General features: G+C 35.0%; 2 protein-coding genes and 1 long non-coding RNA gene across 3 annotated transcripts; 2 read left to right on the top strand and 1 right to left on the bottom strand.

Annotated features, from left to right (window-relative positions):
* Positions 1-38,597: 38,597 nt before the first annotated feature.
* LOC109808644 (MutS2) lies at positions 38,598-47,913 on the bottom strand. Its single transcript, XM_020371708.3, has 6 exons — positions 47,398-47,913; positions 43,854-43,965; positions 42,676-42,728; positions 41,466-41,597; positions 39,855-39,927; positions 38,598-38,814 (listed from the first exon to the last, which is right to left on the bottom strand). Exons 1-6 carry the CDS (start codon positions 47,800-47,802, stop codon positions 38,735-38,737), a joined length of 855 nt encoding a protein of 284 aa, XP_020227297.1. The 5' UTR covers positions 47,803-47,913; the 3' UTR covers positions 38,598-38,734.
* On the top strand, positions 45,623-46,500 carry LOC145952651 (uncharacterized). Its single transcript, XR_014430161.1, has 2 exons — positions 45,623-46,124; positions 46,230-46,500. It is a non-coding gene; the product is annotated as an uncharacterized LOC145952651 (long non-coding RNA).
* Positions 47,914-62,282: 14,369 nt separating the features above from the next.
* Positions 62,283-62,822, top strand: LOC109806880 (uncharacterized). Its single transcript, XM_020369415.1, has one exon. The coding sequence runs from the start codon at positions 62,283-62,285 to the stop codon at positions 62,820-62,822; it is 540 nt and encodes a 179-aa protein (XP_020225004.1).
* Positions 62,823-72,089: the final 9,267 nt, after the last annotated feature.

Genomic DNA, 72,089 nt, shown 5'->3' with positions numbered 1-72,089 from the left:
TCACCCAACCCAGTGGCCTATCTGAGCACCACTCTCCCAAATCCAGTGGCCTCCCAGAGCACCACTCTCATATATCAGTGGTCTATCCAAGCACCACTCTCAAGAGACTCTATGTGAGCTCTTCCAGTTCGAAAACATTTTTCCTCTCCTCAAGTCCTAGGCTAGACTCATGCCATAAGGCATCACATGCAATAATGCATCATACATCATATATGGTCTACCCACCATTATGATCAACAGTCATACTCATATTCAAACATTCATACGTATCATCACAAAGCATACATATGAATCACACCGCACCATACATCATATATCACACATATATGATCTAACATTTTAACTTTTAACATTTTTACGCTCGGCGTAGCCTGAGCTCGCCCAGCCTAATCCCAACCTGAGAGCCCTAAGCTCTTCCATGCCTGGCGCACTCAACCTGCGCCTAGCCTAATCCCAGTCAGAGAGTTCAGAAACTCACATCCAAACCAACAAATCCAGCCACATGCAAACACAAAACACAATACATAGGCTCCATACAACTCAAAATAAACTCAAATCTCACATGCATCCAACCTATGCATCAAAATCATCAAAATCCTCTCAAAACCCCAAAAGATGAGATTTTCTTCAATCATCTATGGATTCTCAGCATTCACGCACCTATTGAGTTTCTAAACTCACATGCAACCTACACAACAACCATTCTAGCTTCCCTTACCTGAAGATTGGCTCAGATAGCCAAAGACTGAACAAAAGTAGAATTTCCCCTCGAGGCTCAACTCGGAACTTCGGTCCTCCCAAAATAAGCTTTCTAATCTGAATTTCAAGAAAAGACAGAAGGAGTTATTGATCTAGAGGACAAAAGGAGTTAAACAGAGATACTTGGGAGAGAAAGGAGCTCACTAACCCAGAGACCTTCTCTCTAAAACTTCTCTCTAAAAACTCCCATTTCCCTGAAGGCCCCCAACCCCTATTTATAGACTTTCGGATTGGCCCAGAACGGCCCGTACTGAGTTCGAAACGGTCCGTTCCGAACTCCCAAATCACGCACAAAACTACACCCAGAACGGCCCGTTCTGAAATCAGAACGGCCCGTTCTAAAATCAGAACGGCCCGTTTCGGGACTCATCCGGAACGACCCGTTCTCCTTTCCATAACGGCCCGTTCTCCTTCCGGAATGGCCCGTTCTCCTTCATTTTTGAAAGGCCAAATCAGTAGATTGGAACGGCCCGTTCCAATTTGGGAACGGCCCGTTCTGGCTACTGAATTTTTTTTTTTTTTACGTTACAACATGCATGCATTTATGAGTCGAGTCCCTGACAACATTACATGATAAATAAGTGTGCATGTGATACTGATTGTGTACGTGTATTGTTCATATGTGATTTGTGCTTGTGACTTGTATTATGTTTGTTGTGTGTATGTTACCTAACCTTTATTTCTGTACCTAAACCTGAGTGATCTTGTTGTTCTTTGTATGTGTTTAAATTGTGTTGCAGGTGATCATCAGCATGAGGATGTTGGTGATGAGGCTTAGGCTTCAATTGGGGGTGCTTTGATAGGATATGTGACATTGGGGCATAGTTAGGACTAGTTTAGGACTTTAGTTTCTTTCTTTGTTTTGGAAAACCTTTAACTTTATTTCTTCTATAATTTTCGCAAGTGAATTAGGATTATGTATGAGAATGTGAATCCTTTACCTCTTTGTTAATTGAGACTTATCTAATTGAGAAATTTTTTATTCATTCTAATTTTATAACACACTTATTGTATATTATGTTAGGGTAGAGGGTGTCACAATGAGTTTGTGAATGTGTGACATGCTTCAGATGCATTTATGTGACGGGATACGTTATGGAGTACACTGTTAGGGAAGGCTCTATAAGTGTGAAACATCTTGGAGGAGTCCTAGGGGATAGTGCGATTTGGAAGGCCAAGTTCTGCCCGTTTGTGTGCATGAAACATATCTTGAACGGCTTCACTATCCCGATGAGACCATCGCAGTACATCCTTCTAGTTAAGAGTGTGCAGTTGAGCTAACATATACTCCTAGACTACTCCAGGTATGTTGCTTCGGTTGCATACCACGTGATATGTGATATGTGATTATGAGACACGTGACTGGCGCCACATGCATGTATTTATGAGTCGAGTTCATGACATCATTGCATGATAAATGAATGTGCATGTGATACTGATTGTGTATGTGTATTGTTTATATGTGATTTGTGTTTGTGACTTGTATTATGTTTGTTGTGTGTGTGTTGTCTAACAGTTGTTTTTGCACTTGAACCCGAGTGAGATGTTTCTCACTCCCTTATTTGTATGTGTATGTTTAAAATTGTATTGTAGGTGATCATCGGTAGGAGGTGTTAGTGATGAAGCTTAGACTTTTGTATTGGGCGTGCTTTGATTAGGACATGTGACACCAAGGGATAGAACAGGATGTCTTTTTATTTTTTATTTTTTACTTTGTAAATTGGATTACTTATATGTTATTTCGTTCATTAATTATAATTAAGTTGTCTATTTACTTAAAAGTGATTTTGATTATTGAATTACTTCATTATGAAAGTGTTTTAAGATGTGAATGTGAGCCTTTTACCCTTATTGTGACACCCTCTACCCCATTATTAATATACAACAAATGTAACAATAAAATATTTCTTTTCTTCTTTTTGGGTAAATAAAATCTTTCATAGTTGACAAATATTTCAAATATCACAAGGTAGAAGATTCACATTCGTAACTCATAAATCATAACTCCAGTGTAGAAATTATAAAAGAAAAGAAGTTAAGATTTTCAATACAATTTAGTGTAAAACAAGAAATCATGTATATACAAATAATAATAAAGGAAATATAAATTAACCCCAGTAAAGGTGGCAGTGCCTCCTGGTTAGGAATTAATTTATACTCTCAAATCATATAATAAATATATAACAGAATGTACATCTTGGTCTTTTATCAAGAACGTTCAAATTACAATTCTTAACATATATTTTCCTTGCATTATACATGTTATCTACGTTATCTCTTCGTTAGAAATTACAAAAGAAGAGAAACTAAAGTTATAAAAACAATAACATATTAAACTAAAATAACTATGCCCCGATGTCACATCCTATCAGAGCATGCCCAATTGAAGCCTTTAAGCCTCATCACCAACATCCCCATGATGCTGATCATCTGCAACACAATTTAAAACATATACAAAAACAACAAGGGAGTGAGAAACATCTCACTCAGTTTCAGGTGCAGAAATAACTGCTAGATAGCACACACACACACAACATATATAAGTCACATGTAAACAATACATAAATAGTCAATATCACATATATATACTCATTTATCATGCTTATGATGTCATGGACTCAACTCATAAATGCATGCATGTGGCGCCATACGGAAGATTCACAATTCATCGTTGGTGACCCTAAGGTACACATGGTTACATCACTGGTGACCCTAAGGTACACCTTGTTAGCATGTTACATCGTGGGTGACCCTAAGGTACACCTTGTTAGTCGTGGGTGACCCTAAGGTACACCTTGTTAGTCGTGGGTATGCGGCCTCAGCGGCACACCTGGAGTAATATATGCATATGATGCATGTCATACATTCATAATCTCATGGACTCAACATTTAACTTATTACATAATTTCATTTAGTACATCATATCATTATTTGTCATAGTATCATAATCATAGTTTGTCTCAATAGTCCATTCTTAGGTCTCATGTCATTTGTCCATATTTCACATGGTCATGTCATCAATACTCCTCATAAGGTCCGCATAGGTATTCATAGAGAGCATTCTTGTTCATATTAAAACTCATTTATTATTAACATTAATTTCATACTCATTTATTACTTTCAACAAAGAACAAAGTATAATAAATAGAAAATCGGACAGAACAACGGCACCTTCAACAAAAACAAAGTAGAGTAAATAGAAAATCAAACAGAACAACGGCACCTTCAACAAAGAACAAAGTAGAGTAAATAGAAAATCAAACAGAACAACGGCATCTTCAACAAGGAACAAAATAGAGTAAATAGAAAATCAGACAGAACAACGGCAAGGGATTGGGGGCCAATCCGACAAACAACTATTCAACAATTATCCCCACACCCCTGAGCGAGGTTCTCACTCCCCCCCCCCCTTACCTGGATAGGCGGAGTTGGAACTTGGGCAGGATCTCCTCCTCTGGATCCCCTCTTTTTCTTTCCCTCTCTCTCTTTTTCTTTTTCTTTCTCTCTCTCTCTCTCTCTCTCCTCTTTCTCTCTCTAAGATTACCACTTCTTGCTCAATATAAATTTTTCACCCCCCCTTGGCCCTATTTTTAGGCCTCTTGGCGCAACCGGAACGGCCGTACTGATTTCGGAACGGCCCGTTCCGGATCCTTCAAACGTGGGCAAATTTCTCAACTGGAACGGCCCGTTCCAAAATCGGAACGGCCCGTTCTCAAAAAGCAGAACGGCCCGTTCTGAAACCAGAACGGCCCGTTCTCAAACTCAGCAGAACGGCCCGTTCTCCCTCCGAAACGGCCCGTTCTCCTTGTTGGAACGGCCCGTTCTGGGCCCGTTCCCAACCTAAAATTTTAGCTTATTTTAAATGCTCAGAACGGCCCGTTCCACTTTCGGAACAGCCCGTTCCGAGTTACTCAAATACCCCTAATACCTTTATAAAATTACGAAAATGCCATCAATAATTACGAAAATGCCATTATTAATAAAAAATATCCTTTTAAGGAAATTGGGGTGTTACAATTCTCCCCTCCTTTTAGAAATTTCGTCCCCGAAATTTACCTGAAAACAAAAATAGATAAGTTTCTCGCGTCTTGCTTTCTAACTCCCATGTAGCACTTTCTTCAAAATTTCCTTATTGATGTACAACTCTATCAATCTCTCCAAGAAATGTCTAATGTTAATAAGTTCAAGGTGAGCAGACCTGGTAAGCCTATCCATTAATCCAAATAAGATCAAATTTCTTAAGAATATCATACATAACTACAACTAAATCCATAGATACAGAATCTTATTTTCAAATTAGAACGTCTAAAGGTTGTATTAAATCTGAAAGTTTTTGGTGTTCTACCTTAGCTTTCTAACATACTAAGCAAGCATACACAAATTCCTCCACTTCCTCCGTCATCTTAGGCCACCAAAACATCTTCTTAAGATATTGATACATCTTAGTAACTCCTAGATGAATACTAAGACTGCTCTTATGACCTTCTTCCAAGATTGCTCTCTTAAGTTCTGGCACATTTGGAATATACAACCCATCCTTAAATCTCAACACTCCATCCACTCCAAATTTAAACTTACTTTCTACACCTTGATTCAACTTCTCTACTTCTCTTTAGACCATCATGTTTCCGCTGCGCCACTCTGATACATTTCAGTAACTCTTAAATAAATGCTAAAAATATTCTTATGTCTTTTCTCTAAGATCATCTTCCTTAATTTGGGTTTACTAGGCACATAGATTATATCCTTGTATCCCGAAACACCATCAACTTCCACTTGTAAAAGGCTATTTATATTCCTACCAATCTTTTTCACTTGGGTCACTAAGAAAGAATCTAACTCCTGAGTCTTCTAATCTCATTATTAATCCTTTCAACATATTCAATTCAATGTTCCTAAGGGTGAGCTCACACATCATGCTTAAGTTTCTAATCTACTCAATTAAACTCAACACTTATATCATCAAAATGATAGATAATTGTTCATCCTACTCAGGACATTTGTCACCATATATTAGTTTAACTTGTATAATCTTCTCCAATGATTAGGCACCTAATTGTAAGTTCACTATGTACTCATACTCGGTCTTCAAGTCTTACCACTTTATTTATACTCCAAGAAAACTCTTATTCACTACCTTGTCCTATAATCTCATACCTGGCCACCAAAATGAATCGACTAATATGCTTATTCAATATCCTTTGAATAATCCATTCGTTAATCGAGTCATACATAGTCCCTTACTACTAGGAGTAATTTCACAAATCAAACTTAAATTCCTAACTTGAGCCAAAAGATATATCTCTTTGACCATAAAGAAAGATAAATATAGATATTTCCTATTCAAAGCATCGACTGCTATAGGTTTACCCAGATAACAACTAAGATTAAAATCTTAATCCTTACAATTTCCAACTATCTCTTCTATCTCATATTCAATTCCTTCGGATCAAACAGATATTTAAGATCCTTATAATCACTAAATATCTCAATAATGTTTCTAAAATTTCAAGCGTAACTATTACAACTTCTAATTCAAGGTAATTTCTCTCATGAATTTTCCATTTCCTAGATGCTTAAAAACATAAGTTACTACCTTTGCATCAATAATCCACCCAAACCTGTCTTCAAAGTCATCACTATATCCCACATAAGACTTACTAGAGTCAGGTAATATTATCACTAGTCAATCTTGCCATAAGAGTTAGAACTACTCTTATACTTACTATCTCACATAAAGACAATACCCCTCATAGTGAATGTAGTCAAGGGCAATGCTATCCTAGAAATTCTTTCAATAAATCTCCAATAGTAGGCCTCATAAAACTTTTATTCTCGCTAACTTGCTTAGATATCTCTCTGCTTAAACATAACTTCTACCTAAGACAGATTCATGTTCACCTTAACTGAAATTTACAGGGACTAGAAAACTTAACATACAACCGTCTTGGATATATCTTCACCTTCAACTACAATATGATCATATCACATCCTAAGATCAATATCACTAACCATACAACATTCACCATTTGATCCCTAAGGTCTTCTATTCACATATCGACATACATGCACATCAAGTCATATTAGAATGCCTACTTTAAACCTTCATATATATCATCCATAAGCATGTACATGAACAACCTTTACCACATAGCATCATATAACCTTAAACAACCTCTCAATCTACACGAAAACACCTCAAAACATGTCAATTCTTATCCTTGCATTGCCTACTAACCCGAAAACATTATTATACAGACTAACTTCTATTTTTAACAACTATCAAAGAAAACAACACATAAAGAGTTCTACTCATCCACGTGATATCAACCTATCACTAAGTGAATAGGCTACAACTCTTAGGGAGACATGAGATTTTAAAAAAAATAAATCATCTTCTTAGCTAAAGAAAACTTCAAAAATCACAACAAATATATTCAGTGCTTACAACTATACCTCTGATTACCAAAGCAGCTATACTGGAGTTCTAGACCTCCGTTTTACCTGATTCCAATTCCATTAGAAAGATAACATCCAAGGCTACCACTTCCTGAAGACTAACAAAAATTCTAATTTTGTCAGTATAGCACTTGTACTGTCACAACAAAACATCTCCTACACCAGACAACAATAGTGTATCAACATCTAAAACCACAAAAATACCTCAATCCTTCCAAACTTACTCCTTTCCACCTGAAATTCATATCAAAGTTTCCCACTACAAATCTAAACCAAATAACTCACCTATTCAGTACAAAAGGCTTAGAAAATAAAATTTTCATGCAACCATCAAACTCTAAAAATCATCAACACTTCAATCTCTCCTTAAGAATACCAAAACTCCAATTTTCAACATACCTCATCTTTGGATTCAATTGCTACAACTATAGCTTTCAAAAATTTCACCAATCATAAATTCTTAATACACTTTAAAATAAATCAATGTCTTACCCAAATCTAAGGCCTCAATAGTTCCCACAATATTAACAAGATATTTCGTCTACCACTACTCGCACATATGCTTGCAACACAAGCGATATTACTCAACCACCACTTCTTACGTAAGTATCAAACAATTAAACAATCATAAGAATGAAGAAGAAAGGTCATAATGGTATTAGCTGACACTATCATGACTATCATTCCTCTAATTAAAAAAAAAATAACTTAACAATATCAAACTTTACAATATCAACACAAGGAGAACATCATCATCATCATTATCAAAGCAAAACATCATCAAAGCAAAACATCACCAAAGTATACAACAAACAAAACAATGTCAGAGTACACAACAGAATCTCGATAAGTCACGGCCGATTAGATCGACCTGCTCTGATACCACTAAATGTGACACCCTCTACCCCATTATTAATATACAACAAATGTAACAATAAAATATTTCTTTTCTTCTTTTTGGGTAAATAAAATCTTTCATAGTTGACAAATATTTCAAATATCACAAGGTAGAAGATTCACATTCGTAACTCATAAATCATAACTCCAGTGTAGAAATTATAAAAGAAAAGAAGTTAAGATTTTCAATACAATTTAGTGTAAAACAAGAAATCATGTATATACAAATAATAATAAAGGAAATATAAATTAACCCCAGTAAAGGTGGCAGTGCCTCCTGGTTAGGAATTAATTTATACTCCCAAATCATATAATAAAAATATAACAGAATGTACATCTTGGTCTTTTATCAAGAACGTTCAAATTACAATTCTTAACATATATTTTCCTTGCATTATACATGTTATCTACGTTATCTCTTCGTTAGAAATTACAAAAGAAGAGAAACTAAAGTTATAAAAACAATAACATATTAAACTAAAATAACTATGCCCCGATGTCACATCCTATCAGAGCATGCCCAATTGAAGCCTTTAAGCCTCATCACCAACATCCCCATGATGCTGATCATCTGCAACACAATTTAAAACATATACAAAAACAACAAGGGAGTGAGAAACATCTCACTCAGTTTCAGGTGCAGAAATAACTGCTAGATAGCACACACACACACAACATATATAAGTCACATGTAAACAATACATAAATAGTCAATATCACATATATATACTCATTTATCATGCTTATGATGTCATGGACTCAACTCATAAATGCATGCATGTGGCGCCATACGGAAGATTCACAATTCATCGTTGGTGACCCTAAGGTACACCTGCTTACATCACTGGTGACCCTAAGGTACACCTTGTTAGCATGTTACATCGTGGGTGACCCTAAGGTACACCTTGTTAGTCGTGGGTGACCCTAAGGTACACCTTGTTAGTCGTGGGTATGCGGCCTCAGCGGCACACCTGGAGTAATATATGCATATGATGCATGTCATACATTCATAATCTCATGGACTCAACATTTAACTTATTACATAATTTCATTTAGCACATCATATCATTATTTGTCATAGTATCATAATCATAGTTTGTCTCAATAGTCCATTCTTAGGTCTCATGTCATTTGTCCATATTTCACATGGTCATGTCATCAATACTCCTCATAAGGTCCGCATAGGTATTCATAGAGAGCATTCTTGTTCATATTAAAACTCATTTATTATTAACATTAATTTCATACTCATTTATTACTTTCAACAAAGAACAAAGTATAATAAATAGAAAATCAGACAGAACAACGGCACCTTCAACAAAAACAAAGTAGAGTAAATAGAAAATCAAACAGAACAACGGCACCTTCAACAAAGAACAAAGTAGAGTAAATAGAAAATCAAACAGAACAACGACATCTTCAACAAGGAACAAAATAGAGTAAATAGAAAATCAGACAGAACAACGGCAAGGGATTGGGGGCCAATCCGACAAACAACTATTCAACAATTATCCCCACACCCCTGAGCGAGGTTCTCACTCCCCCCCCCCCTTACCTGGATAGGCAGAGTTGGAACTTGGGCAGGATTTGTAACACCCAAATTATTATTATTATTATTTTTGTTAATGGCATTTTCGTAATTTTAATAAAGTTATAGGGATATTTTGGGTTTCGGAACGGGCCGTTCCAAAAGTGGAACGGGCCGTTCCAAATGTTGAAAATGAGAGGTTTTTATAGTCCCAGAACGGGCCTGGAACGGGCCGTTCTGGTATGGAGAACGGGCCGTTCCGGATGGAGAACGAGCCGTTCTGCTGAGATTAAGAACGAGCCGTTCTGGTTTTAGAACGGGCCGTTCTGCTTTTTGGGAACGGGCCGTTCCGATTTTGGAACGGGCCATTCCAGTTGAGAAATTTGCACAAATTCGAAGGATCCAGAACGGGCCGTTCCGAATTCAATACGGGCCGTTCCGGGTACACCAGTTTGCCTATAAATAGGGTAGGGGGTGAAAATTTTTATACAGAGGAAGAAAGTGAAATTTTAGAGAGAGAAAGAGAAGAGAGAGAGAGAGAGAGAGAGAGAGAGAGAAAGAAAGAGAAAGAAAGAAAGAAAGAAAGAAAGAGAGGGAAGAAAGAGATAATCCAGAGGAGGAGGCCCTGCCCAAGTTCCAGCTCCTGCTTATCCAGGTAAGGGGGGAGTGAGAACCTCGCTCAGGGGTGTGGGGATAATTGTTGGATAGTTGTTTGTCGGATTGGCCCCCAATCCTTTGTCGTTATTCTGTTTAATTTCTATTTATTCTACTTTGCTTTTTGCTGAAGGTGTCGTTGTTCTGTCTAAATTTCTATTTACTCTACTTTGCTTTTTGTTAAAGGTGCCGTTGTTCTGTCCGATTTTCTATTTATTCTACTTTGTTTTTGTTGAAAGTGCCGTTGTTCTGTCTGATTTTCTATTTACTCTACCTTTTTCTTTGTTGAAGTAATAAATGAATATGAAATTAATGTTAATAATACATGAGGTTTAATATGAATAAGAATGCTCTCTGAATCTCTGTGAATACCTATGCGGACCTTATGAGGAGTATTGATGACATGACCATGTGAAATATGGACAAATGACATGAGACCTAAGAATGGACTATTGAGACAAACTATGATTATGAGACTATGACAAATGAGGACATGATGTACTAAATGAAATTATGTAACAAGTTAAATATTGAGTTAATGAGATTATGATGGTATGACATGCATCATACGCATATATTATTCCAGGTGTGCCGCTGAGGCCGCATACCAGTGATGTAACTTGATAACGAGGTGTACCTTTCGGTCACCAGCGATGTAACTTGCTAACCAGGTGTACCTTCGGGTCACCAATGATGTAACCAGGTGTACCTTTGGGTCACCAGTGATGTAACCAGGTGTGCCTTAGGGTCACCAGTGATGATATGTGAAACTTCCTTATGGCGCCACATGCATGCATTTATAAGTCAAGATCATGACATCATTGCATGATAAATGAATATATATGTGATATTGATGATGTATGTGTATTATTTATAAGTGACTTATATTGGTTGTGTGTGTGGGTGCTATCTAACCTTTATTTCTGCATCTGAAACTGAGTGAGATGTTTCTCACTCCCTTGTTGTTTTTGTATATGTTTTAAATTATGTTGCAGATGATCAGCATCATGAGGATGTTGGTGATGACGCTTAAAGGCTTCAATTGGGCATGCTCTGATAGGATGTGACATCGGGGCATAGTTATTTTTAGTTTAATATGTTATTATTTTAATAACTTTAGTTTCTCTTCTTTGTAATTTCTAACGAAGAGATAACGTAGATAATTCAAGGAAAATGTATGTTAAGAAATTGTAATTTGAACGTTCTTGATAAAAGACCAGAATGAATATCCTTGTTATATTTTATTACATGATTTAGAAAATATAAATTGATTCCTAACTAGGAGGCACTGCCACCTTTACTGGAGTTAATTTATATTTCCTTTATTATTATTTGTATATATATATGATTTCTTGTTTTACACTAAATTGTATTGAAAATCTTAACTTCTTTTCTTTTATAATTTCTACACTGGAGTTATGATTTATGAGTTACGAATGTGAATCTTCTACCTTGTGATATTTGAAATATTTGTCAACTATGAAAGATTTTATTTACCCAAAAAGAAGAAAAGAAATATTTTATTGTTACATTTGTTGTATATTAATAATGGGGTAGAGGGTGTCACATTTAGTGGTATCAGAGCAGGTCGATCTAATCGACCGTGAGTTATGAGTTTACTATGCTTACTTGATTTATTATGTTTATTTGGTACATGAATGATGGACTAAACTGATTGTTAAACTTGTTATGCTAGTATGATGATTGATTATGTTTATTGATTGTATTATTTTCTTAGACTATGGCTGGTAGAAATGATCGTGCGATTGCCGATGCTCTTCAAGCATTAGCACAAGCTATGAATAATAACAATAGGACTGAAGTTACTCCTAACTGGTTGGAGCAATTTCAACGAAATCACCCACCTACCTTTAAAGGAGGATATGACCCAGATGCTGCTATGAATTGGCTAACAGAAATAGAGAAAATTTTCAATGTTATGGATTGTCCCATCGCTCAGAAGGTGAAGTTGGCCACATTCATGTTGACTGCTGATGCTCACTTTTGGTGGGAAGGAGCACTTCGGAGGATGATTGATGGAGGGGTGCACTTGAATTGGGACAACTTCAAGAAGGTCTTTCTTGAGAAGTATTTCCCGGATGATGTGAGAAGTCGGAAAGAAATGGAATTCCTTGAGCTGAATCAAGGGAACGACACAGTGGCTGTGTATGCTGCCAAATTTGATGCTTTGGTTCGTTATTGCACACACTACCATGGTGAGGGTGGTGAAAGAGCTAAATGCATAAAATTTGTAAATGGTCTGCGTCCGGAAGTGAAAACTGCAATTAACTATCAGGAGATATATCACTTTCCCACTCTGGTCAATAAGTGCAGCATTTATGATCATGACAACCGTGCTCGTGCTGCTTTTTATAAAGGAGTTGGAGGTCCTATCCGTGTTGTGAGTTCTAGTACTTCGGGTAGGAGCAAGCCTTACTCCGCTTCTAATAGATTTCAAGGGAGTAAAGCTGCTGCTAATAAAAGCAAGTTGCTTACTAGAGGATCCACTGTTAGTGCTACTGGAAGTGTTGGAGGGTCTGTGTCCACTCCTTCAGTAAGATGCTGGAAGTGTGGACTTGTTGGTCATAATCAGTCTGAGTGTCGTGACAGTGAAGTTACCTGCTTCAACTGCAATGGTAAAGGTCACATCAGTACCCAATGTCCTGAATCACAAAGAACACGTGTTATTGGATCGGGTTCGCAAATTGAGCGTCCAAAGACTGTAGGGAGAGTATTTGCTCTTAGTGGTACTGAAGCTTCTCGGTCAGAAAATTTGATACAAGGTACTTGTTTCATAGCTGAGACTCCTTTTGTTGTACTATTTGATTCTGGTGCAACTCATTCCTTTATTTCTGTCTCTTGTGTCCAAAAATTGAATTTGCCTGTGTCTTTGTTAGATTTTGATCTAGTTGTTGAAACCCCTACTAATGGTCCTGTGACTACATCCCTAGTGTGTTTGAAATGTCCTTTGACAGTTTCTGATAAGTAGTTTCTAGTTGACTTAATTTGTTTGCCTCTTAGTCAATTAGATGTAATTCTTGGCATGGATTGGTTATCTTCTCACCATGTCCTTTTAAACTGCTTTGAGAAATCTATTTCCTTTGGTGAATGTAAGAGTACGGAATTTCTTAGTGCTGCTGACATTAAAACTTGTTTAAAAGACAATGAAAGAGTGTACATGATCTTAGCTTCTTTAACACTTGAGACTGATAGTAAGCTAGACGAGATTCCCTTAGTGAGAGAATTTCCAGAAGTATTTCCTAAGGATGTGTCTAGTTTACCACCTGAGAGAGAGATTGAGTTTAGCATAGACTTAGTACCAGGTACCCCACCTATATCTATAGCACCCTATAGGATGTCCCCAACAGAGTTAGTTGAGCTTAAGAAACAAATAGAGGAATTACAAGGAAAACAATTCATTAGGCCTAGTGTCTCGCCTTGGGGAGCGCCTGTTTTATTGGTTAAGAAGAAAGATGGGAGCATGAGGTTGTGCGTAGACTATAGGCAACTGAATAAAGTGACCATTAAGAATAAGTATCCTTTGCCTAGGATAGATGACCTTATGGATCAACTAGTTGGAGCTTGTGTGTTCAGTAAGATAGATTTAAGGTCAGGATACCATCAGATTAGAGTGAGAGCTGAGGATGTTCCTAAGATTGCCTTTAGAACCCGCTATGGGCACTATGAGTATTTAGTTATGCCTTTTGGTGTGACTAATGCACCTGGTGTTTTTATGGACTACATGAATAGGATCTTTCACCCTTACTTGGATAGATTTGTAGTGGTCTTCATAGATGATATCCTAGTGTATTCCAAGACTAGGGAAGAGCATGTTGAGCACCTTAGGATCGTTCTTCAAACCCTTAAGGAGAAACAGTTGTATGCTAAATTGTCAAAATGTGAATTTTGGTTGGATAGTGTGAACTTTCTAGGACATGTGATATCCAAGGGTGGAATAGCTGTAGATCCTGCTAAGGTAGAAGCTGTGTTAGAGTGGAGAACACCTAAATCAGTATTTGAGATTAGGAGTTTCCTAGGACTAGCTGGTTATTACAGAAGGTTCATAGAGAATTTCTCTAGGCTAGCTCTTCCTTTGACTAAGCTGACGAAGAAAGACCAACCTTTTGTGTGGGATTCTAGGTGTCAGGAGAGTTTTCAAGAGCTTAAGAGGAGATTAACTAGTGCTCCTGTGTTAGTGTTACCTGATCCTAGTAAGACTTTTGAGGTATTTTGTGATGCTTCTAAATTGGGTTTAGGAGGAGTGCTTATGCAGGAGGGTAAGGTAGTAGCCTATGCTTCAAGACAACTTAAAATTCATGAGCAAAACTATCCTACCCATGACCTTGAGTTAGCTGCAATAGTTTTTGTGCTCAAGTTGTGGAGACATTACTTGTTTGGGTCTAGATTTGAGGTTTTTAGTGACCATAAAAGCCTTAAGTACTTGTTTGACCAAAAGGAATTGAATATGAGGCAGAGGAGATGGTTAGAGTTTCTTAAGGATTATGACTTTCAATTGAATTATCACCCTGGCAAGGCTAATGTTGTAGCTGATGCTTTGAGTAGAAAATCTTTGAGAATGTCTTCCTTGATGATTAGGGAAATGCAAATGATTGAGGAGTTTAGGGATATGAGCTTAGGGTGTGAGTTGACCTCTAAGAGTATTAAGTTGGGAGCTTTAAGAGTGACTAATAGCTTGATAGATGAGATTAGAGAAGGTTAGAAGATGGATCCTTTCTTATTGAGTCGGGTAGAGAAGTTGAATCAAGGTGTGAAAAGTGAGTTTAGAATTGGAGTGGATGGAGTTTTGAGACTTAAGGATAGGTTGTGTATTCCTAATGTGCCAGAACTTAAGAGAGCAATCCTGGAAGAAGGTCATAAGAGTATCCTTAGTATCCATCCAGGAGCCACTAAGATGTACCAAGACCTTAAGAAGATGTTTTGGTGGCCTAAGATGAAGAGAGAAGTGGAGGAATTTGTGTATGCTTGCTTAGTATGTCAGAAAGCTAAGGTAGAACACCAAAAACCTTCAGGTTTGATGCAACCTCTAGATGTGCCTGTGTGGAAGTGGGATAGCATCTCTATGGATTTTGTAGTTGGGTTACCTAAGACTGTGAAGAACTTGGATGCTATATGGGTCATTGTGGATAGATTGACTAAGTCTGCCCATTTTATTCCCATTAATATTAGGTACTCTTTGGAGAGGTTAACCAAGTTGTACATCAGTGAGATCGTGAGGTTGCATGGAGTTCCTACTAGTATTGTGTCTGATAGAGATCCTAGGTTCACCTCTAGATTTTGGGAGAGTTTGCATAAGGCTTTAGGCACTAAGCTTAGATTGAGTTCAGCTTACCATCCCCAAACAGATGGCCAAACTGAGAGAACCATACAATCTTTGGAAGACTTGTTGAGGACTTGCATCTTGGAACATGGGGGTAGTTGGGATAGTTTCCTACCTTTGATAGAATTTACCTACAATAATAGCTACCATTCTAGTATTGGGATGGCACCATATGAGGCTCTGTATGGTAGGAGATGTAGAACACCTTTATGTTGGACAGAACCTGGAGAGAATGTCATGTTAGGACCTGAGATAGTTCAACAAACTACTGAACAGGTTAAGATGATCCAAGAGAAGATGAGAGCAACTCAGAGTAGGCAAAAGAGTTATAATGACAAGAGGAGAAAAGACCTTAAGTTTAAAGAAGGTGATCATGTATTCCTTAAAGTCACTCCTTGGACAGGAGTAGGCAGAGCACTGAAATCCCGTAAGCTTACTCCATGTTTCATTGGTCCTTATCAAATTCTTAAAAGAATCGGTGAAGTGGCCTATCAAATTGCTTTGCCTCCATCTCTTTCAAATCTCCATAGTGTCTTTCATGTTTCCCAACTCAGAAAGTATGTCCATGATCCTTCCCATATCATTGAGTCTGACAACATTCAGTTGAAGGATAATCTTACTTATGAAACGGTTCCTCTAAGGATTGATGACACGAGAGTGAAACAACTAAGAGGAAAGGAAATCCCTTTGGTTAAGGTCGTTTGGGGAGGAAATATTGAAGAAAGTGCTACATGGGAATTAGAAAGCAAGATGCGAGAAACTCATCCATTTCTGTTTTCAGGTAAATTTCGGGGACGAAATTTCTAAAAGGAGGGGAGAATTGTAACACCCAAATTTTTATTATTATTATTTTTGTTAATGGCATTTTCGTAATTTTAATAAAGTTATAGGGATATTTTGGGTTTCGGAACGGGCCGTTCCAAAAGTGGAACGGGCCGTTCCAAATGTTGAAAATGAGAGGTTTTTGTAGTCCCAGAACGGGCCTGGAACGGGCCGTTCTGGTATGGAGAACGGGCCGTTCCGGATGGAGAACGAGTCGTTCTGCTGAGATTAAGAACGGGCCGTTCTGGTTTTAGAACGGGCCGTTCTGCTTTTTGGGAACGGGCCGTTCCGATTTTGGAACGGGCCGTTCCAGTTGAGAAATTTGCACAAATTCGAAGGATCCGGAACGGGCCGTTCCGAATTCAATACGGGCAATTCCGGGTACACCAGTTTGCCTATAAATAGGGCAGGGGGGGTGAAAATTTTTATACAGAGGAAGAAAGTGAAATTTTAGAGAGAGAAAGAGAAGAGAGAGAGAGAGAGAGAGAGAGAAAGAAAGAAAGAGAAAGAAAGAAAGAAAGAAAGAGAGGGAAGAAAGAGATAATCCAGAGGAGGAGGCCCTGCCCAAGTTCCAGCTCCTGCTTATCCAGGTAAGGGGGGAGTGAGAACCTCGCTCAGGGGTGTGGGGATAATTGTTGGATAGTTGTTTGTCGGATTGGCCCCCAATCCTTTGTCGTTATTCTGTTTAATTTCTATTTATTCTACTTTGCTTTTTGTTGAAGGTGCCGTTGTTCTGTCTAAATTTCTATTTACTCTACTTTGCTTTTTGTTAAAGGTGCCGTTGTTCTGTCCGATTTTCTATTTATTCTACTTTGTTTTTGTTGAAAGTGCCGTTGTTCTGTCTGATTTTCTATTTACTCTACCTTTTTCTTTGTTGAAGTAATAAATGAATATGAAATTAATGTTAATAATACATGAGGTTTAATATGAATAAGAATGCTCTCTGAATCTCTGTGAATACCTATGCGGACCTTATGAGGAGTATTGATGACATGACCATGTGAAATATGGACAAATGACATGAGACCTAAGAATGGACTATTGAGACAAACTATGATTATGAGACTATGACAAATGAGGACATGATGTACTAAATGAAATTATGTAACAAGTTAAATATTGAGTCAGTGAGATTATGATGGTATGACATGCATCATACGCATATATTATTCCAGGTGTGCCACTGAGGCCGCATACCAGTGATGTAACTTGATAAGGAGGTGTACCTTTGGGTCACCAGCGATGTAACTTGCTAACCAGGTGTACCTTCGGGTCACCAGTGATGTAACCAGGTGTACCTTTGGGTCACCAGTGATGTAACCAGGTGTGCTTTAGTGTCACCAGTGATGATATGTGAAACTTCCTTATGGCGCCACATGCATGCATTTATAAGTCAAGATCATGACATCATTGCATGATAAATGAATATATATGTGATATTGATGATGTATGTGTATTATTTATAAGTGACTTATATTGGTTGTGTGTGTGGGTGCTATCTAACCTTTATTTCTGCATCTGAAACTGAGTGAGATGTTTCTCACTCCCTTGTTGTTTTTGTATATGTTTTAAATTATGTTGCAGATGATCAGCATCATGAGGATGTTGGTGATGACGCTTAAAGGCTTCAATTGGGCATGCTCTGATAGGATGTGACATCGGGGCATAGTTATTCTCAGCAAAACGGCCCGTTCTCCCTCCGAAACGGCCTGTTCTCCTTGTTGGAACGGCCCGTTCTGGGCCCGTTCCCAACCTAAAATTTTAGCTTATTTTAAATGCTCAGAACGGCCCGTTCCACTTTCGGAACAGCCCGTTCCGAGTTACTCAAATACCCCTAATACCTTTATAAAATTACGAAAATGCCATCAATAATTACGAAAATGCTATTATTAATAAAAAATATCCTTTTAAGGAAATTGGGGTGTTACACTTATGCTAAATGAGATGTTGTTCTAATTACAAAGGTTTCTATTTACTCTTATTATTTGAGATACTATTGTATATTTATGTGTGGGGTAGAGGGTGTCACACTGTTGAGAGTTAAATTTACAAATTTTCTCTAACAATGTGATATCGGGACTAGAATAGAAATTTACATTTCAAATTATTTTAGAAATGCTTTCTTAATTAAATATTGTTTATAGCCTTGTCTTCAATAATTATTTTAATATGAGTGAATGTTCAGAAGTGATTTGTATATGAACCTATTTTACTCAAGATATAAATAAATTTCTTTCACTCTAGTGATTAAAATCTTAAAATTAGTGTTGTGTGATGATTTGTATAGTCTTTTTAATCTTTTGCCATTTCACTATCTTATGTGAGGATAATTAATTGAAATTTGTGATAGTGTCATTTTTTGTGTTTTATACTTTCCTTGAGCCATTGTGCCTTCTTGTTGTCATTGGCATTGCTTAATCTTTCAATTTCAATAGTACTTCTGTTCTCAAACTTTATTTCAATTGAATGATATTATCATAATAACTTTAACTTGTGAATATATATATATATATATATATATATATATATATATATATATATATAATAATGAACATTGTTAACGTTAGAGAAGATAAATAAATCTAAAATTGTAAAAATTGTGTAATGGATAAGAAAAAAATAAAAAAAGAGATTCTTCTGATTGCCTTAATTACTCAAATTAAATCATAAAAGAACTAGGTTTTTAGTTTAAATATTAATTTGTATTTGAATATTTTGTTACAAGATATTTTATAGGTTTATATGTGCTAAAATAGATAAAAAAAAGTTTTTTTAAATTATTGAGAAAGATATTAATTACCCTGATCTTTAATTTAAATTGTAATATTTGACTTGTCTATAAAATATATAGATAATGTAATTATTTTTTAAATTATCGGGAAAGATATTAATTACCCAATATCTTTTAAATTGTTAAATTTTTTACATGACTCATATAATTTTGAATTTAAAAACACAATCGATTCAATATTTTGCTTAAATAATAATTTATGGTGAGAATAAAAATAAAATAAATCCTATTATAATGAACTTTTAGTGAAGTTTAGTCTAAAATTAGATTTTGTCATTATTATCAATGTTCCATGCACGAATTTTTTTTCTTCATATATTAACAATAAGTTAATTATTAATTTTTTTATTATCTATTAATCTATTATCTATTAACAATAAATAAAGAAGATACATTTTTTTCTTAACTCTCTTTACTCTCTACAATTTCCCTGACAGATTTGTCCTCAAAATTTTGGTTATATATTGAGATTTGAATATTACTATTTTAGTATTTTTTTAAAAATAATAAAAATGAATAAATTTATCCTTTGATGACTATTTAAATTCTAAAAAAAATTGACCATAAATTTAAAAGATCTATCATCGATTTTTATTTTTATCAAATCAAAAATTAAAAAATGCCAATCCATTGCAAGTAAACAAAACTAAGATACTAAACTTTTTAACTATCAAAATGTCTAAAATATAATATATTTTATTTTGATAACATTTTAAGAAAAAGTTACATATTTTTATCTAAATTATTAAGCATAAAAAATATTTTTCTTTAGTTATAATGAATATATAAAGATTAAAAATTACTACCCTTTTCAATTTATCTTTAAATATTTTTATTTTATAGCACTATCCTTAAATTTTTTAAAGATTTAATTATTAATCAAGACATTCATTTTATTTTTGAAGACATTTAAGTAAAAATTTACACACTTTTATCTAAATTTATATGAAATATAATAAATATTTTTCCTTAATTGTAGTGAATATATAATGTTGCAAAAAAATTTAGATTATCTTTAAACATTTTAAAGATCAATTTCTTAATGTTTAATAATTTAGATGAATTTCACAAGAAAATAATATTATTTTTGGTTTCATAAAATATTAATATTTAAGATTATACTAATTGAATGATATTTATATTTATGTTAATTTTAAAAGTTATATAATTTAATATTAATAAAAGTATATATAGAAATACGATGATACCACCCTGACACTATCTAAATGTTTTTTTATTTTAGTGAATACACTAATAAGTATTATAATCATTTTAGGAGAAAGATATGAATTGTTTAACTAACAAGTTGAATGGAAAAAAATATACAAAACATTATTGTATTAATTTTATTTAAAAAGTATAATTATCATATTTTTTTAATAAAAAATAATAAAGCTAATTTATGTTGACAAAATAAAATTAACTTTTAAATTATAATATTATTTTTTATTAAAAAAATTAAAATATTTTTTAAACCATAATCTTCTAGTCATATATAATATAAATGTCTCAACTTATATATGACAACTATCATAACCAAAAAATTAGATATTATATTACAAGAGTTATCAAAATAATCTATATATCACAAAATATTTATCTATTTAATTTAAGAAACAACTTTCAACAAAATATATATTTTCTAATAGATTTGGATAAACCATACTATATACTAAAACAAGGCAGGTATAAGTTCATAAATTTGTTCTCCCAAAATATTATATTCTAAATTAAAACAAAATATGTTTAAGTTTTATTTTTTTCTCAAACATAATTTTGTTTCTATAAATGATTTTAAAAGATATATAAATTTCTTTAATTTTATAATTTTAACTTTTGAATTTTACTTAAATAAAAAAATATATATAAACTGAACAAAAAAATTTCAATTAAATAAATATAAATAATCAAGAATAGCAATGCCATAAGAAGAAAAATATGATGAACTCAACAAATTAAGGAAAAATTGCAGTAAACTCTCCTTGAAGCCTTTTTAAATATACATACCTTCTTTTTTTCATTTTTAAGTGATCATTAATCTCTCTTATTTATTTATTTAAAAGACATATGTAATCTCTTATATGAAATAACATTATTTGTTCATTATTAAAAAAGAACAAATTTTTAATGCAAATTTCAACAATTGAATGAGATTTGATTTCTTGTTCAATTTTAACTTACAAATTATATGCTTAATAATATCTGTGTTTCTATTTAAAAATATACTAACTTTAAGGAATAACTAATTTTTAAGAATGAACTAAGAAATTATTATTTTTTAAATTAAAGAATCATTAAATTTTTTATGAAGAAATAAACATTATATATAATTCATAAATCAAAGAAAAACATATATATAATTTGTAAAATATAAATAATTTTTAACTTTTTCTCATTTTAACTAATAATGTAAGTAATTTTTAAAAATCAGATATGTACTATATGTCATTTAAATAAACCTCTGAGTGAAACTTTTCCATGAATTCAAGATAAGAAGCGTCTCACACAAAGTCACACAAGAAATATGAAACAATAAATGAAAATCAACCCTCACAATTTTTTTATTCACCAACAGTTATAACGACAACATCAAAATATGAACTATGACTACACATATTACCCTATGGCGACATAATTTACAATAATAAAACAAATATTACTAAACATGACAGTATGACACATGTGAGAAAAAAATTGTAACAATTATTTCTCTTGATGTAGAAAGTAATTTCTTTCTCAAACATACCCCAATACAAAAACATGAATTAAAAGGTTGGTAGATTCAGAAAAAAATCAGAAAAAATATCAGCATCATAAGCCATCAACAAATCAAGGTTTGGAATCTCTCCCGGTATCACAAAATCACATATGCTCTTAATTGAATCATCATTGTTTTCGCTACGTCCTTCGCGATTGTCTCTCTTTCTTCTTTCACTTGAGAGATTAGAATCCTGAAAACAGTGTTGTGTGATAATTTGTGTAGTATTTTTGGTCCTTCGTCTTTTGACTATCTTCTGTGAAGATAATGTAATTGAAATTCGTAAAAGCTTGTCATTGTTTGTATTTTGTGGTTTCCTTGAGCCACTGTGTCTTCTTGTTGTCATCATTGGCATTGCTTAATCTTCCAATATTACTTCTCTTCTCTGACAGTTTTTTAATTGAGTGATAGCATTACAATAACTTGTGAATATATATATATATAAGCTCTCTACGTGATTGGAAAAGATTAAAGAAATCCAGAATTATCAAAATTATATAATAGATAGAAAAAAAAGATTATTTTTGTTGGCTCGGATAACTTCCATAAATTTTAGTATTAAAAACAAGATAATTAGTCAAATTAAATCATTAAAAAAACTAGGTATTTTGTTCAGATTTTATTTTATATTTGATGCTTTTGTTGCAAGATATTTTGTGAGTTTAATACACGCTAAAATATAGATAAAGTAGTTTTTTTTTTAATTATTGAGAAAGATATTAATCACTGATTATCTTTTAAATTGTGATATTTTACTTGTCTTTTAAACATAGATAATGTAGTTATTTTTTAAAATTATTGAGGAAGATATTAATATACTGTTATCTTTTAAATTATTAAATTTTTTTATATGACTTTTAAATTATTAAATTTTTTATATGACTTATATAATTTAAAAATTAAAAACACATCTAATTATATATTTTGCTTAAGTAATAAGTTATTGTGAGAATAACAATAAAACCAATCTGATCATAATAATGCTTTTAGTAAGGTTTATTCTAAAATATAGATTTTGTTATTATTATTCACGTACCTTGCACGGATTTTTTTTCTTCGTATATTAACAATAAGTTAATTATTAAATATTAAAATATTGTTTTTTAATCAAATTTTTTCAATGTGTTATTTTTTTAACATATGTCAATTTCATAATGATAAATATTTTAATAATTAATATTTTATATGAATTTTATAATAATTTTATTTTACAATTGTAATAAATTAAAATTAATGTTTTTATGATACGCTTATAAATTCTTATATTAATGTGATTATATTATATAATTAATATGATTTTAATTTTAATTTATAAAATTTGTATACGAAAATTTGATGGAGAATTTTTTCCGAAGGAAAAAATTGTTGTACAAGTTATTCTCTTTATATATATTTAATTGGAGATATTGAGTCATTGCTTAGTGTTTTGTTCAAAATCCTTTAGTAACTTTCATTCAAGGGCGTGTATTGAAAGTATTTTAGCAGCTTGTGCTCTTATGTCTAAATCGATCCCTCTCTTTTATCCTTCCTAGACTCTACTTTTTCCTTGCCTCCTCATTGGATTCTTCTCAAAACTCAGCAAGTTCTTCCATCTACATGTATTTGGTTTTTGGTCCTTAAATTGGTGGTTGTATCTATAGAAGGGACTATGATCCCTAAGTCAGGGGTATGACACCCTTACTACCCCAACATATATCTTGGTAATAATATAAATAAAACTAACGAATAAATTTTTCAATGTTGGTAAAAAGTATTCATATAAAATCTTCATAACTGATCTTCAATATCCAAAATAATTGAAAATAAAACTTGGAACATAAAACCTAAGAGTTTACAAATTGTTTTTTAAAATAATACATACAATCCATATAAAAATTCATGTCCTATAAATTCTCTACCCCGATGTCACAATATCTGAGCATACCCACAATTCAACTGTTGACATTCTAGATGTCACTCACAGCCGGATTCTCCTCACTTAAAACATCCACAAATTGTACGGTGAGAAAAGAAAATAACTTTATGTAAAGCACACAAGGAAAAACAAAACATAATCTCAGCATAACGCATTACTTAATGAGATATTCACAAGCATTTCTATATATCATAATTTTATTAATCATGCATCATCTTCACAACTCAATTCACAATCACACCAATCCATCCTAAATCTTGCAATTAACACTATGCCAAGGCCACGCCACATTTGACATAAGTGATACGTGTAAATTGCCTCACACATCCCACACTATGCCAAGGTCACGCCATCCTTGTAGCATCACTTACCCAAGGGTCATGTCATCCTTGGTCATAAGTGTGAGGATACACAATTATATTTTATTCATCATCAACACAAATCTTGCAATTAACACTATATGCTAAGGCCACACCACATCTGACAAAAGTGATACGTGTTAATTGCCTCACACATCCCACACTATGTCAAGGTCACGCCATCCCTGTAACATCACTTATCCAAGGGTCGTGTCATCCCTGGTCATAAGTGTGAGGAACAACAATCACATCACATTCATATTCAATACAAATCTTACAATTAACACTATGTCAAAGCCACGCCACATCTGACATAAGTGATACATGTTAATTGCCTCACACATCCCACACTATGCCAAGGTCACGTCATCCCTGTAGCATCACTTACCCAAGGGTCGTGCCATCCCTGGTCATAAGTGTGAGGAACCACAATCACATCACATTCACATTCAATACAACATCTCATTTCATGTCAACATACTCACATCATAATTAATTGAACAATTATGTCATAATATATCATTCGCCACATCATGTTATCAATTCAATACTAAAATGGTAGATATAATGTATACATTTGTGCCAAGACATCACACCGCATTCCATAACACATACATAAAATAGATAAGTCTACACAAAATAGCGGTTCACATACCTCTCGAGCAATTCACCATGAATCTATCTCTAGATCATCAATTTTTATTGTATAATATAACAATAACATTTATAAATTAATATAATACTCAACTGAATCACCAATTTAATATAATCTTAACTTAAATAGTAAAACCCCCAATTTTTCCAAAACCTAACTCATAGACACTTTTCTACAATTTCGTTCTCTCTCCCAGATCATCATTTTTACAAATTATTTACATATTCCTAATCTTAAACACATACATAATCTCATAATACCAATAATTCTCCAAACAGAAACAATTATAAAATTATTAAAAATTTCACAGGAACTCTTCTCCACCCATTCTCTCATGTAACTCTACACATAAATCTCCCCTTTTCCCCCATACCTCGATAAGTAGTTGCTGAAACTAGAGCAAGATCTGGTTGGTCTCCTCCTCTGGATTCCCCTCAGTCTTCAGAAAGTGTAGAAGAAAAGAAGAGAGTGTAGAAGAAAAGAAGTCAAAAGTGAAAAGTGTGCTTTTGGGAGTGCCAAAACGTTCTATTTATAGGTATCAGGCGTGGCCAGAACGACCCGTTTCAAATTTGAAACAGCCTGTTCTAGGCTCATTCTTCATGTGTCAAATTTTACATTCAGAACGGCCCGTTCTTAAACCAGAACGGCCCATTCTAGGGTTGCATATTTACCCATAACGGCCATGTTTGGAATGGCCCGTTCTTAAACCAAAACGGCTCATTCCCAACTAGGGTTACAAGCCTTTTTGGTGATTTGGAACACCCCGTTCCAGTTGGGAACGTCTTGTTCCCAACTAGGGTTTATAAGCCTTTTTATTAGTTTGGAACGGCCCATTCTAGTTTGGGAACGACCCGTTCTGGGCTACTAAATCACGCTTATTGGGCTTTGGGCCTTCATATAATTTGTAAAAATTGGGTTGTTACAATTCTTCCCTCCTTTTAGAAATTTCGTCCCCAAAATTTTCCTGAAAACAGAAATGGGTAGGCTCCTCGCATCATACTTTCTAATTCCCATATAACCTCACTACCTTATTAGTGTACAACTTTATCAATTTCTCCAAGGAATATCTATTATCAATAAAGGTAAGACATGTAAACTTGGTGATTCTATCCATTATAACCCAAAAAGAATCAAATTTCTTAAGCATCTTATGGCAAACCTACCACCAAGGTCTATCTACACACCATCTCGCTTCCAAAATGGGATGTCTAAAAGCTACAAAATTTGTAAAGACTTATAGCATACTAAACACGAGTACACAAATTACTCTACTTCTCTCTTTATCTTAGGTCACCACGCTTTCGCTGCGCCACTCTAATACATCTTAATAGCTCCTAAACGAATGCTAAGAGTATTCTTATGTCCCTCCTCTAAGATCATCCATCAATTCACTAGTCACTTTCAACATACCCAATCCAATGCTCTTAAGGGTGAGCTCACACATCACGCTTAAGTCTCTAAATTCTTCTATCAAATCCAACCTTTAAATCATCAAAGATGATAGGTGAATGGTCATCCTAATCAAAGCATCAGTCACAATATTATTTTTATTTATATGCCTCTCTCCAAAGATCAAACACCTAAGCATAAGTTCACTAGGTACACATGCTCGGTCTCAAAGTCTTACTACTCCATCTATATCTAAGGCAAACTCTTATCCATTACTTTATCATATAGCCTCATATCTTGACACCAAAATGAATAAACTAATTATGCTTCTCTAATTTCTTTCAACGATCCACTTGTTACCCGAGTCATACCTAGTTTCACACTACTAGGAGTAATATCGCCAATCAAACTTAAATCCCTAATTTGAGCCAAAAGATCCATCTCTTTAATCATAAGGGAAAATAAATGTTTAAGGTTTCCTACTCAAAACACTGGTCACCACATTGGCTTTGCTCAAATAACAAATAAGATCAAAATCTTATTCCTTAAGAAATTCCAATTATCTCCTTTGTCTCATATTCAACTCCCTTGGTCAAAAGATATTTAAGGCTCTTATGATCACTAAATACCTCAAGCTTAGAATCATATAGGTAGTGTCTCCAAATCTTCGTATAAATATTACAACCGCTAACTTAAAGTCATAGGTAAGGTATTTCGTCTCAAGTCTAACTTAGAAGCATCACAAAAGACTTACCAAAATTCGGTAATATTAACATTGACACACTAGTCAATCTTTCCTTAAAAGTTTGGAAACTACTCTCACACGTACTATCCCACACAAAGACAACACTCTTCCTAATCAATCTAGTCAAAGGTAATGCTATCTTAGAAATTTCCTCAATAACCTCCCATAATAATAAGCTAATCTAAGAAAACTCTTAACCTCACTAATTGACTTAAGTATCTCCCTCTTAAGCACAACTTCTACCATAGATAGATCTACATTATACCTCTGCTAGAATTTACAGGGCCTAGAAAACTCACTTCATATAACCAAAAATCATACTTATATAACAACGTAAAATTGTATTGGATATATTTTCACCCTCAACTCCAATATGATGATATCACATCCTAAGGTCAATCTCACTAAACACCCAAAAATTCACTAATTGATCTCTAAGGTCATCTATCCACATCTCAACATACATGCATATCAAATTATATTAGAATACCTACTATAAACCTTCATATATACCATCCCTAAGCATGTACGAATCAATCATCGTTTACTCCATATAGCATGTACATGAACCAACTTTACCACATAGCATCATACAACCTCAAAGAACCTTTCAATCCATATGACAACGCCTCAAAACATCATAACCAAATTAGTTTTTATCCTTGCATTGCCTAATAACTCAAAAACATCAAGATAGCATACATCTCTCTTCAACAACTATGAAAGAAAATGATGCATAGAGAGTTATACTCATCCAATTGATCTCAAACCTATCTCAAAAGAAAGCTAAGAGAATAAGTCACAACTCTTATGAAGACATGAGACTCCAAAAATATCACCTTCGACTTAGCTAAAAATTCAAAAACCACAACAGATATATTCAACGCTTACAACTAGACCTCTGATCACTAAAGCAGCTATAACTGAAGTTCTAGACCTCCGTTTTACCTTATTCTAGTTTCATTGGAAAAATAGCATCCAAGGCTACAACTTTTGTGAAGACTATAAAATCTAAGCCTGTCAATAAAGAACTTGTACGGGTACAACAAAAATGCAGCAAAAACATCCTCTATACCAGACAACAATAGTGTATCAACATCTAAGGCCACAAAAATACCTCAACCCTTCCAAATTCACTCCTTAACACCTCAAACTCATATCCAAGCTTCCCACCAAAACAACTCACATATTCAGCACAAAAGACTTAGAAACTAAAATAAAACTTACATGCTACCTAAACCATAAAAGGTTACATGCAAGCACCAACTCTCAAGGAAATCACCAAGATTTCAATCTCTCATCAAGAATACCAAGACTCCAGTTCTCAACATACAAACTCCTTGGATTCAATCGATACAACTATAGATTTCAGAAACTCCATCAACCATAAACTCTCAATACACTCGACAATTCAATGTCTCACTCACACCCAAGGTTCCAATAGTTCTAGTTCATTAGGACAATGCTTCCTCCACTACTACTTGCACATATGATCACAACAAAAGCGATACCACCCAACCACTACTTCTTACGTAAGTAAGAAGTATCAAAATAAATAAGAAATAATAATAACGAAGAAAAGTAATAAAAATAGCATTAACTAAGCTATATCATGTCTATCAACCAAATTCTGAGAAAACGATACACACAATTAAATAAACAACAAACATAATCAATCATCGCACTAACATATCAATAAGTTCCACAATCAATTCATTTCATCATTCATCTACCAAACAAGCATAGTAGACTCATAACTCACGGTCGATTGGATCGACCTGCTCTGATACCACTAAATGTGACACCCTTACTACCCCAACACATATCTTGTAATAATGTAAATAAAATTAACGAATAAATTTTTTAACGTTAGTAAAAAAGGTTCACATAAAATCTTCATAAGTATTCTTCAATATCCAAAATAATTGAAAATAAAACTTGGAAAATAAAATCTAAGAGTTTACAAATTGTTTTCCAAATAATACATACAACTCCAAATCCATATAAAAATCCATGTCCTAAAAATCCTATGCCCCGATGTTACAAAATCATAGGATACCCACAATTCAACCGTTGGCATTCTAGATGCCACTCATAGCTGGATCCTCCTCACCTAAAACATCCACAAATTGTACAGTGAGAAAAGAAAACATCTATATGTAAAGCACACAAGGAAAAACACAACATAACCTCATCATAACTCATTACTTAATGAAATATTCACAAGCATTTCTATATATCATAATTTTATTAATCATGCATCATCTTCACAACTCAATTCACAATCACACCAATCCATCACAAATCATGTAATTAACACTATGTCAAGGTCATGCCACATCTAACATAAGTGATACGTGTTAATTTTCTCACACATCCCACACTATGCCAAGGTTACGCCATCCTTGTAGCATCACTTAACCAAGGGTCGTGCCATCCCTGGTCATAAGTGTGAGGAATCACAATCACATCACATTCACATTCAATATAACATCTCATTTCATGTCAACATACTCACATCATAATTAATTGAACAATTATGTCATAATATATCATTCGCAACATCATGTTATCAATTCAATACTAAAATGGTAGATATAATGTATACATTTGTGCCAAGACATCACACCTCATTCCATAACTCAATTCCATAACACATACACAAAATAGATAAGTCCACACAAAATAGTGGTTCACTTACCTCTCAAGCAATTCACCATGAATCCACCTCTCGATCATCAATTTTTATCATATAATATAACAATAACATTTATAAATTAATATAATACTCAACTGAATCACCAATTTAATAGAATCTTAACTTAAACAGTAAAACCCCAATTTTTCCAAAACCTAACTCACAAGCACTTTTTTACAATTTCGTTCTCTCTCCCATATCATCATTTTTACAAATTATTTACGTATTCCTAATCTTAAACACATACAGAATCTCATAACACCAATAATTCTCCAAATAGAAATAATTATAAAATTATTAAAAATTCCACAGGAACTTTTCTCCACTCATTCCCTCATGTAACTCTACACATAAATCTCCCTTTTTCCCCCATACCTCGATAAGTAGTAGCTGAAACTAGAGCAGGATCTGGTTGGTCTCCTCCTCTGGGTTCCCCTTGGTCTTTAGAGAATGTAGAAGAAAAGAAGTCAGAAGTGAAAAGTGTGCTTTTGGGAGTGCTAGAGCGTTCTATTTATAGGCATCAGGCGTGGCTGGAATGGCCCGTTTCAAATTCGGAACGGCCTGTTCTGGACTCATTCTTCATGTGTAAAATTTCACATTCAGAATGACCCATTCTTAAAGCAGAACGACCCTTTCTGGGGTTGCATATTTACCCATAATGGCCATGTTTGGAACGACCCGTTCTTAAACCAAAATGGCCCGTTCCCAACTAGGGTTACAAGCCTTTTTGGTGATTTGGAATGCCTCGTTCCAGTTGGGAACGCCCCGTTTCCAACTAGGGTTTATAAGCCTTTTTAGTAGTTTGGAACAGCCCGTTCCAGTTTGAAAATGGCCCGTTCTGGGCTACTAAATCACCCTTATTAGGCTTTGGGCCTTCATATAATTTGTGAAAATTAAGGTGTTACAAGGAGTATAATGTAATCTCAAGAATGAGCGTAGCTTATAAAGGTGAAATGCAACGACATAAATAAGAGAGAAAGTGTTATCATTGTCGAGGAACCATGAAAGAGTGCTCAAGACCTTTTATTATCATGTAATGGTAAGATATTATTATATGTTGTACTTAATCATGGGGAAAAAGGTCTTGCCAGGCCAAGATGTACTTGGTTTAAGAGTAAAATCTTCTCGACCTATCGATTAGTATTCGAAGATATGCTTTGCAATTTTTGAGCATCCGGATTCACAGGGAGTCGAGAAGGCTTTAGTGAGGTAGACCAAAAGATATCTGGTACTTGATTCATTTAAAATTTACAAGATAATGATTCTTAAAATTTTCAAAATCAATGAAGCACGGAGAAGCCAAGTAAACAATTTGAACCTCAAGCCTCAAAGAAGATTTAGTATAGTAAATCATGGATCCTTAAAATTTGAAAAGATGTTACATAAAATCGAGTTGGGTTTATGTCCTAGAGGTTTCCAACAACCAACCAAGCTTTTGGGATTGATTCCAAAATTTCAGTCAGTTTTCCCTAGTTTGGAAATCCAAAAATATAAACTTTCTTGAAGTTGTATTTATTTCAAAAGTCATTGGTTTTAATGGAAGAGGTGAGAGACATTTTTGGAAGAAAAAATTCATTAAAAATCATGTGCAGCTCACTTGACATGAATATGTTAACAAAATTGACGTTGTTTGTGGGTCAAAGGGACAATGTAAAATCATTTCAACTTTAAAGGTTCTCACTATAGATCCAAATAATGGAGGAATATTGTGTGCAATCTCAAAAAAAAAACATAGGGAGGTGAGTGTAATTTATTCTACCTTATATGTTCTCTTTTAGAAGAAAACATGCTTAAATATATTTTTAATCTCTTAAATTTATTATAAATTTATTTTTAGTACCTCAAATTTAAAATTATTATTTTTAGTCCTTGTAATTTTTAAAATTTTTGTTTTAGTCTCTCAAGTTACCAATAACATATGTAACACCCCAATTTTCACAGATTATATGAATGTCCAAAGCCCAATAAGCGTGATTTAGTAGCCCAGAACGGACTGTTCCCAAACTAGAACGGGTTGTTCCAAACTACTAAAAAAGCTTATAAACCCTAGTTGGGAATGGGTTGTTCCCAATTGGAACACGGCGTTCCAAATCACCAAAAAGGCTTGTAACCCTAGTTGGGAACGGGCCGTTCTGGTTTAAGAATGGGTCGTTCCAAACATGGCCGTTATGGGTTAAAATGTAACCCCAGAACGGGTCGTTCTGGATGTGAAATTTTACACATAACGAATGAGTCCAGAACGAGCTGTTCTGGATTTGAAACGAGTCGTTCCGGCCACTCTTGATGCCTATAAATAGCACGCTCTAGCACTCCCAAAAGCACACCTATCACTTCTTACTTCTTTTTCTTCTACACTCTCTGAAGACCGAGGGGAACCCAAAGGAGGAGACCAACTAGATCCTGCTTTAGTTTTAGGTACTGCTTATCGAGGTACGGGAAAAAGGGGATTATTTGTATGCAAAGTTACATGAGGGAATTGGGTAGAGGAGGAATCCCGTAAGATTATGGATAATTTTATAATTATTTCTGTTTGAGGAATTGATGATCCCATTAGATTTTGTAGATATTGAGGATTAGGAATATGCAATTAATTTGTAAATATGATGATCTGGGAGAGAGAACGAAATTGTAGAAAAGTCCCTGTGAGTTAGGTTTTGAAAAAATTGGGGGTTTTACTATTTGAGTTAAGATTCTATTAAGTTGGTGATTCAATTGAGTGTTATATTAAATTATAAATGTTATTGTTATATTATATGGTAAAAATTGATGATCTAGATGTAGATTCATGGTGAATTGCTTAAGAGGTATGTGAACCAATATTTTGTGTGGACTTATCTATTTTGTGATATGGAATTGAGTTATGGAATGCAGTGTGATGTCTTGACACAAATGTATACATTATATCTACCATTTTAGTATTGAATTGATAACATGATGTAGCGAATGGTATATTATTGTTCAATCAATTATGATGTGAGTATGTTGACATGAAATGAGATGTTGTATTGAATGTGAATGTGATGTGATTGTGGTTCCTCACACTTATGACCAGGGATGGCACGACCCTTAGGTAAGTGATGCTACAGGGATTGCGTGACCTTGGCATAGTGTGGGATATGTGAGGCAATTAACACGTATCACTTATGTCAGATGTGGCATGGCCTTGGCATAATGTTAATTGTAATATTTGTATTGAAAGTGAATGTGATGTGATTGTGGTTCCTTACACTTATGACCAGGGATGGCACGACCCTTGGATAAGTGATGCTACAAGGATGGCGTGACCTTGGCATAGTGTGGGATGTGTGAGGCAATTAACACGTATCACTTATGTCATATGTGGCGGCGTGGCCTTGGTATAATATTAATTGTAAGATTTGTATTGAATGTGAATGTGATGTGATTATGGTTCCTCACACTTATGACCAGGGATGGCACGACCCTTGGGTAACTGATGCTACAGGGATGGCGTGACCTTGGCATAGTGTGGGATGTGTGAGGCAATTAACATGTATCACTTATGTTAGATGTGGTGTGGCCTTGGCATAGTGTTAATTGCAAGATTTGTGATGGATTGGTGTGATTGTGAATTGTGATGTGAAGATAATGCATGTTTGATAAAATTATGATATATAGAAATGCTTGTGTATATTTCATTAAGTAATGAGTTATGATAAGATTATGTTGTGTTTTTTCCTTGTGTGCTTTACATGTAAATGTTTTCTTTTTTCACGGTACAATTTGTGAATGTTTTAGGTGAGGAAGATCAAGTTACGAGTGGCATCCAGAATGCCAACAGTTGAGTTGTAGGTATGCTTTGATATTGTGACATCGGGGCAGAGGATTTCTTGGATATGGACATTTATATGTATTTGGAGTTGTACTTATTATTTTAAAAATAATTTGTAAACTCTTATGTTGTATTTCCCAATTCTTATTTTCAATTATTTTGGATATTGAAGAACATCTATGAAGGTTTTTATGTGAACCCTTTTACCAACATTGAAAATTTTATTTTTTTAGTTTATTTAAATTATTACAATATATTTGTTGGGGTAATAAGGGTATCACAACATGCCTAAAAGTGGTAGGTTGAAACAATTATAGAGCATCAGTTAAGTTTAATGTGATATTTTTAACTAATAGGAACATCGATAATAGATTTCATGCGATATTATTTAATAGAGTACTTAACAAAATTTGAGTAAGAAGACTAAAATAAAATTTTGTAAAATTATAATAACTACAAAGATTGATTTTAAATTTGAGGGACTAAAAATAAATTTATCTTAAATTTAAAAAATAAAAACATATTTAAAATATGAATATCTTAAATCATTAAAATATTGATACGAAAAAAATAAATTACTGATAATTATTAAAGGAATAACATCTTCCAACAATATATATTTTCTAACATATTTGGATAAACAGTGACCACGTGCCAAAACAAGATTAAAATATTTTTGACACCATACTCTTATTACCAAATTACGTGAAGGAATTTCATGACTTCATTCACGGTTGGACAAAAGTTGATAAATTTGTTCGCTCAAAAGATTATACTCAAAATTAAAACTTATAAAATATCTTTTAAGTTTTATTTTTTTCTCAAGCATAATTTTTATTAATTATTTGAACAGCTATGTACGTTTCTTTAATTTTATATTTTAAATTTTACTTAAATTGGAAGAAAAAAAAATACATGTAAACTGAACAGAAAATTTCCAATTAAATAAAATATAAATAATCAAGAATAGCAATGCTATAAGAATAAAAATACGGTGAACTCAATGAATTAAAGAAAATTTGTAGTGAGAGATAAAAAATGGGAGCAAACAAAAAAGGAATGAAAGTATATTGTATTTCTTTGTTTTGTTGTATAGAGGCAGAGAACCTTATTATTTATACATACAATGCTAACTAATTTCATTCTTAAATTTGTGGTCTAATTATGATAGAAATATGTTACATTTAATATTTGATTCTATCATATTGGGATTGTCTCATTTACGGGATTGCTGCCACATTTACAGATATACTGCACCATTTAACGTTATGAATCAATTAAGGATTTCTTATCCTTTAACTATTAGATCTTTTCAAAGGGTACATACTTCCTTTCTAGTTTTTAATTAAATATTAACTTTTTTTATTTAATTGTCTTAGTGACACATACAATTTCTTATATAAGATAACACTATTTATGCACTATTAAGAGAATAAATTTTTAATACAAGTCTCAATAATTGAATGAGACTTGATCTCTCACTCATTTTTAATTCTCAAATTATATCTAAAATTTCATGCATGTTCTGATTTAAAAAATATATTAACTTCAAGAAATAATTCACAAGAACAGATTGAGAAAATACTATATTCAAAATTGAAGAAGAATGACAATTTTCATAAACAAGACAAAACATTATACTTAATTAAGAAAGGAGTGATAGATGCTTATATGATTGACAAAATATGAGTTTTTTTATTTTCTTTTTTCTTTTTCTCTTGCTTTAACTAATAGTTATTCTAAGGAAGATGAATAATTTTTAAAAACTAGAAAAAGGTGTAGTATTCTTTACTCACCTCGACAACTTGATGAAACCTGTAAATGCCTTTGATCATGAATCCTTATCTTTTGCTTCCATAAATTGTTGTAAACCTGAATTATATTACACCAATAAAAGACATTGTCATTTTAATCAACTCCAGTTAAATTTTAAGATAATTTTGACAAAATAATAACAACTGAAACAACATAAATATAAACAATGTCATTTTGGTAAAGCAAAAGATTGTCTATAGTAGGGAAATAATATTAGTAGAAGAAAGAAACCAATCTACAAAATTTGAATCACTTCTACTGGAAGATCAAAATATAAGAGAGAAAAAATTAGATTACTTTACCTAAATATTTACCATATATTTGAATCATATAATACTTCCAACACCATATTTACCATATATTTTAATCATATAATACTTCTAACACCATCCCACTTAATAATTATCTTTTTCAAAGTTTAACACAGTTTGTAATTTGACTAAGATTTTAATTGTTATAAATAAATTTAACTTTTTAAGTTCAATAAAAATAAAAATTATTTTGGTAACATTTGTATATTTTGAAGACAATTAATATATCTAACTATCTGAGTTTAATAATTATAACTATACACTAATAATAATTATACTCTTAAGGGTCAATAACAAGCCAAACTAAAATTTCTAAACACCTCTAACAAGCTAAGCTCCCTAACAATCAAAGTGGATACTTGAAGGAATTTTCTACTCAAAGCATCAGCCATTACATGGGCTTTACTGGGGTGGTAACTTTGCTCAAAGTCATAATCTTTAAGAAATTCTAATCATCTCTTTTGTCTCATATTAATCTTCTTTTGTTCAAATAGATTTTTAAGGCTTTTATGGTCACTAAACACCTCAAACTAGAACCATACAAGTAATGTCTCCACAACTTCAACACAAATACAATAGCTAACTCTAGTTCATGAGTAGGGTAGTTCTGCTTGTGAACTTTCAAAATGAATAAGCTACTACCTCCCTTTTTTGCATAAGCACTCCTCCTAAACTCATCTTAGAAGCATTGTAATGTAAGGTCTCATTAGGGTTAAGTAACACTAGGACAGTTGCACTAGTCAACCTATATTCTTAAATATACTTACGTTGCAAGTTATGGGGGTGGTTTACTCAACAGGTGTTGAGGGTTACTTAGTAGTTGGCCAAAGGTGACTACACAATTAGTAGATGGCTAGTTTGTGTAGGGGAAATCTAATAGAGAAGTCCCATAGTGTGTGTGGGGGGACTAGATATAACCCAAGGTTGGGTGAACCAAGATAAACCAGTGTAAAATCTCTCTTACCCTTACTCTCATATTTGTTTAAATTACTTTAAGTTACTCATATTTTTTGGTACATGATTGTGGCATATCATACTAAGTTTTCAAACAAGTAAAAAGTATTTTCAAATACCTTAGAAGCACAAACTTTTGAGAAGTTATTTAATAAAGAAACTGCTTAAAAGCAAAATTAGTCTTTTAGAACCATTAGAAACATCAACTTTTGATCATCAGAATTTCATAAAGACTTAAAACTTTAAGAAATCCACAACTCAACTTCCATTTTTGTTGGCTAACATTTAATTCATGCCTCACTTTCTTTTTGTGTGTTTTTAAAGAATCTAAATCTTTATGGGTGGATTTGACGCGTGATTATAGAACCTCTCGTCAACATTTCCACAATAATGTTTTTTGTGATTGTTAAAGGGAATGTTTTGTAATTTGGGTATATGGTAATTCCTTCTCATAATTGTTGTAGCAACACTTTTCTTGTTTACATAGAACAAGATCTTTCCTCTTGGTTTAAAAGTTCTCATTGAATTCTTTGTAAATAAGCATTATAACTTGTGAGTTATTAGATGTGGGAAAAAATTTTGCTTGTCCTCAAATTAGACAATAGAATGGAAGTTCTCAAGTGTAAAATTAAAATCTTTTAATATATAGATCAAGTTTACAATTTTTTATAAAATTTGAAAATTATTTGATATTTCATTTATATCACACTTTTATGAACTATTCTAGGCCATTGAAGTTGTGTTGTGACAACTTTATTGCATTATTTATGGTTAAGAACAACAAGAGTTGAAGTCGAAGTATATCAACATCAAATATTTAGCCATAAGATAATGTGTTAAAGAAAGAAAAAAAAAAGGTCGTCATTGAACACATTAGCATTAATTTGGCGATTGTTGATCCTTTTAACTAAAGACATGTTACCAAAGAATTTTAAGGGTCAATGAGTCATGTAGCATGAATATGACTTGATTCCATGATGTGACATTCTTATAAATACATTTATTATTTTGATGAAACTCTTATTTAGTTTGATGTTTTTGAGAAATATCATTTACTTTTGACATAAAATAAACATATGATTTATTCAGTAAGTTAACGAACTAATTTAAGAGACGATATATTGTGATACATGAAAAATAATACTTACTTTTAAAGAACCTGTCACCATGATTCATATATTTTATTTCTTGTTATGCTAAATAATGGGTTAAATAGATCAAATGAGAGCACTTGGTACAATTTGTAAATCCCAGTGACTCTGTATAATGAGTGAAGAAGCTAACCTTTTTAGTCTCCTTAATTGGCCTTTTAAGCCTCAATCACCACTTTGGCTCGAGGCTGGAAGGTTGCATTCCCTCCTAGTTTTAGGTCAAGCCATATAATATTAAATTGACTTATCATTGAATATTAGAACTATTTTGTAACGCATCTTAAACCTCATCCCGTGATTGAGCACATTAACTTTTTTAAAAGATTTGACAATTAACAAGATAAAATAAATGACAACAAAATATCCCGTTAATAAGAATAACCATGCATGACTTGACAATTAACAAGAGAGATGATAACAAAATATCTCCCTAATGTGGATAACCATCCACTAATTTTTAGCTTAAATTCTCCTCAAATATAAATTAGGAAGACTCATTTTTGAATCATCCAATCATCAAAAATACCATCTTTTAAAAATCTTGTGTCCAGAACAAAATCCACAAGATATTTTTCTTAACACTCAGCTTTCTCTCTACCAAATGGAAGAAAACCTCATTTTCTCCTTATTCTTCTACTCAATTTTCCCCTCCCCTTCCCTATTCTACTAAACAGAGCATAAAAGAAAGAAGAAAAAAACTCTTCCGAGCCAATTTTAAAGTAAGAATTCTTAACTATTATTTATCCCTTACTAAGTATGAAATTTGCTGACTAAATTGCTAGACTAATTCTAAAGTATAATTAACTTCATTAAAGAAAATTTGCTTTGGAATAATAACTAAAATAAAGTTTACAATGCTATCCAGGACAATTACAATTGGTAATCAAATTACATGGAAAGAGGAGAGGGGAGAGAGAGAGAGAGAGAGAGAGAGAGAACGAAGCTCTTAAATATTGTCACAAGAAGGTTCCAAGCTTTTGTTTTGGTCTTGGCCATATGCTGCAATAAGTAATGCCTCTGCCCTTCCTGAAATATGACAAATGCAATAAAACCAAAGCACTTCCAAAAGGTGCATAGTAAACAAACAGGAACCAATCACCACGAACACTATCTTTTTCAACAAAATTTCAGAAATAGAGTACATTTAGAAGGAAACCTATAACTATGGCTCAATGATGTATGAAACTTGAGCCATGAGTAATCTGAATACGTAACAGAACCGTATATTGGCCTAAAATATATGAAATCAATTTCTGATTAATTTCCGGAGAATTAGGTAATATGGCATGTAGTGTGAAACTCACAAATTCAATAATGAATAAGAGAAATGCCAACATATTCTAATACTCCTTTCAACACTTTCCATTATTGGGTGACATATGTTGGGGACAAAATAACCAAGGCTGGTTCACTTTTTATTAGTAGGGTCAACATGAAATGCTAGCTTATTATAGAGTTCAGAAGAAAATGACCAAGAGTTTTCCTATCATTTCACTAATGAACATGACATTACTATATATATGGGCACAAGCACGAGAGATCATTCATTCATTAGATTAAGCTTTTGAATAATTGAGAATTTTGCAACATTGTAGTAGGCTAGTAGCAAAGAAATAAACTTGTAGTTAAAGCTACCAAGGATCAAAGGTCATTTGTTCATGGACAACGAATGACTACAAGTATTAATAGGTTCCACAGCAAACCACAACTTTTCTGGGTTCCCGATCACAAATTATCTATAAAAATAAAATAAAATAAAATAAATTGCAGCTGCCCTCACCCAAAGATAAACGAATTCAATCCAGAAGCTGCAATATGATCCCCAATAACATGACACTAGAAGGAACTTTTCAGTGATGTAACTACAAGGCTCTTTGATAAATTGTAGGATCTTTAAAAATCTTAATAGAAAAACTTTAAAATGATTAAAAGCACCTAATGATTTCTAGCATTTGGATTAGTTTCATTAGCATCCCCATTCTACATTTTGAAGGTAATTTATGAATTATGATCCACCAACATCAACATGGTACTTAATTAAATATAGTACAAAACAAGACAAGTACCATGATCTTTTTTCCTACTTAACATGGAAGTCAGTGACGGAAATAATGTCGATGCAAGTCTCCTGCTATCATCCTGCGGTATAAAAAATCCAAAAAGCTATTACTAACAAAGGAGACTCGACAATAGAGGAAATATCCATGTAGAACAAGCATCGTAGAAAATACAGTGAATGGATAAATTTCAACATGGTGTTGCTCAAATTTCCTTTACTTTAACAATGCTGAGATAGTATACGTTGAAACCGTCAGGATTTAGGTAGAGAGGAAGTGATATTAAGAGCTAATGAAACACTGAATTTATATTAATTGAGATGCATTACAATGTGTTGATGTATTGTTTGATATGTTCATAAAACCTAGAGCACTAACCCTTATTTTATATTAACCTAGACCCAGTCTAGTAGTAGAGGAGTTGGAGTAGTATGCACAGTATCCTGGGCTCGAACTCTGGTGCTAACATTGTATTTTCGATGGATTGAAAAACAAAAATCTTAGCTAACTTGGAAAACAATCATGATAAGAAAATATAGAAACTAATCTTGAAAGATAATAAGAAAATTGGGAAAATAATCTTAGAGAATAATATATGATATTCTATGATATCTTAGAAATTATATGATATTTTCATGTAATGTAACACTCCCTCAAATTAAATCTTGTGGTGTGAATCTCTTGAATGACCGCAGGGCCAAGGATGAGTCACTGGGAGTGGCATGGGAGCCAAAGTGCTTCAGATAGACCAGGACCAACGGTGTCTGGGACAATGGCAAGGCTAGACACCTTCCCCTCAAAACTAGAATCACATGTCTTAAAGGACAAAGAACCGAGTTTGGCAATTGTGACAAAGACTACAAAGGACCTCTGACGACATGCTGCCAGAAAAGATAGGGCATCCTTGAAAACCAAACAGCAGCATATGCCCGCAAACAAACCAAACCAGTAGCACAAAAGAGGTGACAAGGCAACACTAGTGAGAACAATAGTAAAAACTATCCACAAGATAAATCAAACAAAAAACTCAAAAATTGAAAGTGGTCGCAAACAGACAATGGGAGGCTGGCAACTCAAAGGGACTGGAGGCAGAGACCGCAACAGATGTTGAAGGCAGTGCGTGAAGCACAAGCACTGGCAAGGGCAACCGCAGACAAATAAGGAATGTAGGATTGTGATGACTCTGATGACCATGAAACTTGCAGGGATGGGCCATGGAGGACATAGTAAGTCAGATCAGATCATAACTCTGTATGAAAAGGCTGCGAACAGCAGAGGTAGTGACTAGAAGCAAATGAATGCCAAAAAAGGTGTTAAGATCTCGCATCGATTAAAGATATGGCTAATGTAGTCAAGGCTTGGATAGTGCTATTGCTCTCCTTACAAACCAATTTTCTAAGGTAGAGTTAGAACTTAAGCCCAAATTCTACAAAGCATAATATGCAAAATATTATTTACTTGCTTAAATATTTTTAGTTTCAGTTAACAATCTTCATTCTTTCTTTGGTAAAGAACTAACATCACAATTGGAAATAATAAACATACTTTGAAACTGAAAAGAATAATTGCTCATGATCATTGGTGAATCCACTCTAATATGTACTGCAAGGAACAACTGACCTTTGTAGTCATATTTCCAGAGAGTTCAAATTTTGCTTTCCAAGTAAAAGATGGCACTGGAATAACAGAAAATCCTGAGGCAACTAAGATGCCAATCCACAGCCCATATCCAAATCCTCCACTCCACCAGCCCTTGAATGCAAAAGATGGAGGGAAAAAATATTAGTTTGAGATAAATAAAATTAAAACACACTTTTCAAAGTATTAATACGACAAAATTAAAAATATGATCAAAAGATCAAAATTCAAAACTGAAAAATAGATCATTGAACAAAGCAAACTACATGCATTTCTTCAAAGAAAAATCACCTAACATAAAAAGTTTAAACATTAGACATTACTGCCGATTTCCGGATCACACTTTCAGTAATTATTAGCAAGCATATGGACTTCACTTAAACTTGACTAGCACCAATCTAGACAAACTTCAGAAGTCCCCACAAATATATTAACTAGGAAAATGCTGTTCTTTCTTCCCTGTTAAAATTAGGCTTCTATCAGAAAAATGATAGACTATTAAGTATTAGACTACTCATCTTAATAACTACATAGTACTAGCAGCTAATACTTGACAACAGTCAATACCCCAGCACTCCAACATATACTGAATGTACACACTGCCGTAATGACATAATCATCACATTCCAATTTGATTATAGTGAAGATTTAAGTAATTGAATAAATTTATTGCTACTCAAGGAAAATGTTTTGGTCGATCTCAGGAAGGAAAAGCAATTTATACTTGCAGACTCTTTAGGCAGAAATCCCATCCTAACAGTGAAGATTGAGAAGTTGACAAAGAATCATGTTAATTATGTCTGTCAGAAAATCACAAGCACCATATCAGAAATTAGGCATCCTCATTAAATGATTCAGGATCTTTATGACAGAAATTTAAGATGTTACAGATATTTACAGCAGACTTACAGGAAAGGAAATAAATTCCTAAGATTTTCTCTATACAATTGTAACGGAATTAAATAGTATAGATGCCTAGAAGACAGATTTGTCTCTACAATTTTAACATCTAATTAAATAATGATTATGACAGCCTGAAGGACATTAACAATGTCGAGACCAGGTGATCAACTGTTTCACCTCATTAGCATGAATGAGTAATTTAAGAAAGTAACGAGTTCTTAACAAACAGAAACATATTGAAGTCCCTAAAAGCTACAAAATATGTTTTACTTTAAGCAAGCATACCAACCTGCTTCCCATCTTGTGGATAAGGGAGCGACTGCTCTATGTACGCAGTGGTTCCTGATGAAATCAAGAATCAATTTGCAAATAGCCAACCATATAAACAGTGTCAACCTTCAAAAGAAATATGAAAAGGGGAAAATAATAATTCAAAATTTAATGTAGTTCACTGAAGAATTAGTACTTGGAGTCTATGAATTACATTGTGAAGGATAGAAAAAAAATAAGTAAGCATCATTATCTTAGAAATGCTAACTAACAAACTAGCGGATTGACAAATGTGAGAGACAATACAAATAAAGTATGAAATAATAACATCAATTATACTTTCTCTAATAGTATTTTCAGAAAATACAAATGACAAATGGCATTATCAATTTAACTATTCAAATGTGAATGATAAAATAGTGAATTTTTAAAGTAGATCTACTTGAAATCAGAGAAAAGCAGAGATGAAAATTGAATATTCTGTGATTATTATCGACTTGATGCAATTTGCAAACACTGAGATACATTTATAAATAGACACAAGGAACAAGAAAAAGATGAAAGCATTATCCTAAATCAGTTAAAATTAATCAGATTTTATATGATACAGCACAGCAGACTTTCCTAAGATACAGCAATCCTTCCTAAAATATAAACTATACATACATGATAACATATAAATAAAATCAGAAAATAATATACAACAATCTTCCACAATCTCAAGTCTCAACAATCTTAACAAAATTTATGACAGTCAAGTGGAGAGTAGTGAATACAACAAGAACAGTTTAGATCAATTACTATTGATCATACAGTGCTAAATACTGTTGATTTCCCTGATTGATTTAATATTTATCAACTTCATTATGTCCATCCAGTTTCCTTTAAATCTACATTTTGTATTAAAGAAATTGAACAATAAAATATTAAAAACACCCACACAAGTAGACAACGATTCTTGCAATAAATCAAATCTGCTACCTTGTCTCAGTCTATCATAGTCACAATATCAACAGATTACAACAAGATTCTTACAAGATCATAATATCAGTCTAAACTCTAAACATATCATAATAATCTTAAATAATAAGAAAATAGAAGAGAAAAAAAATGAAGCAGATAGCCAAAAAGAGGAATTTTAAAAAAATAATTTCAGCACATTTATGTAGTGATAAAAATAGAGAAAATGTAGTATACCGATTGGAGCATCAAAACTATGAACCAACTCAACAACAGACTTTGTGTCTAAGCGTCTTCGGGTCCTCTTGTTCTTGCCAACAAGTATTTTCACGTGAGGAGAGTCAAATACCTGCATATGTTGGAGTAATGAATAATGATATAATAATGTTTTTGCAATATGGAGACAATATTCTGAACAAAATCTAGTAGCTGTCTTAAAATAGGAATCAAGGGACCAAGAGGATATAATGCCAAACTAATTCACAAAAGTAGAAAGGACTATAATTTACAGTTGAGAACAATCCTCATCCAGATTCCATTGACTTTTTGGTATGAAGAAAACTAATTGTAATGCTGAACACACCATCAGTTATCAGTCAACGTTGTAATTTACCAATTACTCTCCATTATTCATATTTCACAAGATGCTTTATTTAAGGAATGGATAAACTACAATTTCCTTTCCGCTTCTTTATAATGATGGCTAAAGAACACTCATTTTGGCTCCTACTATGGTTGTGAAAATATGATTTACACAGAAAAAAAGGATACAAGCTTTTATCCACTGTTGAACTTACCACCTTAATGCAGAGCAAACTCTGATAATTTTAATACCAAACAGCAGTTTCACTATGATTGGAAATTTCAGTTCTTCAAATACCTATGTATCACTTTCATAATTCTCAGTTCTTCAAATACCTATTTACCACTACAATTGTGCATGATCAAAATTGTGAAAGCCTCAATACTTAAGCACAAAGCCCTAATCCGGTCCATACTTCATACCTAACTCAAGCATCCAGAACCCTTCTGCAAACAATTTAGTTAAAGTTGCCCCAATAAAATCTAGTGGATTATCCCCAATAGAACCTGTTTATTCCCTTCAGATGAATATCTTCTTCCTCAATGGAACTTACAATTAAATAAGTAAATAGCATAACAAGACACAAGTTACAAACACCACAAACATAAAAGCACGATCATCTACATGCAGATTCCATCTAAGTCTAATTCTCTACTAGTCAATGACTCAATATGCAACAATATCTACCAGCACAACAAGAGGTACTTAGCATATAGGTTTTAGATGACATTATTGATATCCATCAACACTGCATCACTGTCATAAATACAATGTCCATAGTAAACCAAATTTGAAGCAGAATCATCTACAAACACCACAAACATTAAAGAACAGTCATCTACAACTAGACTTATTCTATTTCTATCTAAATCCAATTCTCTACTAGTCAATATGCAACAACACATACCAGCACAATGAGTACACAGCATATAAGTTTTCGATGGCATTATCGACATACATTAACATTGCTTTTACTCCATAACATCCCATTCACTGTCCCAATGCCATGTATGTTGCATGGATACAGGTATGGGTACAAGATACAGGATCTTTCAAAAAATTTAGGGTACAAGTACATTAATATTAATTTTAAAAAAAATACATATTTAAATATAATTTTAAATAAACATGAAAAAATAGTATAAATGAAAAAAAAAAACACAAAATAAGCATAGTTTATATCAATTTCAATCTCATCATTTCCTTGTTCCTTAGTGAAAAATATCATCTTTAAAACTGGTTCACCAAGAGAAAGAATAGCAAGCTCTAGAATTTCGGTCCCTTCAAATAATTCTTATTAATCACCACCAATTTCTCACACTTTGCTCTCACTCATTATAAATCTTATGCTTTCTTGAGATGATACAAAGATTTGCATGTAAAAGATCTGAATCTTCAACTCTCTTAAGGTTGAGACCATGGTTGTCAAACTCGCGAGTCAACTCGTAAACTCGTACGAGTCTACGAGTCCAGGGTAGCAAAACGAGTTGACTCGCGAATAGACTCGTTTTTGGGTAGACTCGGGTAGACTCGGTCAGAATCGCGAGTCTGAGCCCGAGTCCACGAGTCTGGTTACGTTTTTTTTTTACCCCTAAATGGCCCAAAACGACGTCGTTTTTGCCTAGGGTTAGTTAGTGAGAAAACCATTTTCCCTGCGCGTGAGCTTCCTCCACCATTCTCACGTTTTTGAGTCTCCCTCCGCACCATTGGAACACCCATCTCCGCAGCAACAAACGCGCAGCTCCGCCTCAACGAACGCGCATCTCCGCCGCTGCGAACGCACGTCTCCGCCGCTACGAACGGTGCCGCAATCGAACGCCACCGCATACGAACGTGCGTCTTGGGAAGGACGCGAGTCTGTTTTCTCTCCCTCCGCCACATCTTCTGCCGCATACGAACGCCTCATTGCAGCTTCCAGTGTCATCGTGAGTGTTAGTTCTTAGTTCTGACTCTTAACATTTTTTTATTTGTTGGTTTGTTGGTGTTATTCACAATTTACATACTTAGTCTCTTACTCCTATAATTGCAAGATGTCTGAAACCGGTGGTGGCTCAAAGTCTTCAAGTACCCTTATCATCAAATGAAGAGGATGAGGTTGAAGAAAATGAAGATGATGATGATGCACATGAATTTGTTGGAGGATTGGACTTTGATTGATAAATTTAGATCTTGTTTTATGTTTTTGATTTGTGGACTTATGTGTTTTCGACTTTTGGTTGTTCATGTATGGTTAAGATTTGTATTATGACATTTTATTGTTGTTATTTGACTTATTTCAGACTTAGAATGTTAAAATAGTGATATTATATTGTGTATGTTTATGTTTTTTAATATCTTTTACTATTAGGTAGACTCTTACGAGTCTACGAGTCGAGTCTACGAGAGCTCCACGAGTTTGTGTAGACTCTCGAGTTTGACAACGTTGGTTGAGACTATTTCTTGTTATAGAATAGAAAAATGATTTTGAGCTCCAATTTATCTCAACAAAGGGAAAAAGATGATTGTGAAAGGAGTTTCAGCACAACGGATTGAAGTTTCATAATTGTAACACCATATATGATCCACCAGTCCTTTGATTATAAGTTTCATCTATGTTGTAAAATGTTTTTGGTATGTATTCCGTATGTACTCATGAGTACCCAATGAGTATCACATACCTAGTAGCCCATTTTGCCAGCTTTAATGTTCGACGTGACTTTATAAGCACCCATGCTTCATAGATGTCCATAGTTAACCAAATTTGACAGAACCATAATCCTTCTATACCAAAGCCCAACATTGTCCATAAAATTCAGTCACTTCATGCCCATTCAAGGCCACGCATTCAAAACCGTGCAAAACCCATCTCACCACATTCCAAACCACACACAACCCCAACAAACTTTCGGGCCAAAACCCTTAACTGGCAGTGTGGCACAAATGTAGCACTTCCTAATTTCATTTTTTTTCCACCTAAAGTTTCTCACTACTGGTAAAGTAACATACTAACAAGGTTTTAAAATTCAGTCAGCGACCACTTGAGCCGCAACATCAAGGATTTTGAGGTCGTCGTGACCACAATTGCAGCCCCATTGGCCGCACTTGTCCACAATTTACTACAATATCACGAATTAAAACCTTGAGTAACACTATCAAACCATGTAGAAAGGACAAAAAGGAAAGAAATTTAACCAAGGAAGACGAAAAGAAGCACGGTACCTGAGCTGAACAAACAGAACCGTGTGTTTTCAACAGCGCAACAGCGCCAGAGACATCTGGGTCAATTCCGAGGACCCATTTGGAGCCGTCATTTTGGTGGGTGGGGTCATGCTCTCCATTCAAAAGATGGACCTTTTCTGGAAAAGGGTAAGTGAGTGAAGCCAACCAATTCTCTTTGAATTGGGTATCACAAGCCTTGACCCTACGCTTTTTGCCAGGAACTATGATTTGAGGGTCACTAAGATCATGGGTTTGGGTGAGAGTGGGAGAAGGAGAAGAACCGCAGAAGGCCCTGAAGTGAATGGAGGAGGAGAAGGAAATTGTGGGCTTGAGTTTGGGAGAGAGTTTGTTCATGAAATGGAATTGGTTTTGGTGGGACTGTGGCGTGAATTGTAGGGATTCCATGAAAAAACACACATTCAGAAGGAATGAATGGGTCAAGAGTAGAAGGGAGGGAAGAAAAGGGTCCAAAACAAAATCAAATAATATACTTTTCTTTTGGTGACCAGAGAGGAGATCGGGTGGTGGGCACACTATAGAGCTGTCAAAACGGTCGGTCTGGCTCATGTGGGCCGGTTCACCTTAACCCACTTTAAAAACGAGTCAATTTAACTTGGTTCACTTTTAATTTTTTCAAAATAAATTTGACTCAGTCCGGCCTATCACAGGTTGGTGGGTTATACGGGTCAGTCCACCAGCCCACCAGTCCACCAAAAATTAAAAAAAAATATTAACAAAATTTAAAATTTAAAATTAATTATAAATTAACATAATAGTCATAAAATTAGCATCATTAATAGTCATAAGTCATAACTCATCATACAAAATTAAATACAAATCATGATAAAAGTTTAAAATAAAAATTTTCAATATTCCATTATACAAAATTAACTACAAATCATACTTAAATTTTTATTGCAAAAAAAAAATGGTGGATTGGTGGGCTACCCGGTCCACCACAGATTTAGCCCGGGTGGGTCGGGTCAAAGTGGGTTAGGTTGAGATATACTCACTTACTATAAATTTTCATTTTTTGCCCGGTCCGGCCCGTTTTCAAGGTGGGGCGGGTTGGTTCACGGATCCCGACCCACTTTGATAGCTCTAGCACATTATTTACTATTTTTTTATTTTTATTTTTTTACACTAGGGTAAGAACTATTTAATGAAAATCTAGAATCAACCACAAACCTTTTTATAATTTTCATGAGAATTATTGTCTATCTTATTTTCAGTTTAAGTCTACATAAAAGAATATAAAACATGATTCTAGTTAATAAAATCAAATGAGCTTAATTAATTGTATCATCCTAGGATAATATTATTGGTATGATATTATTTTTTTAAAGAAAATAAATAAAACAACAAAATTTGTACCTCCATCAAAAGAAGAGAAAAAATAATGATAGTTTTTTAGTATGAAATGGTAGATGCAAGATGATACTTTCATAATCATCAAGCAAAGTTTTTTTTTAATGATAATTTATGTGATTTTATGTTTTTTTATACCACATATATTATCATCAACCGAAAACAATTTAGTTTGAGGATAGACCCATACTTAAGGGAGGTGGGCAAATGCAATCCCTGACTTTAACAAAATTATGAATATATATGTAAAAATTCGATATTTTGCATCTCTAATATTATATAATGAACTAACACCGGTAAAAGTTGAATCTTTTATTAAAATATGATAAAATGGTTTTTTGGCATGGATGGAGCCAAAGTTCACGGGATATGAAAAGTTAACTTAACTACTAAACTACACAATTCTATGAGTATATATTGTACAAGTGTAATATATTTTTTAAAAAAATTATCTCCACTAACTCAGGATCTTAGATCTATCGTTTTATTTAGGACTTGAACTCAAAATCATTGCTTAAGTTGAAACAACCTCCCAATACTCAATATTTAAGGTTTAATTTAAGATCATGTACATACTACTCCAATCATCATCGCTATGTCAACCTTAATAAGTCTTTTGTGTGGTTATTTGAGTGTATATACAATTATAAAAAAATAAAAATAAAAATAAAAAAAAAGGTAAGAACAATGTGAATACAAATGAAGTTATCCTTTTTAGTAACCATATAAATAACATGTAATTGTATTAAAAATGATGTATTTTATCATATTAAACAAATAATATTATTGTTTTAGGATAAAGGATATTTTACAACTATCAAATATTTCAATTAAATAAATAAAATAAGTTTTATAATCCTCTTTTACAATTCTAAAAAAATGAAAGTCAAAATACTTGTATACTTAAAGTTTAACGAAACCAATTGTCTTAGTAGATACAAAACACAATGTTTACGTGTGTTCTTATCTTATAAAAATACTTGTAGTTTTATCCAATGTTGTTAAAATCGAGATTTCACCTATTATTAGAAAAGAGATAGAAAATTGTAATTCATGATTATAACTTAGATTGTAAGATCCTACATTAATACCTAAAATATTAATATATAATACTATAGTTTAAAAAAAATTGCATAGATAAAGAAAATAACTTATAAATCACAATATTATACCACTTCATAATATAATTAGTCATAGGCTAAATTATACCTTTTATCATTGATCTTATTTTTAGGAACATAAACAATTTTTATATTGATTTATCCTATAACTAGGGCTACATCCAATCTTCACTACTCATCAGTGATGTTTTACTTAAAAAAATATTAAATACAATAATTGATGATATCATGACTAGGAGCCAAGTCCTAAAGGAACCAAGAGGAATGGGTTAGGCTTGAAGGAAGAAGGTCTAAACTCTTATTGAGCTTTGGGTTATCTTAGTAGCTTACTTTCTTTTCTTTGTATATTTTTCTTGTCAATATTTTCTTTATTTTAATCTTGTATTTTGGGTCAAGTAGTACAGGCTATTTGTCATTGTATTGATTTTATTTTGAAGTGTAATTAATAGTTTAAAGGGACGTGTAACAAGATAAAGTCATGGTGACCTTATTGGGCTTGGATGGGCCAAGATCCATTTTTATCATGAGCTTGGATATCCACTTGCTTTAGCAAGTGCTTTGGACATCTAAACCATGTAGTTAGGCCATCCAAGTGGTTAACTTTGTCACATGGCTTTTGATAATGACATTTCAACAATTTGTAAAATAGTAATCATTAGTTAGTTAGTTGTAATGATTAGATTAGGTAAAAGCAAGTGCTTTGGACATCTAAACCATGTAGTTAGGCCATCCAAGTGGTTAAATTTGTCACATGGCTTTTGATAGTGACATTTCAACAATTTGTAAAATAGTAATCATTAGTTAGTTAGTTGTAATGATTAGATTAGGTAGTTGGGGTTAACTTAAGGTAACCTAGGTTATTCTTAAAATAGGATTAGCTTAGCTTACTCCATAAGCTTCTAGACATTTAACTAGTGTTGGCTAGCTTAAGTACTAGATAGCTAACCTTGGTTACATTTAACCATGGTTAGTCTAGCTTGTACTATAAGTCAACCAAACTTTACATATAGTTTTGCTTTGTACATGGCTGATCACTTTTGGATGTAAATGAGAATAAATCTGAGTTTCTCTTCTAAAAGTCTTAGTTCTCTTTCTAGGAGAAATCGTTCCTTAAGATCTTTTATCAAGGAATTCCTCCTCGTGGCAAGATCAACACTTCTTGCTTATCTTTCTCCATAGAAAGTGGTGCACCATATTTCATCCTTTTCCACCATTTTTGCTTTGTTCTATAGTTTGTTCATCCATGGAAGAAGATTGGGCACAACTAGAAGACTAGTGGAAGGAATCATCAACCATCTCTCCAATGGTTTTCATCATAGGAGAGATAAGAAATGGGTGCACCACTTTCCTTGGGAGAAGATTGGGCACAACGACTACTGGAGGGAATCATCACATAACCTTGCATAAAGGAGTTCACAAATCACCTACAGAAGTATCACTTATTCTTGTAGATCTTTAGACAAAACAATTCCACTAGTTTTGCCCTTGAGAGATATACATTAGGGAAGGTATTAAACACCCTACAACACTCTAATACAATACCCTATGATGAAATTAGCATAATAAAAGATAATATTTAGATATTTATTTCCCTTTTATTGAATATTTACATGACATATTTATTATAATTATTTACAAAAATAGGGGTTTTTACCCCGAAGCGTTTGAAAATAAATTATTTACATGATCGTTGCTTGTTTAGGACACATTCATATATATAAATAATTTAATGAAGGAGATGAGATTACTAGAAGTACCTCTAAGGCAAATTTTATTGAATATTCCTTCCAAGGTAAGGTCAAGGTACGTCTTAACACCTTTTTTCACTCACAAGAAACCTCACTTACTCAAGAAACACAAAAAGAAAAACATGTATGAACTATAAAGGACCTTTAATGAACCAGAATTCCTCTTACAACATTATTCATAGATTCCCTATTTATAGCCTCAACTCATACCAGAACGGTCCATTCCGATAATCGGAACTCCCCATTTTAGATGGGTTTGTTATGGGCAATTTTTTAATCTGGAATGGTTTGTTCCGAGATTAGAATTGCCCATTTCGGATTTAAAATTAACCCATAACAAATTGGGTCAAAATGACCCATTCCAAATTAGGAACGACTTGTTCTGACCTATGGTTTCCAGGCTATTTTGGAAGCCTAAAATGGCTAATTCCTAACTGGGAACGGCCCGTTCCGAACTCCTAACTTATTTTTTTTGGGCTTTGGGCCTTTTGATGTCATATTAGTCTGCTCTGATATCGTTTTTGGGCCTTTGGGAGTCAATTTTCTTGTTTATATATCCTGGACGAAATTAGGTGTCTACACTTAGTAACTCATTTTATTTTAAGTCTTTAATTTTTTTTTTAGAAAGTTTTCTCATGGTAGCTTTTTGGTGAGTACTACCTTTCTATTGAAGACAAGCTTTCTAATGTCGATGGGCTTTCTAACACTGATAGGTTTTCTAACCAGAGATCATATTATAGTGTTAAAAAGGTTTTCTAATTAAGGCATATTGTTCATTCTAAAGGTGTTTTCTTATGGATAGTTCAGCCTTTTGAGTGACTTTGCTTGATTCTAATTGAGACTTTTTGATGAATAATTTAACTCTTTGATCAAACATTTTTAGTAGCCTATGTTGAATGTGTAGAATATTCTATTTGTTATAATACTTCTCTGATCAACTTCCATTTGAACAAGATTTTTATTTCAAGTTAATGGGTTTTTTTATTATATTCCCAAGCTTTTCAATAAGTCACAATGTTTTTATCTACCTGATATATTATTCAACTTTTTGATCAAATTATTTATTTGTAGTCCTTCACAAAGCTTTATGATGGATTTAGCTTTTTATTTGTATTACTTCATAATAGTTCTTTGTTTCATTAAAACACTTGAAGAAATTCACTACATATCTTCACAAACTCGTCAACCTTAGAATTTATGACTTAAGGTTTTCATTATTAAAAGTATGATTTTAACTCAACAATCTCCCGCCTTTTGATGATGTCAAAACCCTAAAAACAAATTGTAAAGATCGTGAGATACCTTTTTGTTGGGTACTCACCCTAAATTTATGACTCTTTATGTTCTTTTTTATTTGATTTCTTTTCTTCAATTTATGATATATCAGTTTAAATAGTTCAGTGTTAAGTATAATTCCTTCATCTAATTTAAATCATGTGACAATATAGAAACCAAATCCCATAAGTTTTGATAAAAAAAATTAAAATTATTGAGGCAAGCACGAGTTGCGAGTTAATAAGATTACTTTTGAGACATTGTGAATTGTATATGAGCATCCTTGTATGAGATAAAGATCATATGCATAAAATTGAGTTTTACGAGTACAAAATTCAATATTACTTTAGAAAGGTCACATTAAGGATCTTTTAATATAAGATCCTATGGGTCTTCTTGGTTTGGAAACTTCAATATGGACCACATGTTGGGTTCCATGATATTGGAGTACTCGAGCATGACTTTGTAACACTAACAAGCTGCTGGTGGATATCATCCAAGTTGAAAGTGTTAGAAAAGATAGTCAAACCAAAAGGGGAGGTGAATTGGTTATTTAAAAATTTATTGTGCAACTTTCTTGGCTTAAAAAAATTCTAAAATTTTCCAAAGTATATTGATTTATAGTTGTATATAGGATACTAAGTTCGAATTTCAATACAAGTCTAAATGTACTCAATTCTATATGCAATGTTTATGCCACACAACACATAACAACAAGCATAGAAATTGAATTGCAAGAATGTAAAATCAAGTGTAGGTAGAGAGAAAAATGCACAACCAATATATATTGGTTCAGCCACATCCACTTGTGACCTACATCCAATCCTCAATCAACCCAATTGAAAATTTTCACCAATCTTTAATATTAGAAGTTTTTACAATCACAAATACCACATGCAATACACTTCTACATTATTAAAGAAACTACTTCTTGCACCCCAAGAAGCAATTACTTGTAGCACCCCACTACAAGATTTTCCTTTCTTAAGAGACCTAAGAAACACCAAATACTAAGTTAAGGAATAATTCACCTAATATATAAAAAAAATCAGAGTAGGTGAATTAACCAATGTAACTTATCATTTCACTCCATGAATATGATGATTAAATTAATCCTTGAAATCTTTCTTGAGGTTACCACAGAGGTTAAAGAAATCTCTTCTTGCAAAGAAAAATGTTTCTCAAAGAGAATTTTCAAAAAAGATATCACAAAGATTTAAGTCTCTTTATTCTAAGTGTGAAAATGATATATATATATATATATATATATATATATATATATATAAGTTTTCTAACTAAAATAATCAATTATTTACATGGATAATCGATTATTTTGTTCGTAGCAGATCTGGAAATCAACCAAGAACAATTTTGTGACACTCTTACTACCCCCAACACATATATTGTAATAATGTAAATAGACTAAGGAAATAAAATTTTCAACATAGGTAAAAGGGTTCACATAAAAACCTTCATAAATATTCTTCAATATCCAAGATAATTGAAAATAAATAAATTAGAAAATGAAACATAAGAGTTTACAAATTATTTTTAAAGTAATAAGTACAACTTCAAATCCATATAAAAATTCATGTCCTAGAAATCCTCTGCCCCAATGTCACAATATCATAGCATACCCACAATTCAACCGTTGGCATTCTAGATGCCACTCATAGCCAAATCTTCCTCACCTAAAACATCCACAATTGCACGATGAGAAAAGAAAATATCTACATGTAAAGCACACAAGGGAAAACACAACATAATCTCATCATAACTCCTTACTTAATGAAATATTCACAAGCATTTATATATATATCATAATTTATCAATCATTCATCATCTTCACATCTCAATTACATCAATCCATCACAATCCACACAAATCTTACAATTAACACTATGCCAAGGCCACGCTACAACTGACATAAGTGATACGGGTTAATTGCCTCATTCATCCCACACCATGCCAAGGTCACGCCGTCCTTGTAGCATCACTTACCCAAGGGTCGTGCCATCCCTAGTCATTAGTGTGAGGAACCACAATCACAATCAATCCACACAAATCTTGTAATTAACCCTATGCCAAGGCTACGCCACATCTGACATAAGTGATACGTGTTAATTGCCTCACTCATCCCACATCATGCCAAGGTCACGCCGTCCTTGTAGCATCACTTACCCAAGGGTCGTGCCATCCTTGGTCATTAGTGTGAGGAACCATAATCATAATCATATTCACATTCATCACAACATCTCACCTTATAGCTCAATTCCATATCACATACACACAACAGATAAGTCCAACAAAATAATGGTTCACATACCTCTCAAGAAATTCACATCTAGATCATCAATTTTTACCATATAATATAACAATAATATTTATAAATTAATATAATACTTAATTGAATCACCAATTTAATAGAATCTTACTTAAATGGTAAAACCCTCAATTTTTTCAAAACCTACTCATAGGCACTTTTCTACAATTTTGTTCTCTCTTCAGATCATCATTTTTACAAATTAAATATATATCTAATCCTTAATACATATAGAATCTAATGGGATCATCAATTCCTCAAACAAAATGATCCAATTTTTCCAAAACCTAACTTACAGACACTTTTCTATAATTTTGTTCTCTCTCCCAAATCATCATTCTTACAAATTAAATATATATTTCTAATCCTCAACACATACATAATCTAATAGGATCATCAATTCCTCAAATAGAAATAATTATAAAATTACTCATAATTCTAATGGACTCTTCCTCTACCCAATTCCCTCATGTAACTATACATACAAATAATCCTATTTTTCCCCGTACCTGGATAAATAGTAGCTGAAACTAAAACAGAGATCTCCTTGGTCTCCTCCTCTAAGTTCCCCTCGGTCTTTAGAGAGTGTAGAAGGAAAAGAATAGAATGTAGAAGAAAAGAGTTAGGAAAGAAGTCAGAACTGAAAAGTGTACTTTTTGGGAGTGTCAAAGCTCTTTATTTATAGGCATCAAGCGTCGCTGGAACGGCCCGTTTCAAATCCAGAACGGCCCGTTTTGGACTCTGACGGCATGTGTAAAATTCATATCCAGAACGGCCTGTTCTCAAACCAGAACGGCCCGTTCTGGGATTGCATTTAACCCATAATGTCCATATTTGGAACGGCCCATTCTTAAACCAGAATGGCCCATTCCCAACTAGGGTTACAAGCCTTTTTTGTAGTTTGGAATGCCCCGTTCCCAACTAAGATTTGTAGGCAACTTTAGTATTTTGGAACGGCCCGTTCCAATTTGGGAGCGGCCCGTTCTAGGCTACTAACTCACCCCTATTGGGCTTTGGGCCCTCGTACAATCTGTGAAAATCAGACTATTACAAATTTCATTGATTATTTTGTTGAATAATCGATTATTATAGAAACTGCTCATCGGGTTACTGAAAAATAGAGAAAATAATTGATTATCACTTAAGATAATCAATTATTTTAAGTGAAAATTTAATATCTCAATTTTTCATACCAATTCTCTTTACAAATCAATTCTAACACTTATTTTAATCATCAATCATCATCTAGATATAGATAAAAGGCTAAGTTACTTATCAAGCACAAAGCACACAAGCAACAAAGCTTTAAACACATAAACAAGATACAACTTGCACTCTTTCCTTTCAAGAGGCTCAAAACACAAAAAAAAAAATATAAGTTGCATTCTTATCTTTCAAAAAGCTTATTTATAATCATCAAAACCAACTAAGACCATGTCTTTATCTTGAGCTTGATCAACAAACTCCCCCTTTTGATGATGACAAATCTTCATTTTACTTGTTTTGATTCATCCTTTTTAAACTAAATTGTACTCTTTTATATTTGTACTCTTATTACTTCAATACTTTGTAATTACAACCTACAAAACAATTACATACCTTTTTACCCCTTTGGACATCATCGAAAATAATTTTATACCAAGTTTAAAGCCCAAAACTCGAGAAATATCAAATATTGCATATTACACAACCACTTGTATCATGCACTCAATATGTAATCAATATATAAGAACCATACAAGTAGTGTAAACTATGAAAATTTTCAACACAACATAAGAATTCATTGATAAACACCATACCATAACATATCGATAATTGTTCAGAACATAAAACATTATCAATCATTACAATAAACCAAATTGAACCAAACTGAAATTGCTCATAACATCAAGAAATTAAATACAGGAGGAGACTTTTAGGTGCTTTTTGGCGACCTAACACACTATAATATTCCTCACAAAATCTCAAGAAATACAGGAGGAAAGAGAAAGAGAATTTTCAAGCTCTAAGGAGTCTTGGACGAAATTTTCTAGCCTTGAGTACAATGTCTGAGTCTATTATTTATAGATATCAGAAAAGGCCAAAACGGGCCATTCTGGATTCGGCACGGCCCGTTCTAGACTAGTTTGTTGAGAGTAAATTTTGAATATGGAATGGCCCATTCTAGAAGTAGAACAGGCCATTCTGGATTGTAATTTAACTCATGACAAACTATGCTGGAACGACCCGTTCCAAACTAGGGTTTTAGGCCTTTTTAGGAACTTGGAACGGCCCGTTCCAGTTTAGGAACGACCCATTCCAGTTTAGGAATGGCCCGTTCCAGTTTAGGAATGGCCCATTCCAAATTGGGAACGGACCATTCTGGTTTTGGAATAGCTCGTTCTAGGCTACTAAAACTAGCTTGTTTGGGCTTTAGGCCTTCTGATGTCATGTCATATTGTTTCTATACTTGGGAGCTCTTTTTCTTTAATAAGGGAAGTCCATTTCCTTGTTTGTATGGCTCCGAAATAAATTGGGTGTCTACATAGCTACACCCCACAATCCACCACTCGCAAAACCCCCTTTCACTTAGCCTATGCCACTAACACAATGCTACTAGTGGAGGTGGGAGAACTCTCATTCTGATTAGAACACTTCCAAGAAGAGCACAACAATGATGAGATTTGAGCCAAACTTGATTTGATGGAAGAATGTAGAGACCAGACTAGGATTGTTGTTGAAGCATGCAAATAGACAATGACAAGAAGATTTAATTCCAAGGTTAAACTAAAAGAATTCCATGAGGGTGAATTTGTTTGGACAATACAAGGTGAAGCAAAAAAATGTCCAAGGGAAGGAAAGTTAGCAACTAATTGGGATGGTCCCTTTTAGATCTGTTAGAATCTACAAAATGGGGCCTACAAGTTGGAATAGCTCTCCACAAAAGCAATCCCAAAAACTTATCAACACATTAACACAATGTGTCATCACGCATCTCAACTAAGAGATCTCTTATAATGAAAGGAGCAGTTGACCATACAAAACCAACTTAATAACTTGATCTTTTGGGGCTTGTTAGATCAACAAAAAATTTGGATATCAATCCACAACACAAAATGATTCTCATATTTCACCACTTAGACTAGGAATGTCTAGCATCCCTAAAAGGAATAGAAGAACTTAGGTATAAGTCTACCATGGTCTTAGCATGCATAACTAAGCTTTGAAGTTTAGTGAAAAACACACAGAAGGGGGGTTGAATGTGTGTGTATGAAGGATTTTAAAAAAAATTTCGCAAGGGTGTTACTTTCCATTAGGAAATAATGTTTCAATTGTGTAAGGAAAGTGCAAGGTTGATTAAAAGGAACTATGCGTCCAAAGTTCTATCGTCTTATTTGAAAATGATTTTCTCAGTCAAACAAATATGAGTTCGTCTAAATATTGTTTAGAGGATATATAGTGGCAGACGAAGTTTTTCAAAGTGATGAGTCAATATGAGTGAAACTACGTTTCTAAGTTAAATAATAGTGCAAAGAGTTTTATATTGGTTCACTCATTCTGAGCTACGTCTAGTCTCCTTCAATTGAAGGGTTCCACTAATCACAACGGATTACAAGTATTCTCAACCACTTCTGGTTCGTCTGCTTCACTAACAGACTCTAGTATTCTTAAATCACTTCTGGTTACCCAAGTATTCTTAACCACTCCTAGTTCGTCAACTTCACTTGTTGAACTAGTATTCTTAAACTACTTCTGGTTCCACAAGTATTCTTTTGCTAGCCTCTTCAGGATTTACAGATAATAGTTGTTTTGAGTGTGTATATGACTCTCGCAAAAAGGATAAACTGGTTTCTACACTCACTAAGGTTTTCAACCTTAGTTTTACAAGAATGTCTTTAGAGTGTGTATGTAACTCTCACAGAGAGGATAAACTGATTTCTACACTCCCTAAGATAAGCTATCTTAGTTTTACACGGACATTCAACTTTTTCACTAGAAGAGAGGTAAGGTTGTTTGTGACGCTTGTTTTTGGCTTATCGCTTGTTGCTTCTCTCTTTAGTTTTCTATCTTTCCAGGTCTTGATATTTATAGCCTTGTCTTGGATCTGCCCGTTATTTGAATTTGAATGTGTTCGTTGAGGCGGAGCTTTCCGTTGGTGCAGATAAGCGTTCGTTCATGGCTATAAAAATCTTCTTCATTTAATGCATTTGATTTTGCATTAAAGGCTTTGCTTGCTCAGTTTGTCTCACATGAAGTCTTTTACATGATTTGTCTCCTTTTATTTCTGACTTCAATCATGTCCTAGGTATGTTTGTCCTTTTTCCGTCATTATAGCTACGAAGGCGTTGCTTTTCTAAAAATTAGGTGTACTTGCTCTAACATACGCAACTTTGACTTGTGAATTTGCGCTCTTGTATTTTTTTCTTGCATTTTTGATAACTCCGTGCGCGTTTCTTATAACTGAAGATGATGTATGATCTTCTACATTGTGACTTAGTGGAATCTAGACGCTTTTCATCATGTTGCTTTTGTGTCTGAGAAATTGAGTCTCTGTCTAAGATTTAGACTATGACTTTTTCATTTCATTTGATCAGTCTTGAGGATGAATAATTTTTATTTCGTCTGGAATGCTTTTTTTGTCTTGAACTATCCAACGACTGATGATTGCTTTGTTGGTTTGAGTATGTATGATTGACCATTAAGTTTCGTCTGATGTTTCTTTGGTGCTTGAGTCCACCTTGTCTTGGTTCTTGTTTTGCTCTTGTTTTTGAATTCTTCTATTTCGCTTTGGATTATTCTTGGCATAACTTCGTTTGGTGTTCATTACATATGCCATGATTCTTCTTTTATTTGGCTTGTTTTGTCGGATCCTTGTTTTGCTTGACCCTGCTTCATGCTTCGGCTTTTCCTGTTCTTATACGTATCTGAAACACTACTACATAGATTAGTAATAACAATATGTATTATATTTGTCATGTTCAAAACTTTTCTAAATCTTTTCTGGGAATTGTTTCGTCTGACTTAACAAGCTTACATGGAATTAGTCCGCTGACTACCCACTGAATATTGTGTCCTTTCTAGTACTTAGTTAGGGAATTTGGCCTCCAACCTTAAGTCTTACTTGAACTGTTACTTCTAAACCAGTATGACTCGACCTTGCCTGTTAAGTCAAACGAAATAACTCCCAACAAGGTTTTGAACATGACAAATATAATACATATTATTATTTCTAACATGTGTGTTAGTGTTTCAAATAAATATAAGAACAGGCAAAACTGAAAAATAGAGTACGTGTTATTACACATACTATGATCAAATCAAACAAAGCCTGGTTGAGCTGTACAAAACATCAGATGATCAAAAGCTAGATGAAAATACAATACATACAAGACAAAGCGTACCACCAGTCAAAGGTCAACAAAAGTATCAGACGATAGATAACACAAGATGAAGAAACGTTCCAAACAAAATTAAATTCTTCCATCTTCACAATTAGCAAGACAAAAGGAAAAGTCAAAGTCTACTTCTCAAATGGAGACTCAAATTTGAGATGCATTTACAGACGCAGACGAAGAATGCTAAAAAGCGTCTGAAGTTGACTATTCACAACAAGAGATATCAAATATCGTCTACACTCATAGAAGAGCAAACGAAGTCATCAAAATTATGAGAAGAAAGAAGAAAGATAAACAAGCGCGTATCCACAAGTCAAAGCTGCGAGTGTTAGAGACAGTACACCTACTTTTTAGAAAAAGACAATGTCTTTGCAGTTACAATGACGGAAAGAGAACAGAAATACCTAGGTTATGATTGAAGTCAGACATAAAAGTGAACAAAATACGCAAAAGACTTCACGTAACACAGACTCAGTAAGCAAACATTTAATGCAAGATCAAATGCATTAAATGAAAGATAGACATAGAAATGAACGAACTACTATCTGCGCAACCGGGAAGCTCTACTTCAACGGAGAATTTCAAATTCAAACAATGGGCAGATCTATCACGTGGCTATAAATATCAAGACTTAAGAAGAGAAGAAAAAAAAAGAGAAGAGAAGCAACGAGCAATAAGCAAAAGCAAACTTGAAAGCAAACCTACATCTTTTCTTGTACAGTCTTGAATATTTGTGTAAATCTAAGACAGCTTATCTTAGTGAGTGTTGAAATTATCCTACCTCTCTGTGAGAGTAATACACACACTCAAAATCCATATCTCTGTAAAAACTAAGGTTGCATACCTTAGCAGGTGTAGAAACCATCCTATCCTTTCTGTGAGAGTTATATACACACTCAAAAACATTTAGTTATTGTAAAGCCTGAAAACGCTAGTTGAAAGAATACTTGGAGAACTAGAAGTGGTTTAAGAATACTAGTATTGACGAGTGAAGTTGGAGAACCAGGAGTGGTTGATAATACTTGGGGAACCAGAAGTGGTTTAAGAATACTTGTGTTGACGAGCGAAGTTGACGAACTAGAAGTGGTTGATAATACTTGTAATCACTTGTTATTAGTGGAACCCTTCAGTTGAAGGAGACTGGACATAGATCAAGTCAAGCAAACCAGTATAAAATATTTTGCACCTTCTATCTATTTCTCAAATGCAATCTTTGTTTAAGCTGATATATCATATTGAAAATTTCGTCCACTACTTATTTTCACCGCAACTATCTTTAAACGAAAATACTCTTGCTTAACTTAGTATTTTAAGAAACATTTTTTTTGCAGACGATAATCTTTCTGACGCAAAATACCTTTGTTGAGCCAACATTGCAATTTTTAAAGTGTTCAAAAGAATATTTTTACTGGACGAAAAAGATTCTTTTTGCGAAAACGCTTTTAAAGTTCCTTCATTCACACACACATTCAACCCCCCTTCTGTGTGTTTTTTGCTAACTTCAAATGGTATTAGAGCTTGACCCCTTAGGTTGAGCATCTAACACTACAAGGGTACATAACGATCGATGGAAAACGAAGGACAGGAAGTGAACCGCCCACCTCTCTTTAGAGGAATCAAATGCAACTACTAGAAACAAAGAATGATCACATTCTTTGACGCATGTCATATAGACATGTGGGATGTCGTAGAACAAGGAAACTACATTCCACTTGACGAGGCTGGCAATGAAATACCTAAAGCACGGTGGAATGAAGAACAAAATCAAAGATTTGTGCTGAACTCCAAAGCCCGAAATGCACTCATGTGTGCTCTGTTTGAGGAAGAGTACACCAAAGTACACAGCTTCAAGAGTGCTAAGCAGATGTGGGATACCCTAGCTCTAACCTACGAGGGATCCTTGGAGGTAAAACGCAACAAGCTAAGCTTGTTGGCTCATAAGTATGAACTCTTTAAAATGGAGGAGAACGAGTCTATCCAAACTATGTTTGGAAGATTCCAAACTATTGTAAATGAATTCTCTTTCCTAGGTAGAACTTATGATAATTTTGATCATATTGACAAGTTACTTCGTAGTTTACCCAGGAAGTGGAGACCACGAGTTACAGCCTTAAGAGCGTCCAAGAACCTCGAAAAGCTCTCGCTGGAAGAACTCATAGGACTACTCAAAGTTCATGAGCTGGAGCTACAACAAGAGGACGCTGGAAGAAAATAGAAGTCCATTGCACTGAATGTGCAAAAGACTAAATCTACACCATCATCTTCAAAAGCCTTAAAGGCAGAAGAAGCTTCTGCTGAAAGTTGTAGTGAAGAAACATGTGACTCAGATGATGAGATATCCTTCTTATCAAGAAAGATCCACTCTATGATTGTAGACCCCTAAAATTGTCCGGGTCAGAAATAAAGCTTGAAGACTCTCGAAGACTGAAGGATAATCAGCCAGAAGGACTCCTCGAAGGTCCTAGGAGGGTTCTCTGTAGGTCCAGAGGTCTTAGAATAGCTCAAAATAAAGAAGTGGAGGGAAAAAGCCCAATACGGCCGTACTGAACTCAATACGGCCGTATTGAAGCTTCAATACGGCCATACTGAAGTCAGTACGACCGTATTGACACTTCAATACGACCGCAGCGAACTCAATACGGGCGTATTGAAATTTCTGAACTTCAATACGACCGTATTGAACTTCAATACGACCGTATTGAAGTTCAAAAATTTCAATACGGCCGTATTGCCCCTGTAGGCCGTATTGCGCCTATTCCCTATAAATATGACGTCAATTGGACGTCATTCCACACTTTTCAACATAGTTTGAACCCTCTCCTTGAGTATTCTGGGGTTTTTGAGCAGTGTTCTGCCCTAGAAATCACTCGGAGAGTTGATCCGACGAAGTTCTTGAGCCTCGAGCCATTTTGCTTGAGGATCGAACCTAGTCGAGGGGAAATCTTTTTGATTCCCTTAGTTAAAATTTTGTTCTAGGAGAGCGAGGAGCGGGCTTGTAGAGCGAGGGAACGCCAAAACGCTTCCCAGTTCATTTTTTATAAAAAGCACGCTTCAAGAGGTTTCCCTTTAATCCTTCCTTTTACTACTTTCTGTGTGCATATTTAAACTGTCATCATGTAGATAGTCAATTCGTAATTGTTTAGAATAAATAGGGGTAATTTAGTAATTTTACGCTGTTATTTTAGAAAATAATCTGTCATAGGGAACCCGAAAGGGGCGCTGTGGGGTGCTAACACCTTCCCCACGCGTAACCGACTCCCTTACCCAACTCTGGTTGTAGTGGCCAAAGTTGATTTTTAAATCAATTGCCTTATCCCTTTTTCCAATGTTTTGAGTAAAACATTGGTGGCGACTCCACGAACCCTCCTTTTATGAAAACCTCTAATCCATGGAGGGTCCCGCTTGGGATTAATATGGATTAGTGAGCCTTTTAATAAAATTGCTCGTTTGACGAGGTCTCAGTTTGAGAATAAGTCATTCTAGCAATCCACTATTTTTAAACAAATAAACGAGTCCAACCATCCTTCGCGAATGCCGAAAGCCCGTTTCGGGCCGGTGGCGACAGATGGCGACTCCACTGGGGAAGCCTTGAGAGTCAGTCCCATTTAGTGACAGATTATTTTTAACAAATAATAGTTAAAATTACTTCATTACCCCTTACTTGTATGATAACATGTTTATCTATTTGGCTTTAAATAACTGTTGTTTGTTTAAATTTCCGCAAATTGTTTGGAATAAATTGCACACAAACCTTTGCACACAACAGTTCCCTCTATACCCGGGGGCATGAGTGGTAATCCATAGGGAGTGGATGTTAGTACGGCCGGTTGATGGGTTTATAGGAGCCTATGAGACCGTTGTCGAAAAGCATCACTCAAGGTGATAACCATGAACTTGAGTCCGACGGTGCGTTGGAGCTTTCCATCGACCTACGACGAGAGGAATTGGGTCCCTATAATGGGGGCACCTTGGGGGCCTTTGACCAAGTGAGAACAGTTAGATCCTCCTTGAATATGCACTTTTCTGCAGGAGACCCCTACCTCGTAATTCGCTCGTGACTGTTCGTGGATGAGTGAATTGTTTGTGCATTCGTTATGTGACATTGTTTGTGCATTAATAAATAACCTCGTGATAAGGTCTAAAAATAATCCCCATGCATAAAAAACCATGACATGAGAGGAAAGACCATGTGTGAAAATATAATAAAAGTGAGGAGCATGTACATCATTACCAATAAGACATCATGCATCCTCATGAAAACATACATTTTAGGATCACCAATACCTCTTGACATGAGTGAAAGAGACCCATGACTATAGAGATTCTCCGTTGGGGAGAAATCATAGATAAAGAAGGGTGGTAAACTTCCGTCTTAAAAAGGCAGCGCCTTAAAGATGGAGGTTTATCAAACTCATGTTAAAGAGTGTATTCATTCCATAAAATAAACTAACTAAACATTCATTTTAGAAAGTGGCTGGTCATCTCTCTATCCTTACGCGCGCACGGAAAATCAAGAAAATGGAAGCATTGGAGGAGCAAAACAAGAAGCTCACAACCGAGCTTTCACAGCTTAAAGAGCAGATGGCGCAAATGATGGAACTCATGCGTCATCACAACATCCATGATTCTCATCATAGTGATCATGGGTCCCATCATGAGGGAGAGGAGGAAGAGCATGAAAAAGATCCTCCAAACGCCGTACCCCTTGGGGCAGGAATTATAATAAAAGAGCCCGAGGTCTCAAAGGAACAATTCCATGCCCTCGAGGATCGGCTAAGGGCTATGGAGGGGCATGACTTTGACATTAAGGATGCCGCCGACATGTGTTTGGTGAGGGACATTCAATTCCCTCCTAAATTTAAAATGCCAGATTTCCCAAAGTACGTGGGATCGACTTGCCCTAAAAGTCATCTCACCATGTACTGTCGCAAGATGGCTGCATATGCCACAAATGAAAAGCTCTTGATCCACTACTTTCAAGAGAGCTTAGCTGAAACTGCACTCAACTGGTATATGCAGCTAGATGGAAATCTAGTACACACATGGAGACAGTTGGCCGACGCCTTCCTCAAGCGCTACAAATACAACATCGACCTAACACCCGATAGGTCTGATCTTCAAGCCTTGAGTAAAAAGAACGATGAATCCTTCAAGGCGTACGCCCAACGTTGGAGGGAGTTGGCGGCACAGATAGAGCCCCCGCTGTCGGATAAGGAGACGGTGTCCTTATTCATCAATTCGTTGACTGGTCCCTATTACGATAAAATGATAGGGAACACAACGACACTCTTCTCGGACATCATCACCATAGGAGAAAGGGTGGAACAAGGACTTAAAAGTGGGAAGCTGGCTAAACCTTCCCAATCATATGAAGCTAAGAAGGCCTTTGGGAAGAAGAAAGAAGGAGGAGTCAACGCTGTAACCATTGCTCCGTCTTCTTCCGCTTCGAAGTCAGGCAAATCGCAAAACAACTCTGTGAAGAAGTTTGATAGACTTCCGACCACTTACAGCGATCTCCTGCCGAAGCTAGTGGAGGCGCGCCTTATAGCTTACATTCCACCAAAGGAGGTGAATCCACCCTACCCCGATTGGTACAATCCACAAGACAAATGTCTATACCATTCGGGGGCACAGGGGCACTCAACGGAGAACTGCCGAGCTCTCAAGTACAAGGTCCAAGACCTTATCGACGCTGGGTGGGTCACTTTCGATTCGACGGCGCCCGACGTGAGCAAGAATCCTCTACCGCAGCAGGAGTAGAGAGAAGGGCAAGCCATGATAGGGCCCCTCCACATTTTTTTCTTTTAGGGACTCATGATCAGTACCCGAGATCATGAGGACCTTTTCATGTAAATAAAGGGTTTTGTACAGTTTTACACTCATATATCAATAAAAAGGCATTTTTCACACAATTATTCTCTCATTTTGTTCTATTCTATCTCTCTCATTAATATTAATAAACTCTAAACCTAAACAGAACCAATAAATAATTATGTCTATGATTGCTCGCTCTGACCGGGATCCGAAAGCCGAGGGTGAATGGGTTGAGTTGGACAGTGATGAGGGGACCATCTCTCCGGACCTGCAAAGACTGCTAGATCAAGAAGCTCGTCTACTCCAACCGAATCAAGAAGAATTGGAGACCGTGAATTTGGGGCAGGGTCAAGAATTGAAAGAGGTCAATATTGGGACCCGTATCAGTGATGGAATAAAAACGCAATTAATTCAATTATTGAGGGAATACAAGGACGTATTTGCATGGTCGTACCATGATATGCCCGGGTTGGACTCCAACATTGTCGAACACAAGTTGCCCTTAAAAGAGGGGTTTCGACCTATTAAGCAAAAGCTTCGACGAATCAAGCCCGAATGGTCGTTAAAGATTAAGGAGGAGGTAGAAAAACAATTGGACGCGGGATTCTTGGTTGTATCCCAGTATCCCGAATGGCTGGCTAACATTGTGCCAGTCGTCAAAAAGAATGGGAAGGTTAGAGTGTGTGTTGATTATAGGGATTTGAATCGTGCCAGCCCAAAGGACGATTTTCCCTTGCCACATATTGATACACTCGTGGATCACACCGCCACAAACACACTCTATTCCTTTATGGATGGATACTCGGGGTATAATCAAATCAAGATGAATATAGAAGACCGCGAGAAAACTTCTTTCGTTACACCCTGGGGAACTTTCTGCTACAGGGTGATGCCTTTTGGACTTAAAAATGCGGGTGCCACCTACCAACGAGCGATGGTGACTCTATTCCACGATATGATCCACAAAGAAATTGAAGTATACGTGGATGACATGATCGCAAAGTCAAAAGACGAAATGGACCACATCCAATATTTGAGAAAATTATTCAATCGGCTTCGTAAGTATCAGCTTAAGCTAAACCCGGCTAAGTGTACTTTCGGAGTTCGGTCGGGTAAGCTTCTTGGGTTCATCGTCAGTGAAAAAGGCATAGAGGTGGACCCCGATAAAGTAAAGGCAATAATGGAAATGCCTCCTCCTAAAACTGAGAAAGAAATTAGAGGATTCCTCGGCAGGGTGAACTACGTCGCAAGGTTCATCGCACAGTTGACTGACACGTGCAAACCAATATTCAAGCTGTTGCGCAAGAATCATTCCGAAACTTGGGATGAGAATTGTCAACGAGCTTTTGACAAGGTCAAACAGTGCTTGGCCAATCCACCAGTATTGGTGCCACCTGTCGAGGGAAGGCCATTAATCCTCTATCTGACAGTGCTTGATGAGTCCATGGGAGCCGTGCTAGGGCAACAGGACGAAACTGGAAAGAAAGAACAAGCCATCTACTACCTGAGCAAAAAGTTCCTTGATTATGAAACTCGCTACACGCCATTAGAAAAGACTTGCTGTGCGTTAGCGTGGGCAACACAAAGGCTCAGGCAGTACATGATAAGGCATACTACTTGGTTGGTTTCCAAAATGGACCCAATTAAGTACGTGTTCGACAAACCAATAATCACTGGGAAGATTGCCCGATGGCAAGTGCAATTATCAGAATTTGACATCATACATGTCACACAAAAGGCCATCAAAGGCAGTACCCTAGCTGATTACCTAGCACATGGGCCGACCAATGATTACCAATCCCTTCAGGATGATTTCCCCGACGAGCACATAATGAGTATACAACATGAAGAACTAAAAGACGATGCGTGGACCATGTATTTTGATGGAGCCTCCAACATGCTTGGACAAGGGATTGGGACAGTATTAATTTCCCCGCAAGGAAAGCATATCCCCTTAACGGCAAGACTCAACTTTGACTGTACAAATAACATGGCCGAATACGAGGCTTGCGCGTTAGGAATCCAAGCAGCAATCAACAATGGTATCCTAAAGCTCAAAGTATTTGGAGATTCGGCTTTAGTCATTCACCAACTGCGAGGTGACTGGGAAGTCCGAAATCCTAAACTGATACCATATGTTGAGCATATCAAAGATTTGACACAATTTTTCCAAAGTGTCATCTTTGAATACATTCCAAGGGAGGAGAATCAGTTTGCTGACGCCCTTGCTACACTATCATCGATGTTCGCCTTGGATAAGGAGCATGAAATGCCCATCATCAATATCCGGCGGCACGATAAGCAAGCGTTCTGCCTACTGATAGATGAAGCTGTTGACGATCATCCATGGTTCCATGACATCAAACAATATCTGTCAAAAGGGGAATATCCTGATATGGCTAGTGATAATGATAAAAAGCATATCCGAAGAAGGGCCATGGGATTTCTGTTGATTGGAGAAACCCTCTACAAAAAGAATTATGACTCGGTCTTGTTGAGATGTATAGACCAAGTCGAAGCTCAAAATGTAATCAAAGAAATACATGAGGGGGTTTTCGGTACCCATATTCCCGGGCCTGCAATGGCTAAGAAAATCCTCAGAGCAGGATATTATTGGTCGACCATTGAAAGGGATTGTTACCAATACGTCCGGAAATGCCACAAGTGTCAAGCATATGCCGACAATATTCATGTCCCACCAACGCCACTCAATGTTCTGGCTTCACCATGGCCATTTGCAATGTGGGGCATGGATGTTATTGGACCCATCGAGCCAAAGGCATCCAATGGACATAGGTTCATCCTTGTGGCCATTGACTATTTCACCAAATGGGTAGAAGCGGCATCGTATGCTCATGTGACCCGAAAGGTGGTAACATCCTTCATCAGAAAGAATATCATATGCAGATACGGTATTCCCGATAAAATCATCACTGATAATGGATCCAATTTGAACAATAAGATGGTGGAAGAACTGTGCAAAGAGTTCAAAATTCAGCACCATAACTCTTCCCCATATCGACCAAAGATGAATGGGGCAGTCGAGGCAGCCAATAAGAATATCAAGAAGATAGTACAAAAGATGGTTGTCTCATTCAAAGACTGGCATGAGATGCTACCCTTCGCTCTCCATGGTTATAGGACTTCAGTACGTACATCCACAGGAGCTACTCCATTCTCCCTTGTCTATGGAATGGAGGCAGTTCTGCCGATTGAAGTCGAGATACCGTCTCTGAGAGTAATCATGGAAGCAAAACTTTCCGAGGCAGAATGGGTTCAAAGTCGATACAACCAATTGAACCTTATCGAAGAAAAACGACTGAACGCCATATGCCATGGTCAAGCCTACCAAAGGAAGATCAAAAAGGCTTTCGACAAAAAAGTCCATCCTCGAATCTACCATGAGGGAGAGCTGGTGATGAAGAAATTGCTACCAGCTCAAAAGGACAAGATCGGAAAGTGGGCCCCAAATTACGAAGGACCATATGTGGTGAAGCGAGCTTTCTCCGGAGGAGCATTGATTCTCACAGACATGGACGGAGAAGAACTTCGATACCCAGTCAACGCTGACGTGGTAAAGAAGTATTATGCTTGAAGACGTTGCTTGCATCAGCCCGCTGGGATGAAAACCCAAAAAGGGCATCCTAGGCAAAAGTTAGGGCAAGACAAAAAGCCCGCCAGTACAAGGGTACTAGGCAAAACAAAGGCAAAATTATCCCCGCTAGGACACGTCCTAGGCAAAAATTAGGGGCAAAAGAATAAAATGCAAAAAGTAAAGCAAGCAACGATCACTTGAACCGAAAACCAAAAGGCGGTTCAAGTGATAATCTTCTAGAAGCAAGCGTCTTGCAGTATCTACACTCCTGGCTCAGGCATCTCACCCGAAACAACTAGGGAAACGGGAAGAGCAGCAATTACAGATATAATTGTTTAAGCCAAAAATGTATAGCCCACCTTGGCCAGCCATTCTTCAGAAATTCCCTTTGTAAATCTTTCTGTATAAACATTTGTGAATATCAATAAAATATCCATTTGTTTCTTTTCTTTCTTGACCTTGTGATTATGCCTTTAAATTGATGTTTCTAAAAATTGTACGAAACTCTTAAATAATCGGCCAATAAAAGAAAATTGGAGGGGTTCCCGTAAAATCCATAATCTCCTGCATAAAGGCTCACAAAAATACTCCCTCGCGTCAATGACAGAAAGTCCTCCAAGAAGAAGAGGATAGGGAGAGCCACTCACTTTTCTAAATAAATGAACAAAAATAAAAAATTGAATTGCATTTGTGCATCACACACATTAGTTGCACATTCAAAGACCTTATCATGAGGCAACTGCATAAAATAGAAAAATAGAAAATTGCTTGTGTATGACAGCAGCAAGCAAAATACAAAGATTCAGAAAATCAACAGCATCGCACAGAATAACTGAGCCTGGAGAGGCTTGCCGAAACAATACTCCTCATCCCCCACATCTCAGAATAATTGAGCCTGGAGAGGCTCGCAGAAATAATACTCCCCAGAGAAACCTCAACTCACGCTCTTGGACTCAAAATCCCCAGCAAGAGCTATCAAAGCAAGATCGACGACATTCCCAATGGAAGTACGATCACCCAAGCAGAATATCCAAGTCAAAGGACTTAAACTTCCTCAGTGAAGATAGCTCTCCAACTCAAGTGTCGGGTGAGGCTAAGCCTGTAGAGGCTTCCTAAATAATACTCTGGGATACATAAGATCCCCAAATCCCCAGTCGCCTACTCAAGAGGCATCCCTGCAGAAGGAGAAGAAAATAAAAATCAATAATCATTCCCCAAGTGGAATCTGGCTCTCAGCCAATCATTAAACGTCAAGCTAATACGCCTAACAGAAGAGGCTAATCAAAATCAACGACAAAATCCCCCAGCGAATAACAGCCTACACAGAGGCAACAAAATCCAAAAATTAAAAAGAGTTACCCGAATAAGGATAACCGGGATACTCCACCAACGTCAAAGGACGTCAGCCAAACATAAGGCATCGCTCAACTCAGAGAGAAAGAGCATCTGTGTCTATACCCCAAGGAGTCAGAAATTCCCCAAGGGTACCAACAATGCAATGCAAGTTGGGGCACAGGAACCTGTGAATGATTGCACATCCCCTAGACGGATCCCTGCGTTATCCAGCCCTTAGTGGCACAAAATCAAAAAAAAACAACCGTCGAAGCAGCATCGTGGACTGTGGAGACAAAATCATCACGAATCCCTGGAAAGGAGATATTCACGCTACCCCGTCGTCACAAACACGGAGGTATGCAGCTTCCGGCTCGGACAGTGAGCGAAGCTATCTCTGGAAAAAGGGTACTCACCGCCTACCGTTGTCATAAAGGTACTTAGCTTCCGGCTCGAACAAAGAGTGAAGCTAAGCCTGGAGAAACGGTACTTACAGCTTCCAGCTTGGGCAACAAGCAAAGCAAGGCCTGGAGAGGCAAAACTCACACTGCTCACCGTCGTCACAAAGGTGCTTGGTTTCCGGCTCGAACAAAGAGCGAGACTAGGCCTGGAGAGGCAAAACTCACACTGCTCACCGTCGTCACAAGGATACTTAGCTTCCGGCTCAAACAAAGAGTGAAGCTAAGCCTGGAGAGGCGGTACTCAACCATCAGCGTCATCAGAGGTGCGTTGATGTCCAAC

This window comes from Cajanus cajan, chromosome 10, assembly GCF_000230855.2.
Source record: "Cajanus cajan strain Asha chromosome 10, NIPB_CcT2T_4, whole genome shotgun sequence".
Taxonomy (NCBI): domain Eukaryota; kingdom Viridiplantae; phylum Streptophyta; class Magnoliopsida; order Fabales; family Fabaceae; genus Cajanus; species Cajanus cajan.
The sequence above is the reverse complement of the archived record's forward strand: the minus strand, read 5'-3'. Positions and strand labels throughout refer to the sequence as shown.

Bases quoted from the DNA above. Each gene is read 5' to 3' on its own strand.
- LOC109806880 (XM_020369415.1), top strand. From the start codon at position 62,283: ATGTGGGATGTCGTAGAACAAGGAAACTACATTCCACTTGACGAGGCT.
- LOC109808644 (XM_020371708.3), bottom strand. From the start codon at position 47,802: ATGGAATCCCTACAATTCACGCCACAGTCCCACCAAAACCAATTCCAT. The intron at 43,966-47,397 runs GTACCGTGCTTC...CAACATATGCAG, and splicing joins GTTCTGTTTGTTCAGCTCAG to GTATTTGACTCTCCTCACGT. The intron at 39,928-41,465 runs GTCAGTTGTTCC...TTTATACCGCAG, and splicing joins CTGGAAATATGACTACAAAG to GATGATAGCAGGAGACTTGC.